This window comes from Micromys minutus, assembly GCF_963924665.1.
Source record: "Micromys minutus genome assembly, chromosome: 14".
Classification (NCBI taxonomy): Eukaryota; Metazoa; Chordata; class Mammalia; order Rodentia; family Muridae; genus Micromys; species Micromys minutus.
This window is the reverse complement of record NC_137983.1, coordinates 46,025,399-46,096,957: the sequence shown is the minus strand read 5'-3', so window position 1 is coordinate 46,096,957 and position 71,559 is coordinate 46,025,399. Positions and strand designations below refer to the sequence as shown.

At 43.1% G+C, this 71,559-nt stretch overlaps 3 protein-coding genes across 5 annotated transcripts; 1 reads left to right on the top strand and 2 right to left on the bottom strand.

Annotated features, from left to right (window-relative positions):
* Positions 1–323: 323 nt before the first annotated feature.
* VDAC3 (voltage dependent anion channel 3) lies at positions 324–16,154 on the bottom strand. 3 transcript variants are annotated; one of them, XM_080928493.1, is made up of 9 exons: positions 16,065–16,154; positions 11,616–11,684; positions 10,278–10,327; positions 6,609–6,761; positions 5,050–5,102; positions 3,442–3,669; positions 2,138–2,288; positions 1,296–1,353; positions 324–933 (listed from the first exon to the last, which is right to left on the bottom strand). In XM_080928493.1, exons 2-9 carry the CDS (start codon positions 11,680–11,682, stop codon positions 842–844), a joined length of 852 nt encoding a protein of 283 aa, XP_080784619.1. In that variant the 5' UTR covers positions 11,683–11,684; positions 16,065–16,154; the 3' UTR covers positions 324–841. The 3 variants fall into 3 exon arrangements, with proteins under 3 accessions (XP_080784619.1, XP_080784620.1, XP_080784618.1); XM_080928494.1 differs by lacking the exon at positions 16,065–16,154 and adding an exon at positions 15,743–15,988; XM_080928492.1 differs by lacking the exons at positions 10,278–10,327; positions 11,616–11,684; positions 16,065–16,154 and adding an exon at positions 8,658–8,693.
* A 27,592-nt stretch (positions 16,155–43,746) lies between these two features.
* DKK4 (dickkopf WNT signaling pathway inhibitor 4) lies at positions 43,747–46,494 on the top strand (the record flags this gene model as incomplete). The annotated part of the gene is made up of 4 exons (XM_080928814.1): positions 43,747–43,878; positions 44,720–44,870; positions 45,279–45,431; positions 46,244–46,494. The coding sequence occupies exons 1-4, from the start codon at positions 43,768–43,770 to the stop codon at positions 46,492–46,494; spliced, it is 666 nt and encodes a 221-aa protein (XP_080784940.1). The 5' UTR covers positions 43,747–43,767.
* A 1,084-nt stretch (positions 46,495–47,578) lies between these two features.
* Positions 47,579–71,344, bottom strand: POLB (DNA polymerase beta). Its single transcript, XM_080928391.1, has 14 exons — positions 71,237–71,344; positions 70,988–71,045; positions 66,344–66,410; positions 64,172–64,246; positions 63,401–63,459; positions 61,761–61,810; positions 59,287–59,338; positions 57,202–57,256; positions 57,053–57,125; positions 56,654–56,724; positions 53,790–53,876; positions 51,048–51,112; positions 49,956–50,095; positions 47,579–47,807 (listed from the first exon to the last, which is right to left on the bottom strand). Exons 1-14 carry the CDS (start codon positions 71,295–71,297, stop codon positions 47,713–47,715), a joined length of 1,008 nt encoding a protein of 335 aa, XP_080784517.1. The 5' UTR covers positions 71,298–71,344; the 3' UTR covers positions 47,579–47,712.
* Positions 71,345–71,559: the final 215 nt, after the last annotated feature.

Here is a 71,559-nt window from a genome sequence, read left to right as displayed (position 1 = left end):
GGTTCTTTTTATAGATGATGTCTATAAGCCCTGGGAATATTAAGTCTACCCATATCTTTTCTGACTATAACTCCATCTTCAGCTGTATTATCACACCCAGTACTCAAACAAACAAGCATTGTTGACGCCCTGGAGACATCCTCTTCCCACCACAGCCTCCCTTCCATTTCTCCTCTGACCATCTCCTCCCCCACAATACCCTCAGCAGCTCCAGGACACTGCAACATGATACAAGAAGCTGGTTCCTCAAGAGCTGGGCTTCTGCACAGCAGAAACCACCACTTCATCCTTCGAGGAGTAGAGTGAGAATCAGAAGTCAAAGGGAGGGTTAAAGCACATTTATTTTAGACACACTGCTTTAGAAATAACTCCACTTTTGAAAACAAACCAATCACTACTAATAAATCAGATAAACAATCATGTTCCAAATGTGATGGGTTTATTTTACTCTGATGCAAAACCAAAGATCTCACTAGAGCAGAGATGATATAACAAAAGGTGACGTTAAGTGGAGTGGGACATGCAGGCTGCGATGTACAAACTGGGGAGGCAGGTCACTTCCTTTAACACGACACTACGTCGTTGCTGAGGAACATATTAAATTAACTCTGCAGAACTCAACTGAAATACGGCACAAACATGACAATGTCCAGGCATGCCTTCAAGGACCTCCCACCGGATGGATCTGTAATCTCTAGACTTCAGCGTGGGAAGAATTACAATTCTTTGGAAGAATAAAAAGTTCACACTTTTGAAATTTCACAGAATTTTAAGGCCAAAACATAGTGGGTTCATTTCTCTTCATTTCCAGGGATAATTGATAACTTTACTCAAAACTACATTAAGCTTCCAGTTCAAATCCCAATCCGACCTTATGGCCTCCTGCATTGAAGTTCTTCCCATCTATTAAAGCTGACAGGGTCAGTTTGACTCCTAAGGAGAAGAAGACACCATCATTACTTGTAGCCAGTATTACACTCAGACCTAAATTGTGGAGAAACAACTGATCCAAGTGAACAGCATGGAGCACAGTAGGCACAAGCTGTACTGCATTAGCACAGCTGTCTGGCGGACTGATGCATGAGGAGGTAAAGCTACTTGGAGTTGAATATTAAGAATAATGAGGGATGAGCCAAATTCAAGAGCTAGTGATTAATCATAGTGCTAAACTACTTAGAACTTTCCATTAGTTAGAGATCATAGTTAGAAACTTACAACAAAGCTCCTACAGGGAGCCTGAGTCAGCACATACTATTTTAGTCCTGACTCTCCACTAACGAATTCCTTTTACTCACCTGGTCGGAGGGTCTGTGTATAACCCAGTCCAATTAGACTGGCATTGTTTACTTTGGCCTAAGATTAAGAGAAGAAGCAGTTAGAAAATACCTTCATAACATGCCAGCTCAATGTAAAAACTACTTCATGCACAATGTACACTGGGCAAGTTTAGAACTATTAACACTGAAAAAACAAAAAGATCAAGAGGACTGATGGGAATTGTGGGTAATAAAAATGTATGCTTTAAAGTTCGTGGACAGATTTTAAGCACACTGTGTTACCAAACATCCCTATGTACTGGATTTCTTGTTTCAAGACAAAGACTATATCACAATCCTGACTATCCTGGAACCCACTATGTACCAGTCTCTGCCTCCTAAGCGCCAAGATTAAAGGCACGCAGCACCCTGCCTGCCCTACAACACTTTCCTTAAGATGCCAGTTTACAACATCTGACGATGATGAAGCAATTAGTTTATGACAACATGAACTCAGAGGTCATAAGCCAGATCTAGATTCCTATTTTGACACTGCTGCTTACTATGACCCTGTCGCCTTTCATCACACTGAACAGTTATGAGACTTACATGGGATAATACATGTAAAGCCTTACAGCTAAGAGCTAAATTTCTGCTAGTGTTAATTTAAGTAACTACTAGTAGTAAAAATAGTAATCTACTCCCATGAATTTACACATAAGAATATACTGAGGTCAAGGCCACACAAGAGCTGAGATCAGGACTGAATCTCCTGCCTCAGACATAATGAGTGAAGTCATGAAGTTAATAAAGAGCATGCAGACTGTCAGGGAACTACAGCATCCATTTCCAACCAGGCCCCAGTCCAGGCGCATCCTTACAGATAGAGAAGTCCTACAGTCCAGCTTGTATTTAGCAGCAATGCCAAAACGAGTGTTGTTGCTGCCAGCTGTCCACGCCAAGTTTATTGACGTCTCGATCTTCTCGTTAACTTTCTGGTAGATAGAGCCTCCAAATTCAGTGCCATCATTCCTGTTTCCACAGAATAAACATAAAGACTGAATCACTTACTGCTAAGACATGGAAACATCAATTTTGCAACTATGGAGTCTGGCAAACTTCTAGTACAAATGACTATTACACAAGACAAAACCAACCTACAAAATATTTAAGAGCCTAGCTAAGGCACAGCCGCTCCTGATTGATTTCCTTGGCTCTTTGACATAATATAAAAATTTTAAGACAGAATTCAACTCTGATCAAAGGCAAACACCTTAGGTAAATATGTAATCTATGGGTATCTGTCATATAATTTAGGAACTATAAGTCTCTCTTTCATAGGATCTAGGTCCATAAACACTTTGGAAAGAGAGATAAAATAGAGGAATAAAGACAATACTAACTAGTTTTACTTACTATACTCCCAGAGTGAGAAAACACTTTACAATACACTGCTCCAGGAATAAACCCATGGCTCTTTGAAGCATGCCACGGCTTTCTAACAAAAGTGTTTGAAGACCACTTTCTATATTAAAAGTATTGAGGTATTAGAATACCTCAGAAACACACAGCTCACTCCTGCCTATAATCTCAGCACTGGAAGGTATGGGCCAAAGAATCAGGAGTTCAAGGTCAGTCACGGCTAACATGAGTTTGAGGCCACCCTGATCTACCTGAGATCCTGTCTTAAAACACCAAAAGCTAATTATACTGTAAATACAAGTTGAGGCTGACTCAGCCAACACGGAATGAAATCCAGGATTACTTTGAGATCCCTATTATTTATGGATGCAGCAGAGGTAGTAACTATAAAAATCTCCACACACAATTTCCAGAGTAGTTGTGTTTGCTCAAATTATGGTGATTGTTCTTACTGTTCCAAACATCTGCTTCTAGATACAGTCACAAGTAAGTGAAGTGCATACATGCTCTGTGCCATCTCCACTCAGGGATTTTACAGATGTTAAAACATCCTAGAGTTTTGGGTGAGGGCTGACAGCAGAAACTAACAGCAGCGCAGCACAATGCACTCGGGGTAACCTTCTGACAAGGCAGCGCTGAGGAGACCGTGCAGCAGGACTGGCACCTATCGAGCAGTGCCACCATGGCTTTCAGCCTCTCAGCATCAACAACCCCCACCTTCCAGGGGAATCACACCGGCACTAAGGACAGAATGGACACTCACACATGAGTATGCAGTTGGAAGTCTGCAGCCTTGTAACCAAGAGCAAAATTATTCTGAGACAGTTTGGATTTGGCTGTGTCAAAACTCATCTGATAACCAGCAAGCCAACCTTCAAAGGCCAACACAGCCCAGCCATAGACGGTCGGTCCAGAAAAATCTATATCCACATTACTGCCGAGACTAAAACAATCCCGTTTATACGAGGCCTTTAATTTCCCACTCTTCTTTCTGTAAAAACAAACAAGATGATGAGAACCATGAGTTCACATTTCCAGTGAGGTGTAAAGTAAACCCTTCCCAATGTAGATGACATGATATATGGTTAAAATGCTACAGTGACTTAGCTGTACACATACAATGCTAGGATTCATCTATGTCAGTGGGGCCTGAGGTACACTTTAATCCCAGCACCTTAACCACAAGAGGTAGAGTCAGGTGGATCTCTGTGAGTTCCAGGAGAGCCCAGGGCTACACAAAAAAACTCTGCTAAACAAACAAACAACACCTCACACACACACTAAAAGAAATGCATATGTCACTATATAAAATAATAAAGCATTTTATGATTAATTTTAAAGGCATGAATACATCATAGATACTGTTAAAGTCAGATAGAAAAGTAGTTTAATGTTCTGTTGCACAGCAGAGTCACTACACATAAAGTACTATATATTTCCAAAACAATGCAAGGATTTTAAATTTGCTTTTAATTGAAAGATATGATAAATATTTGAGGAGATAGATTTGCTTAGCTTACTTGATTACACAATATAACATATTTCAAATACTATATATTATACCACAGATATAAACATTTTTGTCAAAAAATACAAAGTCCATAAGTAGTAAGATATTTAAGTGCCAAATTAATAATCTGAAAATGTATACATAGACACATGAGAAATAAATTATCTTCAAGTATTTTCAAGTACTAAAATATAACATCAAAACACATACTAACCTATTAGTAGAAATACACAATTTTGTTGTTTGTTTTAGACAAGTTCTCACTGTGTAGCCCTGGCTAGCCTGGAGCTAGAGAGATCTGCCTGCCTGTCTTCATAATGCTGGTGTTAAAGGCATGCACCAACACACTGGCCAAAATATATTTCTGATAGCAATGCTGAATATTCAGAATTAGTTTGCCTTACAAATTTATTCTAAAAATAATTAAGGCATGTGACAGGAAGAACAGACCCATTGTTACATCTAAAAACAAATTTCTCTCGGCATTTATCTAGTGCCTCCACCTTCAGACAACAGAGAACCAAGTTAAATGGACAGAAATTAAACAATGGCAGACACACTAAGCCTGGGGTACTCCCAAGGCTCAGAAACTAAGATGGAAACAGAACACATCCTGGTCCCTTACAATCTTAGATTGCACTCTTGCCAGACTCGTCCATCTACACAATACAGATGACTAGGGTCTCAGACCCTTCTGATTCCTAACCTACATGGATGTGCCTGTTTTAATTTTCTGTTTACTGTGAATGTCATGCTGCCTTAAGGAAATCTTCCTTTAAAGACACACAAGTATTCTAGTATTGCTGAACAACCTCCCCATCTCTCCCTGCCCCCACAGAAAAGAATGGGTTTGATAATTACCCTGTGTTTGGTACAAATATGGTATCAATAGTCAGTTTCAACCCTTCAGCCAACTGTAAAACAAAAAAAAAAAAATTGTCAATTAACAATTAATTTTCAACTCTTTAACTCAAAAAAACCAATGCTAAGGCTTCTTCCCACTTCCTCTTTAATAATAAAATCATTAAAGCAATCCAGATAATAAATTATATAATGAATTTCCTCCCCCATCTTTCCTTTTTTCCAAGATTGTATTTTTCTGTGTAGCCCTGGCTGTCTTAGAACTCCTTCTGTAAGTCAGGTTAGCCTTAAACTCACATCTACCTGCCCCTAACACTGCAGATCCCACCCCAGTGCTAGAATTAGAGGCCCACACCACCAGTACCAGCTTCTACCTCCCACTTTTTTTCATCCCCTTAGCTCCCCTCCCCTCAAACCCAGCCCTCCTCATAGTTCTCTCATCAAAATATAAATCAAGCTGCCTATGGTGGCATGTCCCTATAGTCCAAGCTACTCAGGAAGCTGAGGCAGAAAACCTGAAGCCCAGAAGTTTGCAGCCAGCCTGGGTGACATAATGAGAACTTACCTCAACACTTTTAAAATGTTACAATGTAACAAGTCAGATCCTAATACATTAAATAACCAAAATTACTGATGAAAATTAGCTGTTCCAATGTAACAAAATAATCCTGTTTTCTTTGAAATGATTGTAAGATACACTGACATTAACAAAGCCACTCCTTTAGCTGTACCACTCCATATGTGCTAATTCAGATGCACCTTCAAGACTCAGATGGCCACAGTGGCACACTCTTGTAATTCCTGCACTTGGAAGGTACAGGCAGGAAAATCAGGAGTTCGAGGTCAAATTCAAAGAAAGTTTGAGGCTCACCTGGACTACAAGATATCCATTCCCCAAAAGAAAAATACAGTACTCTGAACACAGTATTTGACAAAAATCAGCTGATCAACTTTCTCCTTGAAAACATTAAAAAATGTAGAAACATTTCTGTACAGCTAATTTTGCAAAGATTACAAAAGTAATCTAAATTAAGATTCTGTTCTACTCAGAAGAGCAACTGTGTAATACAATTAACTAATCAGAACAAAGATACAGTGTGGTTTCCTAGAAAAATTAAGACAGACCAAGAAAGTAAATAAAAAGGCTACACACAAAAAAAAAAAAAAAAAAAAAATATATATATATATATATATATATATATATGGTAGAAGACAGTTTAAAATCCCACTCAGATTATATTTGGTATTTGTTCAATTTTTTAACAATTATTTTTATTATTTTTACTGTGTATTCATGCATACTTGCGCAGAAGGACATACGTGTGGGTGCAGGCACTGGTGAGGGAAGGAGGTATTAGACTCCCCTGGAGCTGGAGTTATGGGCAGCTGTGAGCACCTGACAAACAAGGCACTGAGAGTTGAACTCAGGTCCTCTGTAAGAGCAGAGTTTGCTCTTAACAACTCAGCCATCTCTCCAGTGCTAGTTACTATTTCTTTAATGACATTATGTGACATCAAAGTTATTAAACCTACAAATAACTTCTAGTGCTTTTTCTTACCTTATTCTCCCAAGAGATTTCTGTCCCAAGAGTGTTGTCTGTGTTCCACTTTTGGGTGAAGGTGAGCCCATAGTTACAGATCTTATACTTGGTCTCTAGGTTGCCTGACGCTTTCCCTGTATCAGTATAAGCATGACCTGAAGTAGAAAATTCCTGGTAAACAAGGAAAATAATTATTTTCAAACAATTTCACCAAACGTAAACCATTCATTTCAGACAAGTTTTAATGCATCAGAAACAATACAATTTACTTTTTACAACAACCCTATCCTTCAACAGCATACCTCTGCTTTCTGTCTCTACCCAGGTTTAGAACTTTCCATTACTCCTCCCTCCTTATTGACATATCCTTTTCAATTAGCATACTAAATTATTAACTTTAAAAGAAAAATATCTCTCATGGAAATAAGTTTCACGTTCATGGCCTAAGATGACTATCAACTCTAATACTTGTCACACAGTAAATTTAGAGGTGATTAAAACCTAAATACTGGCTTCCACTTCCTTTATAGTCAACAGTTCAGTACTTTGTCACCAAGGGTAGAAGTGTGTGTGCGGGAGGAGGGTGAGGGTGAAGGTGGGAGGAAGGGTACCGGTGAGGTGCTGAGGATGGAACCCAAGGCCATGCCCACATCTCAATCACTGAGCTATAGCATCAGCCTACTGCTTTAGTTATGATTTACTTAGTTTTATGTGTCTATATGAATGTCTGTATATATGTATGCACACTGTGGGTTTACCTGGTGCCCATAAAGACCAGAACGGGAATTGGACCCAGTAGAGTAGACTTACCAGCAGTTGTGAACTGTATGTGGGTGCTACGAACCAAATATGTATGGGTCCTCTGCAAGTATAGCAAATACTTTCGATTGCTGAGCCATCTCTCAGCCCCAACTACTGTTTTTAAAAATGTATTTTTACAGGCGTGTGAAGTAAGTTAATGGTAAATGCTTGCCTAGCATGCTCAAGGACCTGGGTTCCATCCTAGCACTAGAAAAGACATTGTGAAAAAAGAACACTTAACATAGACAAGATCCTTTTCAATTATATACTGACATAGCATTAAAGTAAATTTATGGTGTTGTCAAACAGGAATGTTTCAACCACAAAACTATCTGTAAAACTTTCACATTTTCAAACATCAAAATTATCTACCAGTTTTCACAATAAAACAAAATTTTAAATTCTCCATTTTCCCCATCTGACCTACCCTCTAAAGTATCAAATAATCATTATGAAAGCTGTAAATGTATCTTCCCCCAACTTCAATGTCCTTCCCATCCTATGACAATATGCAATTAGAAAAAGATCTTCTAGGGGAAGCAAACAGTCGATACTTGACACTGACAATCTGTGACTGCCCTGTTCTAAAGGAACACTGTGAAATCTGGCCAGCAACAATGAAAACTACCCTTCCTAAGCAGTTCCATCTGACTGCAACATGAACCCTCCCTTCAGCCCTAACTGAAGTTCGACACAGATGAAACTGGAAAGCTATGATCTGTTTATTAACACCACACAAAAAGCTTCCAAAATGAAAATCGTGCTTAGGGCAAGGCATTAGAAAAATGATATAGCATAAGCCCTGTTTAACAGCTCAGGTCAATCCTTAATGTGAAAACAGTTTGCTTTTAATGATGAGTCTAACTATCTAACACTGTAGGTTTTATATTTGCTTTCCAAAAATGACAAATGCAGCAAATGTAACTATTTTGGTGTTATTCCATGTCTTCCTTCTGTCTCTTAAGTCTGATGCTTTTATCAAGAATCTAAAGCACCACACAAATTCAAAGAGAAGCTGCCACTGTTCTAAGCTGAAGTGCAGACATCACCTCAATTGGGTCCAATCTGACAAGTAAGTAAAGTAAGTATAATATCCATTTACAACATGAAAGTGCATCTTCAGCTATGCGTTTAATGTTTGTAAGCAACATAGACAAAATCACTGCAAAACATAAAAAATGTACATCAAAAGACAAAATTAATCCTGAGTTAATGCAGAGACAAAAGCAGCCACAGAACAAGCACACAGGAAGGCTTTTTCCTCACCATCTGAATCCACACCAGCATCACAGCAGCATGGAAGGGAGAGAGAAAGGTACAGTTGACTTTTCCAACACAGCTACTGTAGTTGTGAAAACTGTAAAGTGTGTACAGTTTTCCTGTTTCAACAGAACCATATATAAAAAGACGGCAGGCCATACATATACTCATTTACGATGGAGAAACCCAGGGAAAGAGTGCCCAAGACAAACCAAAGCTGTGCAGAGTACAGTGCAAAGTGTCATACAAAATGCACACACCTTTCACTCTTTAATTAAACAACTATATTCATGAATAAAACGTATATGGGCCTGAATAAAGATGTAGCCTGTAAAAATAAATCAGAGAATACAGTAAATTAAAAGTTCTCCTGGGTGAGAGTCAATGTTATAGGGCTTATCTAGCATGCACAAGGCCCTGGGTATCCAGACCACAAAAATGGGGGAAAAAAAAAAAAAAAAAAGGAAAAAGAAAAAAAAGGAGAAAGAAAAAAGAAAGAAAAGAGAAGGAAAAAAGTTATCCCACCAGGCCTAGTGATACAGGCCTACCATCCCAGTTACTTGGAAGGTTGAGGCAGGAGCACAGACGGATCAAGCCTATCTGGGATACAGGGTAGGTTCAAGGAAAACACTGACAACTTAGGAAGACCTTGTCTCAAATGTAAGAAACAGGGCTGGGGGCTAGGGATGTAATTCATTGGTAGAGTACCTCCTTGCATGCATGAGGTCCTAGGTTCAATATGCAGTATCAGAAGAAAAAGTTAATCTATTTGCTGAGATTTACTGAATGTCTACCTAATGTTTTGAAAAATGTCAACATCTTAACTTCTAGTAAAAACAACTGGAAGAGAATCAGTTAAAAAACATAAAGCCGAGTCTGGAGGTAGTGCAAACATTTAATCCCAGCACTCAGGAGGCAAAGGTAGGAAATCTCTGTGAGTTAAAGGCCAGACTGGTCTATAGAGCAAATTCCAGGACAACCAGGGAAAACACAGAAAAACCTCAAAAGCCTCAAAAAAAAAATAAAAATAAAAAAATTAGCCACATAAAAATGAGGTCTTCCAAAGGAATAGGGTTTGATTCCCAGCAATCACAAGATGACTCACAACTATAAGTGGTCTGAAATCCTTTTTTGGCTTTCTTGGACACCAAATACACACAAGATACGCAGACATATATCTAGGCAAAATTCCCATACACATAAATTAATTCACTTTTAAAAATATAATCTTGTATATATAAAAATAAATTATATGTCTATATTTTGTATAAGACAGATTAAAATTAATTTTTAAAAACAGCAATAAAACTTGTATAAACCATTATACTGGAAGTGAAGGTTTCAGTATTCATATACATTTGTTTCTATTCATACGACAGGAGTCAGACATACATTCAGTACCATCTCAGAGGCAGATGCCTCACACTCTTAGGAAGACAAAGAATCCAACTACCAGACCCAACCTAGCTGTCTCCTGGCTTGACAGCCCTATGAGTCAGAGAAGGGCACTGCTATAGGGCTGGCAGTGGTCTCAAGAACTGTTTTATACAACAGGAGACAATTATTTTAAAACCAGTTCCCTTAACTTAACATGCTTTACCTATTAAAAATATGTTAGATACTCACCACTCCACTACAAGACTTGGTTTTCAGATCTATTTTGACCATGCCAAACCCTAGAAACATTCAAAAACAAAGTAATATGCAAAATTTAACTTTTGTTCCAGGTTTTTTCAACTTAAAAAAATAATAAAAGTAATACATTACACATCCCATATTAAAAACACATGGTTTTCTCATCAGACAAAAATTGGAAAAAAAAAAAAAACTGAATTATGTGGGGCTGGAGAGATAGCTCAGTGGTTAAGAGCACTGATTGCTTTTCCAGAGGTCCTGAGTTCAGTTCCCAGCAACCACATGGTGGCTCACAACCATCTGTAATGGGATCTGATGCCCTCTTCTGGTGTGTCTGAAGACTGCAACAGTATACTCATATATGTAAAGTAAATAACTAAATAAATAAATATAAAAAGACCGTGTCTTTAAAAAAAAAAAAAAGAAATTGGATTATGACAAAAGAACTATAATTCTAAATGCCCTAAAAATGAATAAACTCATACTTCTAAAGTGTAAAAAAGAAAGAAAAAAAATGCACTATCCTAAAATCTAAAATTACTCAAATATCTCTATGTTGTGTGTATATATGTATGTGTATATGTACATTTGTGTATGTGTACATGTATATAAGGTAAAAATATAATGAACATTAGTAGTAAGGAAAAAAGTATACAGCACAGAAAAATTAAAAACTTAAAATTTTAAAACCCAGACCATGTTCTAATTCTAATAAAGATAATATATTGTTACCAGAAAAATAAAAATATGACATCTCTACTTCCATTAAAAATTAGTATATTAAAAAGCACTATATGGGCTGGAAATGGTAGCACACACCTTTAATCCCAGCACTCAAAAGGCAGAAGCAAATGGATCTCTGTGTATTTTAGGCCAGCCTAGTCTACATAGCAAGTTCAGGTCAGCCAAGGCTACATAGTAAGACCCTGTTTCAAGAAAGGGGGGGAAAAACTTTATACAGAGAGGAGATATGCACTTTAATCATAACCAGAACTAGTGAAACGAGGCATTAATATTGTATGTGGATGCTACTTCATATTACAGATAATATTAGACATGTCTATGTATGTGTAATGTATAACTGCTCTCAATGTATGTGAAGGAGCCTAAGGAATGAAATAGGGAGGCTATTAACAACCCTTACACTTGTGATGTAAACTAATGCTCACTTTCCCTTACTTACTAACAGAATGTATCTTATACATTTCACCATCTGAGCTATTCCCCAGCCTACAAAGCAAATCTTTTAAGGATCTGTAAAACCATGCAGCTAAACCTCAGAATTTATCACAAACCCTGGCTTGCATAAAACTTGCATTGCATACTTACCATACCCTTTGTTAAAGACATCCTTGGCAGCCTTTCCTAGGTCGCAGTAAGTTGGTGTGTTACACATGTCTTGAAATGAAAACAAAGATCAACCATTTAGTATGTTCACTCCTAACTCTTCCAGTCTTTCATCCTGAGGAAATGCTTCCCTTGGCAGTACTAACACTAATACCCTAATGCAGTCAACATTCAAAGACGGAATTCTTTTCCTAAAACTAGAAAATAAGAGTTTACTCTTGAGATCCAGACTTTATCATTTTAATTGCATTTCAAAGACAAGAATCTCACAGGCTTTGTTATGCTGCTTTGTTTTTTAATGTGTACGTGTGATAGGTGCACTTGTGTGCAGGCACATGTGCAACAGTCTTATTCCTCAGGTGCCATTGACATTTTTTGAGACAGGATCTTTCACTGAGCCAGCCACACAGATTCCCAAGGTCCCTCTCCCTGTCCACCCCTCTTCAAAGCTGGGGTCACATGACACACTGTTATGCTTGGCCTTTCCAAATGGGTTTTGAAGGTCAAACTCAGATCCTCGTGATTGTGTACTTTACCAACTGAGCTATTCCCTTGCCCACAAAGAGAAAATGTTATGGAACTGTAAAAACATGCAATTAAGTCCTCGGGGTTGAGCTGTGAGGATCTGGGTTCAATCCTAACACCACACCCACAGAATAAAAGTATACTGGTGCATGCCTATAATCTCCTTGCAGCTACTGAAGCAGAGTGGTAACAAGTTCAAGGCCAGGCTAGGCAATGTAGGGAAACTGTCTCCAGAAAGGGAGTAGAGGGGTTAAAGGCCTTCAGGGTTTCAATATTTTGCTACTCTGAAATTTAATTCCTAAAATAAGACCTGATGGTTCAATCCTCCAATCCTAGCTAAAGAGGCTGAAGCCAGAGAGAGGATCACAGGTGTAGGCCCATCCCAAACCACAGAATGAGCCTAGACCTGTGTAACTTAGTGTGAGACTAATTCAAAGACAAGAATAACAAATTAAAGAGAACTGGGAACATTGGTAATAGTAGAACATTTGCCTAGCACACAGAGGTCCCAGGTTCAATCCCTACAACGTAGCCATGCCAGAAAAGCTTCACTGGAACTAGAGAGAGTTCAACAGTTAAGAGCACTGGCTGTTCTTCCAAAGGGTGTTAACATGGCCTCTCAAATCTTTGACTCCAGTTCCAAGGGCCATAGTGACCTTTTCTGGCCTCTACAGGCACTACACACATGGCACATAAACATGCATTCGGGCAAAAAGCCCATATGCACAAAATTAGAAAAAATGTAAAAGTATAAATAAGATTTGAAAGCTTTGAAGCTGGGTGTGGTGGTACAGGCCTTAACTCTCAGCACTCAGGAGGCAGAGGAAGGGCAGCGTGAGGCCAGCCTGGTCTACATAGAGAGTTCCAGACCAATCAGAACAACTTAGTCAGACCCTGCCTCAAAACAAAATAAAAACAAAATAAAAGGCTTCACGAGACGAAATCAGGTGTCTCAACAGACTAGAGTCGGAGGACTTCAAATCCAAGATCAGTCTGGGTTCCAAGATCCTATCTCAAAATACAGACAAACAAACAAACAAACCCACCTATGAAAGCTGAAGTGGTGGCTGAGCAATTAAGAGCACGTATCAGGAAGCCCATAACCACCCTCTGCAAGGATCTGCACATAGTTTACACACATACAAATACAATATAATAAAGATATTTTTGAAACCCACTATTCAAGAATATAATCTTTCCTAAAGCCTTTCTTAAAATGCTATACTTTTACTATTAATAAGAATTAGAATAGAATCTATCTGCAATAACCTGCTTACCAAAAATAGGTGTGAACTTTGAAATTAAAACCTTTGAAAACCCAAGGTGCTTTGTATCTTGCCTACTCAATATTCACCCAACTTGTGTAGAAAGCCAGTAAGACCCTCCTCATACTGAATTCTCAGTGAATACAGCCTCCCTCATCCCTCTGTACAGCAGATCCCTGCAGTAATTTGTTGTCTTCCTTTTAAAGACTAAAAAGCGAAGTCTAACCAATCACTCAACTACCTCAAATAATTCCATTAGCAGGATTTTGTGACACCAGGAAATTCCAAAGTACCAGGCAGTTTCCAGGCATTCCCACCTGGGAGCCACATGCAGCCTAGGATACCTATGAGTGTGACTCACTACCTACTAAAAAGTAAACTTATTAAAACAGGAGATTTGAGGCTAGTGAGGTGGAGTTAAGGCACTAACTGCCAAGACTCATGACCCCGAGTTCTATCCCTTCGACACACACACAGAAAAGGAGAAAACCAACTCCCACGAGAGTTGTCCCCCGACACGAACGGCCAGAGGCATGCAGGCATCTAAACACATCAAACAAGCTAATTCTCTAATTTAGGGCTGATAAGATAGTGCTTATCACCAAACCTAACAGCCTGATTCTGATACCAGAACACACATAGTAGATAGAAGCAACTCTCCCAGGGCATGCTTTGACCATAACACACGGGCAGAAGCAAAAGCATGCACAAGTGCAAGTGTGCATGCACACCTACACACTAAATATATAAATGGATAACAATAATTAAAACATAGGGTGAACATGGTGAAATGTGACTTCAGCCCCAGTACTCAGCACAATTGGTAAGTCTGAAACAAGCCAGGGGTGCGACACAATGAGACCCTGCATCAAAAAAAAAAAAAAAAAAAAAAAAAAGGCTTGACTGCATAGTTCCTGCGCATGAGTAAGTAGAAGACAAAGTTGTTGAGCATAAATTATTTTTATTCAGTCCAACTCTTAATCTAATTCCTGTGAGGCTGGCTTCAAGGCCTAGCCCAGGCTAGTCTCAAACTTACTGTGGAGGCAAGTTTAACCCCTCAACATATGACAGTCCAGCCTCAGCTTCCAGGGAGCTGGGCTTATAGCCGTATACCACCATATTCAGCATGACTCATTTCCTAACTAGGAAGTCATTTAAAGTTTGTACCTGTCACACACACACACACACACACACACACACACACACACACACACATACACACACTATGATATAAAGTTAAGAGGAAGGAGCATACAAAAAAAAAATCACATATAAAGTCAGGGCAAAAGAGCTGGCTCAACTGGCAAAGTGTCTGTCATACAAGCATGAGGAACTGAGTATGAATCTCCAGGACCCACACAGCATTGGAGTAGGGACACAGCAGAGACAGGTGGATTCCTAGAGCTCTCAGTTCAGTGAGAAGACCTTTTCCCAAAAAATAAAAGAGAGGGCAATTATGGAAGATACCCAACAACCACTGGAGTCATACAGCATACATACACAACACACGTGCACACAAACATACATACACCACAAAACAAGTCCACACACACCCCAAAAAATGACGAAGAGAAAGGGGGATGGTGTATGGGTAAAGCACTTATTTTACATAGATAAGGCCGTGGGTTTTATCCGAGGCACCAAGCAAAAGGAAAAGTTAAAGAGTCAAGGCAAATGAGTGGTATTGATGTTCTACATCAGTCTACAATAAAATTCTGCTCTTACGTTACAGGGCTTGGAGTCCACTAACAGGGCAATTTTACAATCTCAACAGTAATGTAAATCTTTCGCCATCACTCTGGGAGGGAGGTATAGAAATGAAGGTCTTATGTATTCAGACAGAAACGTTTATACAGTTTATATTTAAACGTTTATACAGTTTTCATTCTGATCGGGGAGAAAACACTCCAAAGTGATCGAAATGTACAAGTACTAATTACAAGCTTTTAGCGTTTTGATTTACTGTTTCTCAAAATGATCACTTTGCAAAAGTCAAGTGGCTAACTGAAGTCGTTTACGCCCAAACTGTCCTTTATTCGGGCCCATGATTCTGATGGGAAATGCACTGCTGGTATGATCAAGCAAAAAAAAAAATCGAGAAAACACAGGCCCCATGTTACTCCAGAGTAAAGCTACAACCTCACAATTCTATTAGCACTACAAAACAGATATGCACCATGCCCCAAGGCTGCATTAGATCCAGAGAGGAAAACAAAAGGCACTGACTAGGTAATGCAGCTTCTCTTTTGTTCCTTGTTTCTGCTTTTTAGGATGCATGAAGAGCATCCTCCCTTCAGCTGACGGGAGTGCAAGACACACCTGACAGGTGCTGGACGCGTCAGAGAGGGAGGTGAGGGCAGGGTCGGGTGTAGGATTGGGGTTCCAGGACTCGTCCTCTCTAGAAACCGCCCTCCTTCCAGCCTGGCCCCAGGCAGACCGCCAGTGCGCACGCCGGGCGCGGCGGAAGGTCGCGGCCCAGGGCGGCGACTCCCGCCCTCAGGCGACCAGCAGGGTTCGGGCAGCGAAGTCTCCCCGCCTCGCCTCGCCCTGGGCCGGCGCCCCTCAGCTCCTCCTCCGCGGCCAAGGCTCGTCAAGCCCGCCGGCCCTCCGCCCACCCGGCCCGTGGCAGCGGCCGCCTCACCTACAACCCGAGGGTGGGCCCGTCCCGCTCCACCAAGGCAACGCTGAAGGTCTTCTCGAACCAACGCCGTCTGCGCCTGCGCGACCTCGCTCCCCGCCGCGCCTGCGCGCCCGTCGCCCCAGAGCGCGCGTGCGCGCGGCGCCGCGCCTCAGACTAGGCGCACAAGGGGCCGCGGCGGGCGCCTCCGCCAACTGTCCGGCTCCGCGTGCGCGTGCGCAGGAGGCGCCGCAGGCGGGTGGCCGGCGCGGGGTGTGGAAATGGCCGAAATGCCCCGAGGGCCTTCGCTGTGCGGGGAGGCGCCGTTCTCGCGAGAACGTGCCGAAGCCATGGCTACTGTTCTCTGAAGGGGCGCGGGCAAGGCGCCAGCAGAGAACCAGGGCGGGTTCTGAGGACGCGAGCTGCAAGCTAGAGTGTCGCTCCCAGGCCTTGCCACGCTCTGGTGGATGACTTGCAGATATTTATGGGAACCTCGTTCCAGGTCAAATATACTTTTAAAATAAAGGCGAGAGAACATAGGCCCTAGGGGTTAGGCGACTGCGGGATTCTAGAGCATGCAGGGAAATTCACAGAGAGGAAGGCGATAGAAAGAGCTCTTCTTAGAATCACTCCGCGGATTATTCACTCAAGTGGAAAGGACCTTCACAGCAAGAAAATCGCCTTAACTAAGCGACTAAAGCGAACGTCTGTCATGCACAGAAAGGGACGCAAGACAATATTCTTAAGAAACCATGTAATTTGTTGATGAGAAAGCAAACCCAAATTAAGGGACCTTCTGCAAGTCAAGCGCTCAATCTCTTCAATGTCATGAAAGATGAAGAAAAGGGTACCGGACAGCTCTAGGTTTAAGAAAAGCTTTAATGGTGAATTGTTTTTGTGACTCTTAAGTTGGACTGTGGATTAAATGAACCGGTTATTGAGGAACACAACCAAACAACTGAGGAGATTTGAGTAAACTACATTACTACACTAGTAGACTGCTACACTAGAACTACAGCAACGTAGAATCCGAGGGTAATGTGCCTTGGTTACGTACAAATGGCCTTTTTGGAAATATTTGTTGACATGTCTGCCACTATTTTTTATTGAAAATAAGTTTTTCATACAGCATATCCTGGTCATGATTTCCCCACCCCTAGCTCCTCCCAACCACCGGACTCCATGCCTTCTTTATCTCTCTCTTTTGAAAACAAATAATCAAACAAACCAGAATTTTTAAGAAGAAAAACAATAAAGAGGAAGTACGAGGAGAGAAGACACAAACACAGAATCTATAATATACACACCAAAACACAAGTTAAAAAAAAAACCAAAAAGCCCAAACTCGGAACCATTGAGTTCATTTTGTGTTGTCTATCCACTACTGTTGGGCATGGAGACTCCATTGAAGAAAACCTTTTTTTTTTTCTTTGCAAGTAGATGTCAATTAGAGATTGTTTCCTGTTAGGGATGGAAGCTGTGTCCACTTCCCTTCTCTGACTTGAAACTACAGGCCCTGTAGTTCAGTAGTTTCTGTACCGTCACCTATACAAGTCAGTCCTGTTGTGTCCAAAAACACTGTTTGCTTGGTATCATCCAATCCCTCTGGCTCATACAACACTTCCCTTCTAGTTGTCTGAGTCCTAAGGTAAGAGATTTGATGGAGACATCCCATTTAGGACTGAGTGTTCCGAGGTCTCTTACTCTCTGAATGTCCAGTCGTCAGTCTCTGTATTAGTTCTTATCTTCTATAGGACGAAGTGCCTCTGATGATGGCTGAGGGACGCACTGATCCGTGGGTTGTTGGAGGATATTTGCTCATTTAGAACCCTAGGACTGTGTACTGGAAAAACCTTGTTCTGGTGTGACTCAACCCTACTAAATAAAAGTCACCCACAGGTCAAGAGGCAGAGCAAGCAACCAACCGAGAGGAAGTGAGCAAAAGGAATTAGGACAGTCTTTGAGTCGAAGAGTATTTAAGACAGCATACAGAAGGAGAAAGTCCCTTTTCCTTATGGGATGGCAGAAGAGTAGGAAGAAGCACCCAGAAAATGCCTGCACAACCTCTCACTGTAAGAGACCAGGGTCCACAAATTAGGCCAGGGACAACTTGAAGCGTCAACAGAACAGAAAATACCAAGCTGCAAAGGAAAACTAATATTCTATTGCATAAATGTTCCATGTTTTCATTATCTTTTGATGGAAATCCAGGCCATTTCCAATTTCTGTATTTTATGAGTAGAACAGCAATGAATGTGGATGAGTAAACGTCTCTCTAATCGCATGGAGAGTCCTTTGGGTATATGTCTAAGCATGGTATACAGTTGGATCTTGAGGTAGATCTATTCCCAACTTCCTGAGGAACTCCCACATTGATTCCCATAGTGGCTGCAAGTTTGCACTCTGAACAGCAATGGATGGATGTTACCCTTCCCTTGGATCCTCACCAGCGTGAGCTGTCATGTGTCTCATTGATCTTCATGATTCTGACTGGCATACGATGAAATCTCAAGGTAGTTTTCATTTACATTTTCCTGATGACTAAGGATATTGGATATTTCCAAGTGTTTCTCATCTGTTTGTGTTTTGTCTTTTAAGAACTCCCTATTTAGTCTTATAGCCATTTTTAAAAAATTAGGCTATTTTTTATTTTGTATATTAGCCCTTCATAGGATGTTTAGTTGCTAAAAATCTTTTCTTATTCTGTAGTTTGCTTCTTTATCTGAATGAGACCCTAGTGATTTGAATGAAAATGGCCTCCAAAGTCTCATAGGTAGTGGCACTATTTGAAAGGATTAGGGCATGTGTGTGGCCTTGCTGGAGGAAGTATGCCACTTAGGGTGGACTTTGAGGTTTCAGAATGCTCAATCCAGGCCAAGCATATCTCTTGCTGCTGATCCAGATGTAGAATTCTCAGCTTCTTTTCCAGCACCATGTCTGCCCATGCCCTGCCATGCTTCCCACCCTGACAGTAATGGACTAAACCTCTGAACCTATAGGCCAGCCCCAATCAAATGTTTTCCTTTATAAGAGTTGATGTGGTCACGATCTTCCCAGTAATAGGACACTGACTAACACAGTCTGGTGTCCTTTGCCATAGAGAAGTTTTTCAGTTATATTAGGTCCCATTTATTAATAATTGTTCTCGGTTCCTGTGCTATTTGGTCTGCTCAGAAAGTCATCTTCTGTACCAGTGAATTCAAGACTAGTCACCGCTTTCTCTTCTATGAGATTCAGTGTATTCAGCCTAATGTTGAAGTCCATGATGCATTTGGTGTGCAGTTCTGTGCAGGGTGATAAATATGGGCATATTTGCATTTTTCTATATGCAGTCACCCAGTTTGACCAGCACCAACCGTTAAAAACACTGCTTTTTTGCCACTGTGTATTTTTAGCTTCTTTGACAAAATCAGGTGAGCATGGGTATGTGGACTTATGCCTGGATCTTTTATTGATCAGTATGTCTATGCTGAAGTTATGCTGCTTTCACTACTATAGCTGCTTGGTAGTAAAACTTTAGACTTCAGAACAGTGTTTCTTTAGTCCTTTATTCAGAACTTTTGCTTCTAGATTAATTGAGGGATATTGGCTGTGGGGGTGGCTTTTAATTTTTTTCTTTCTTTAAGTGTTAAGACGATGTGGCCTGATTTTAAAAATTAAGTCGTGTTTCTTCGTTTTTGTTTGGTAGAATTTTTGTTTAGAATTACTGGTATTGATTTTTCTTTGAAGAAGGTCTTTTGAATTCTTCACTGACTCTGGCCCTGGGCTTTTCTTGGTCAAGAGACTTAATCACAGCTCTATTTCACTAGGTGCTAAGGGTCTGTTTAAGTTGTGTATCTCATTTTACCTTAGTACATCCTATATGCCAAGAAATATATCCATTTCTTTGATGTTTTCCACTTTGGTGGAGTATGGATTTTTTAAAATATGTGTGTCCTTATGACTCTCCAAATTTCCTCAGTGTCTATTGTGATATCCTCACTTTTGCCTCCAATTTTATCGATCTGGATCTTCCCTATCCATCTTTCAGCTAATTTTTCTAAGGGTTTATCAATCTTATTTATTTTCTTTAAAAAAAAAAAAAAAAACTCTTTGCCCCATTGATTCTTTGAGAAAATCACCTACCTGAGTCCCAGCCAAGTGTGGACACTCTGGGTCTCAGTGTTTCTAGGTATCAGGGTCTCACTCAGAGGAATGGGAATGGGCCAGAAGTGAGGACTGAGAGGGTCAGCTCCTAGGTTCAGCTGCATCCCCAGGGAATGGAGGTAAGGTAGAAGACATCTGCAATTAGGCTGCCACAGTGTTGAGGGGAAGGTGAGAGACCCTACCACTAATTCTTAAATGATTAAAAAAGAAAAAGGAGAAAAAGTTACAACAAATAAATATGAAAAATATTAACAATTGGTGAATCTAGGTGGAAGACAGTTTATGTGTTAATTACTTTTAAAATATTCCAATAAATTCTTGACATTTCAATAAAATGTTAGGGACATGTCTTAGTCACTGTTTTATTTCTGTGAAGAGACACCATGGCCAAGCAATTCATATAATAGGAAGTGTTCAACTGGGGGCATGCTTACAGTTTTAAATTTAGTGGCAGTAAGCATGGCAGCCACAGTGCTGATAGCTACATCCTGGTTCCCAGGCAGAGACAGTAAGCACTGGCCTGACTTGGGGCTTTTGAATCCTCAAAGCCCATTTCCAGTGGCATACCTCCTTCAACAAGGCCACACCTACCCCAATAAACCACACCTCCTAATCCTTCTGATCCTTTCAAACAGTGCTACTCCCCGACCAAGCATTCAAATGTATGAGTCTGTAGGCTCCATTCTTATTCAAACCACTTTAGGGGGGAAAATACACAAAGTTGTAATGATGAGCACTCAATAGGATACGTAATACTGTCCTGCTGTTTGTGAGGCATTTCAAGGAAAATACACAAAGTTGTAATGATGAGCACTCAATAGGATACGTAATACTTTCCTGCTGTTTGTGAGGCATTTCAAGGAAAATACACAAAGTTGTAATGATGAGCACACAATAGGACACATAATACTGTCCTGCTGTTTGTGAGGCATTTCAAGTAAGAAGGATAAATGTCCCTGAGGGACTTATACTTTCTGCTGAATGAAGCTGCTTATGATAAATGCCATAAGCAAAGCAGAATAATCAATAACCTAAATAAATTGAGCTTTGTAGCCAAAGGAGACTGGCTCTGTTTCTCTCAATTCTGGAGTCTGGGACAGCCTCTCAGAGTTTGGGTTCCATAACTGTGAAACAGAACTCAATAATACCTACCTCAAAGGACTGCCATGGGTATTTAATAATGTATTCAAAGTGCTTGGCGGTTGGAGTATTCATTTATAACAAATAAAAGTCAGTACGGAAGGTTGGAGAGTGGTTAGCATTGGCTGCTTTTCCAGAAGACTTGGGTTCAATCCCCGGCATCTACATTGCTGCTCACAATTAAGTGTAACTGTAACTCTAGTCTCAGAGGGTCTGACACCCTCTTTAGCCTCTGCAGGCACCAGGCACACATGTATTGCACAGTAGTAATACAAGTAAAACACCCATATATAATGCATAGATATATAAACATATATATATAATAAATAGATTTCTTGAAAAAGCTCCTGTACAGTAAAAGTTTAGGAGACAGGACAAGAGGCCACATTTGTTTATGTGTATTTGTTTCAGCTTATGCTTTGGCTCATTCCTGATCTTTGTTAAGTGTGGCAGGCATTAAAAGGGCACTTCGAATGGAATGTGACAACATTCCTTCTCTGTCCTCTTTCCAACAGTCTTTCTTCTGAAAGGACCTAATAACAGACCACTCCCATAGCCAGAGAGCTGCTCTCCCCCAACACCAGAAAGCAGAAGGACTGTTCAGCAGAGACACTGTAGAAGTCTTTGTGGTTCCATCATGTTCTCTGTACCAAGATTAACGCTTCTTGTGTATATCAAAGCTCTGCCCCTCAGCATCCCTGCAGCTCGTCCTCCCTCCCCACCACACCAAGGTCTAAACTCTTGGAAAATGTGTAAAGGACAGATCCTGGAAACATAGTGTGCTGGTCTGATAAAACTAATAAAATTGTACTGGTTTTGAACAGGAAAGGGACTGTGGTGCTTTGAATAAATGCTCAGATAATCTTAGTCCCCAGTTGGTGGCACTGTTTGGGAGGTTTAGACAGAACAGCTCCCTGGAGGATGTACACCACAGGGGGGGGGGGGGCTTTAGCATTAAAAATCCTGACCTACTTACACCGTTTGTTCTCTCTGCTTCATACTAAGGCTGAGGGTGTGAACTCTCAGCTTCACACTCTGATCACCACCGCTGTGGCTTGCTGCCACACCTCCACTGTTACCGTGAACTCCTATGTCTCTGCAACCCCGAGCCAAAATAAACTTCTCTCTTAAGTGATCGTTAGTCATAGTGGGAATTTTGGTTTAGGTATTTCGTTTTTTTTTTTCTTTTTTTTTAAATTTTTTTTTCTTTTTTAAGGAATTTTTTTGTTGTTGTTGTTTTAACTATGAAGCCCTGCTTAGCCTGGAACTTGCTCTGTAGACCAAGGAGCTTTGAACTTACAGACATCCACCTGCCTGTGCTGGGATTAAAGGCATGCAGTGCGGTATCTTGCTTAGTATTGGGGTTTTATCGCCGCAGCAGATAATAAGTAAAAGGGATTTCAGGCTCTTCCCTTTGAGACTTTCTAGTGTGTACTGTCTCTAGGTACTCAGGGGTGACAGGTGAAGAAGCCACCTCACAACAGTGGTGTGGATCAGGAGGCACATGAAAACGGTATAGGGGCACATATTTTGTTTCTCTTTTATTTTTTTTTCAAAAAAAAAAAATCTCAGAAACTTAGTATAGTTTCATCTAGATTCTAGAACTTAAAATGTAGCAGAGAATAGCGGCTCTGCGGTGAATCTGTGGTGGCTCACCGGCCCAAAGCTAACGGTAGTACTTAGTGCTTCTTCTGTCTTCTGTCTGTCTTTCTGTCTAGGGTCCTTTTATTTCTTCTTGAGACAGAATACTCTGTGCAAACCCAGGCCAGCCTGACACTATCAACCAATGGCCATCACATACCTTAAACTCTGCCTTAGCTTCCCAGGTGCAGGTCTGTGTGTGACACCAGCTCGGGCTTCACGCTTCTTTTAATAGCAGGATCCACCGTTTCTGGTGAGAACTAAGAATCTTTGAGGAGAAGGAGGCCCCGGCATGGGCCTGTTGCCTTCTGTAAGGCAGCAATAGAATACAGGGTTACATTGGTAACAGGGTCTAACCAAGCCTATCTGGGGTGGAAAGATTTCCCAGGTAGTTTGTGGGTAGACACAAAGGTTATGGTTTCCAGAGAACAGGCTCAGTGTAGCCGCCAGTTTCTAACCCAACCCAGCACATCACAGGACTCATCTCAAGAAATGGTCACTGGGGATTGGAGAGATATTTCTCTTTGAGATGATTCCCAACACCCACATGGTGGCTCAGTTCCAGGAAACCTACCACACTCCTCTGTTGCCACAGGCACAACATAGGTGAGGCACACAGACATAAAGTACAATTACATTTTAAGAAAGAAAAATAGATGTTCAAATATTTCAACCAAGACTTACTTGAATGACTTAAGGTAGAAAAAAAGACTTTAGACAGGGCTGAAGATGTAATCCAATTGGTAGAGAGAGCGCTCACCTACCTTTAAAAAGAAAAAGAAAAAGACCTGTGTTTGAACCTCTGGACCCCATAAAACCAAGCACAGTGGCACAATGCCTTTAATCCCAGCACTTGGGAGGCAGAGACAAGCAGACCTCTGTGAATTTGAGGTCGGCCTGGTCTACAAAAAAGTTCCAGGACAGCCAGGGCTGTTACACAGAGAAACCCTGTCTGGAAAAACAAAGCAAACAAATGGATCAGAAGTTCAAGATCATCCTTGACAACATAATAAGTTCAAAGCCAGCTTAGGTCACATGAAACTCTGCCTCAAACTAAATGGCCAACATGACAGTCACTAAGTAAAGTATATCCTGGGATCATGGCTTAACCATGTGTTCTGGTTTTTTTTTTGTTTTAGATTTATTTATTTATTTATTATCTATAAGTACATTGTAGCTGTCTTCACGCACACCAGAAGAGGGCATCAAATCTCTTTACAGATGGTTGTGAGCCACCATGTGGTTGCTGGGATTTGAACTCAGGACCTCTGGAAGAGCAGTCAGTGCTCTTAACCACTGAGCCATCTCTCCAGCCCTACACATGTGTTCTGATATTTCCTGATGCTCCAGGAGAGAAGCTTGATGGAGAAAATTAAACAGAAGTATTCATGCAGTGTAATCCTTATTGTGTGTGAGAGAGAATATATTTTTATAATTTTACTGTAAGAAGAAGCAGGAATATCTGGGTGGTGGTGACACGTACCTTTGATCCCCACACTACAGAAGAGGCAGTGAATCTCTTGAGTTTGAGGCCTTGGTCTACAGAGGTCTACCAGAGGTCTACCAGAGGCCTGAGGTCTGCAGAACAAGTTCCAGGACAGGCAGGCATACCTGTCTTTAGCTGCTTTGTGGTTTCTTCTTCCACCCTTGTCCACCCCTTTTCTTCCTGTCTTTTCAACTCCTTACACTATATAATAAAGAAGAAAGAATAGAGAGGAAAGGAAAGAGCTTCCTGAATAAAGTCAGGGGTAGGAAAGGGAGACATTATCATTTGACTACTTCTTGTTGATTAGGGGCATCAAGTTCTTTCAGGCAAGTTTGCTCTTCATCATCAGGATATCTAATTTCTTCTTGTTTTTTTTTTTCTTTGTGCACAACTACTTAACAAATCATGACTAACAACAAACAACAACCAAGCCACAACCCATCAACCTCTCAGGGGCCCTAGCATTTATATTCTCCCTAAAACGTCCCCAAAATGCCAAACTAGCTGCAGCTGGCAAAATCACGTCCCCACTAGAGCATGAGGTAAATCATAGTCAGCTTCTGTGGACAGTCTGAGCAGCCCCATATCCCACACCTGGGGTTAAAACAAAAACATATTCTTATAATAGTTCTTTTTTTTTAAAGAAACCAAAATTTTAAAATTGTCACTACAGCCAGTGCTACACAGAAAACCTGTCTCAAAAAAAAAAAAAAACAAAAAAAAAAAAACAAAAAAAAAAACAAAACAAAACAAACAAAAAAAAAAAAACCAAATAAACCAAAACCCTAAACCAAACAAAAAAGAAGCAGGAAATGTAAAGATTGGTGTATACCTCTGACCATAAAGAAAACATACACAGAGTGTATATAAGCTTAAAGACAAAGATAATAGCGACCTGTGGACTGGGATGTGTATGTGTAAGTAGGTGTGCAAAGTAAGTCACTGAGTAGCTTGTTTATGTATCTGCATAGGGAAAATGGAAAATTTTATCCAAGTTTTGACAGGAACATGATTATAATTTTCTTCTTCACACCCTATTTTTCAAAATTTCCAAAACTTGGAAAAACATGTTTTTGATAATTAGGAACATCAGCTTTGCTTTCATAAAATTGGGAAGTACCTGGATTCATGAAGAAGGGAGAGTTGTTCTATGAGCAATTAGGAAGTATTTCTGGGTCACGTGGGCTCTGGGCCTTCACTGCTGACCAAACACACAGGCAGGGTAAAGGCTGAACTAAGGCTGCAGGTTGTCTCCTAGCCCATCGTTTTGATACAGGACAAGCACCCTGCCCTCTATTCCTCAAAGTCTCATTCAGGACCCTAGACGGCCCAATACATCATGAGTCAGGTTGGATACTGCATCTAGGGAATTCCTACCAAAGTCAGAGTGCATTCTGAAAGTCCAGAGGGGCATCAAATGCTTGTGAGGTATTTGTTAAAATTTATTTTTATTTTTACAATAAGAGAGAGTGTGTATGTGTGTGTATGTATGTATGTATCTGTGCATATGTCTGTGTGTGCATGTGTATGTATATGTATGTGCATGTGTATGTATGAGTGTGTATGTATGTATGTATCTGTGTGTATATATGTTTGTATATATATATGTGTATGTATGTGTGTGCATGTGTATATGTCTGTGTGTGTGTGTATTATGTATGTATCTGTGTATATATATATGTTTGTATATATGTGTGTATGTATGTGTGTGCATGTGTATGTGTCTGTGTGTGTATGAGTGTGTGTGTGTGGAGGTATGTACACATGAGCCCAGATGCCCACAGAAGCCAGAATTGGATCCCACTGCAGCCTTAGTTGCAGAGAGTCGTGAGCCACCTGTCCTGCTGTGGATCAAACTTTAGTGCTCCGGAAGAATAGTTCACTGGTCCAAACTACTGAACCTTTATACAGCCCTGCAGGGTGTTTTTATGGCAAAACCATTTTTAATGTACGGCATGTAGGTTAGAGTACACCCTGTTTGACACAACCTATAAGCAATTTCATCTTAACCACTCTGTAATGAAGCACTGTAATTCTGTTTACATAGAGGACACTTCAGGGGACAAAGTGGCATATTACTCCAGTTGGAATAAGCAGACAGTCCCTGTGGCTTTCAGGCAACTCAGAAAGACGAGGGATGTACTTATTAATTAGCTGCACAGTACAATGTATCGGACTGAATAAACTTTGAAAACAGAAAGAATGTTGGAGTCTTACCTAGCTCACTAGCTGTTTGACCTTGGGTGGATTCCTGACCTCCCTGAACCTGACTGTTTTCAGTCCTTGAAATGAAGATCCTCAGAAGTAAACTCCTGGTTAAATGAGACCCCTCCCAAAGGATACCAGCCACAGACGGCTTTCTTTGGCTGAAGTCTTGGGAAGGCTCAGACTAGCACGTCCTAGGGAGAAGCCTGCCCACTGCCTTTTCCTAACTGCAACCCAAAGCAGTCACATTCCAAGGAAACGATTGGTCATCAGCTTCCTCCTGGTTAAGGATATAAAAATATCTTGTGGCGTATGCTGACCCTGCTTAGGCTGGATACAGGTCTGCCCCACCCAGACTGGAACTCAAGAAGCTGGTTATGAAAATAAAGTCTGTCCACTTTGAGTTTTAACAGTCCCGAAAAAATGTCCCGAAGATAAAATTGTTCCAATCAGTGACTGGGGTGTTTGTTTGTTTGTTTTAAATCTAAGAAGGCAGGGGATCAAGAAAGGGGGCAACTTCTGGAATGTAAATAAATAAAATTGTTTAATAAAAAAGAAGAAGAAAAAGAAATGAAAAAACATAGAAGCTCTCCTCAAATAAATAAAAGTTATATGATGTCCTCTTACGGTTGTAAACTTTTGTTTTGATGTGTGCGTTTCCTTGCTTCTTTGAGGCAGGCATTGTGGGTGTGATGTAGCCTTACACCGTTCCCCTTTGATTTACTCCGGCCATTCACTGTGTTTTGCCATAATAGCAGATTGACTATCAGCGGGCTCTTTTTCTACATCACGGGCTCTCATTCCTAAACCCAGCACTGAGACTGTGAGAACAGTTATCTCACAAGCCCCCTGGCCCCGTGCTGTTTTTAAAGCAGATTGCCATGCAACAGACCAAGTATAAAGGTTTATTAGCAAGAAGGGAAGGAGACCTGGTGAAAGGTGCAGAGGCAGAGAAAGGGGTACAGAGACGGACAGAAAGAGGAGAGAGGAAGAGGGGAAGAAGCTGGCCTGGAACCCACGGAAAGAGAGAGAGACAGAGAATGTTGAAAGAAGAGAGAGGAGAAACAGGGAGGAAGACAGAAAGGGGAGGAGGAGAGGTAGAGAGCTTTCTTAGAGATGACCCAACTCATACCTGGCTGTTCCTAGATAACTGTTGGGAGGAGCCTAGCAAAGGTGCCCCTCATCCACGTGAAGCCTCGCTCCAGCTGACTTCCACCACAGCTGCCAACAACAAAGAGACAATATTCCTTTTACATAGAAATCTGTGTTAATCAGCGATGACCAGGCTCAATGTCTGTCTGCATATGACCGTGTTGGGTAGGGCCTCACTCCTCTCAGATATGTTTCTGCTAACCTCACAAACAAGGTTATTAATCATTGTTTTTACAGTAGAGATCTGTCTTTTGTGTTGGTGATCCAGCATTTTCTGTACCACGGCAATTCTGTCAAGCATGGGACCTTTGCAGACCTTCAGTGATGATAGCATCACAAGCCACCAAAATGGAATGTGTGCCTTCTGTCAAGTCAGCAACATGCAACTCTTCCTGAGTAGGCCACGCTCCTGCCCTGGACTGCATCTTCCTTTCTTCTCAAGCACCTTTTCCTCTGAATGCCTGTGCTTAGAAAGCTCACGACCATCTGTAATCCCATTTCCAGAGGATCTGGGGCCCCTTTCTGGCCTCTGCAGGCACTAAAATGTACACAGTCCACACCTACTTACAGGCAAACACCCATACATATGAAAGAAAAATAAAAATTTTTAAGAGAGAGGGAGAGAGACTGTTTCTTTGTCTATCAAACTATTGAGGTAAGTGAGGGGTTCCAAGATTTGGAATTTCCCCAGGAATATCATGCTAGAGGAAGGGAAGAGTTGAAGCCTGTGAAGCGATATCAAAGGTCTTCTACTTCCATTAAAAAACTTGTCTTTAAAATACAGATTTGTGGATTAAGTATTTCTAAAGCAACTAAAATGTGATCTAACCAACAGTACCCAATCTTTTTATTTTTTTTTAAATCTACCTTTGTATATATCGTATGTCTATACATTATTTACATGGGGTTGCTATTATATTGCTTACAAAGGGGAAATTATCTTATAAGTAAATGATCTTGTTGATTATCCAAACTTAACCAGGTGCTGTTTAATTCAGTGTATGTATAGCTTAGGAAAAAAGTGAGAAGTCCTCCTCTGCCTCCTACTTGCTGGTCCACATGTGAGCTCTAGGCTATCCCTATGACCATGCCTTTGTTCATTATCATGAACTCTAACTGTATGAAACCCAAAGTCCAAATAAATGCTGCTTTCTTTTATAAGTATCCTCGGTCATGATGTTTATGATGCTTTGTCACAGTAATAGAAAAGTGACCAATAAGTACACTATAGGATCTCTCTCTCTCTCCCTCTCTCTCCCTCTCTCCCTCTCTCTCTCTCTCTCTCTCCCTCCCTCTCTCCCTCTCTCCCTCCCTCTCTCTCTCTCTCTCTCTCTCTCTCTCTCTCCCTCTCTCCCTCTCTCTCTCCCTCCCTCTCTCTCTCTCTCTCTCTCTATATATATATATATATATATATATTTGTATATATACATACATACATATATAGTCATATAGCCTCTTGGTTAGGGGGTCATGGAGACCCACCAGGGAACTGTCCCCAGTGTCTACCACAGAGAGAAAAATGCTCTCACTGCTTCCCAGGGAAGCCAGGATCAACGAGGTCTTGACTAATGTCACATAGATGGAAAGGGGCTAAGGGAGCCTTCTGTTCCCAGGTGACATCTACTCGCCTTTAATCAAATGAAAGAAAAAAAAATCACTTTGGTCCCCTACTTTAAACACTAATTTATTCTACAATCAGGTTCCTTTAAAATGTTTTCGTACCTTACTACATTCTTAATATAGTCACCGGTATCCTTCTGTAAAACAGTCTAAGACACCACACCCCAGACAAGCTGTGAATAACTGTCCTCAAATCTACAGGGTGTAGCTCTTCTGGCTCTGGCTCTGTCTGAGGTCATCAACTGGCATAATCCTGTCACTCTGACCTGTGCCTTACACAATAATCGTATACAATCTGTGTCTGGTAAAATCGCTAACAATTTCAAAGTAAACTCCCTCAGACACAGGTTTCTAGCCAGCCCCCGTGCCCGCAAATCCAACGCCTCCAATAGATAAGATAGAGAGAGCTGGGTGTGGCGGCTCTCACCCTAAATTCCAGCACTCGGAGACGGAAGCAGGAGGATCTCGGCGAGCTTCAGGCCAGCCTGGTCTACAAAATGACTCCCAGGACAGCCAGGCTTGGGTCATCGTGGGTTAGGATGAGGTTAGGTATGGCTACCCACCACACCTGGCCGTCCAACCTCTGACAATTTATGTTGACGTCTGCTTCACATATCCCACAGTAAACATGTCCTTCTATCTAGGTACATGCATGTGGTTTTCAGAATGAATACAGGTGAAAAGGGCTGCAGCAGAGTTCAGGTTTCAGAAGCAGGTGATGAGAAGGAACCTCAATGATAAGATAATGAACCAGTCCAGAGGGAGCTGCTGGGTCAGGCTTTGAGAGCCAAGCTGTACAGTCTGATGGAAGCAGCAGAATCGGGTCTGTGGGTGAACAGGGTGAGCAGACAGTCCAGTCAGGTCTGTGGGTGAACAGGGTGAGCAGACAGTCCAGTCAGGTCTGTGGGTGAACAGGGTGTAAGCAGACAGTCCAGTCAGGTCTGTGGGTGAACAGGGTGAGCAGACAGTCCAGTCAGGTCTGTGGGTGAACGGGGTGAGCAGACAGTCCAGTCAGGTCTGTGGGTGAACGGGGTGAGCAGACAGTCCAGTCAGGTCTGTGGGTGAACAGGGGATAAGCAGACAGTCCAGTCAGGTCTGTGGGTGAACAGGGTGAGCAGACAGTCCAGTCAGGTCTGTGGGTGAACAGGGTGAGCAGACAGTCCAGTCAGGTCTGTGGGTGAACAGGATGAGCAGACAGTCCAGTCAGGTCTGTGGGTGAACAGGGTGTAAGCAGACCGTCCAGTCAGGTCTGTGGGTGAACGGGGTGAGCAGACAGTCCAGTCAGGTCTGTGGGTGAACGGGGTGAGCAGACAGTCCAGTCAGGTCTGTGGGTGAACAGGGTGAGCAGACAGTCCAGTCAGGTCTGTGGGTGAACAGGGTGTAAGCAGACAGTCCAGTCAGGTCTGTGGGTGAACAGGGTGAGCAGACAGTCCAGTCAGGTCTGTGGGTGAACGGGGTGAGCAGACAGTCCAGTCAGGTCTGTGGGTGAACGGGGTGAGCAGACAGTCCAGTCAGGTCTGTGGGTGAACAGGGGATAAGCAGACAGTCCAGTCAGGTCTGTGGGTGAACAGGGTGAGCAGACAGTCCAGTCAGGTCTGTGGGTGAACAGGGTGAGCAGACAGTCCAGTCAGGTCTGTGGGTGAACAGGATGAGCAGACAGTCCAGTCAGGTCTGTGGGTGAACAGGGTGTAAGCAGACAGTCCAGTCAGGTCTGTGGGTGAACGGGGTGAGCAGACAGTCCAGTCAGGTCTGTGGGTGAACGGGGTGAGCAGACAGTCCAGTCAGGTCTGTGGGTGAACAGGGGATAAGCAGACAGTCCAGTCAGGTCTGTGGGTGAACAGGGGATAAGCAGACAGTCCAGTCAGGTCTGTGGGTGAACAGGGGATAAGCAGACAGCCCAGTCAGGTCTGTGGGTGAATGGGGTGAGCAGACAGTTCAGTCAGCTGTGTCAACAGCAGGGAGCCAAGTTAAGCTGAGGTTCCAGGGACAGTGGGGTGGCCATTGCTTGCCATACATACCGGGTATCAGATGGTAGATTTGTGTGAAGCTAGGCCATATCAATATTGAATGTCCGTCATGTTATGGGGTCCAGGCAAGGGGCTTTAAAGGCTTTCCTTCATCCAGTTTGTCTGGTGTGCATGCATAAAAGAGCTCCCTACTCAAAGGGAACAAGAAATACTTAATTCTGGAGCCAAAACAAACAAACAACAGAACAAAACACAGACCAGGAGTAACTGTGACCTACAAACATAGATTTCATTCTCACCCCAATACAGTGTTCCAATGGGAGAGCAGCTTAAGGTTTTATGGTAACCGAACAAAGGAAGCAATCAAGGCATCCTTGTTTTTGTCTTAATTAATAAATTTATTTACTTTACAACCCAACATCAGCCCTTTCTCTCCTCCCAGTACCCCTTATGCAAGTTCTCCCCCCCACCCCCGTGTCATCACCCCACCCCCACCCCCAGGGCATTCAGAAAACACTTTGGCTGGGAAAGTTAGAGAGGTGGGCACTGCAGGTGGGGGGAACCGCAACTCTGGGGCTGTGATGCTGCCTCAGTATTTTTAGCCCTTCCAACTGTCCAACTGATAGAAAACAAGGTTTTTGCTAAGTTCGTACATTAGAGAGGTTTTTAATCCGTGTATCAAGATGTTAAGTCTGGCACATGGCTCCTTATGGAGCCAAAGATAGCCCAAGAGAAACTGTAATCAGGCTTCCAGACCCGGAACGTTCCAAATACTCCACAGTCGTTAGTTATAAACACAGTTTCTTTTCAGGAATTCCCATTCATACTGCTAAGTTCTTAGGCCTGACTTCCCTGACGTGATCTCAACACACCCATGTGTTCCTACTGTCTCAGTAAACCCCCGTGGGCCAGGGAGCTCTGGGACCAGGGAACTGTGGGAACAGGAGGAGCAGGCCTGGAGCAAGAGTAGGTTCGAGGTGTGTCCAAGCCCCAGAAATCTCGTCCTGAGATTGGCAGATGTGAGAGCACTCCCCACCTGCGTGGTACCTGCATGTCCGAAGCCCTTTACCCCAACTCTTGTCTCACCAGAGGGGCCCCATAGTCCCTCTGGTTAAACTTCCTTTCCCCTTATAAGGTCATGTACAGCAGCACCTGGAATTCCTCCTCATGCACAGGAGGCAAACCCAGCACCTGGCCTTAGCCAATGACGTACACGTACCTCCCCCCAAACTGCTACTCACCCCCAAAGGCTTAAATAGCTTCTGTTACCCCCCAATAAAGGAACCAATTCTCTGAAGCCAATTCGGGGTGTGTGCATTGTAGATTGTCCTGAAGCTGTTTGTATTTTAATGTTAATTCCACTTCCCCAAGAAGGGCTGCTTAGTCATGTGACTCCAACTGAACCTTCCCATTTTAATTAGTAAAATAAAGGAAAGCCAGTGATTGGACAGGGTGGTGAGGGAGGTGGAGAGAGGAGAGGACAAGGAGATGTGGTGGCAACGTGGGTCTTCCCAAGGACTAGCTGGACCCAGGTGATATTATTTGGTGTTTAATAGCTATGAACATTAAGGATTTATAGGTCTAGTATCTCCTATAGAAGGACAGTTTGTATCGTTGTCTGTTTGATGTAATGTTGTTGTGTAGAGGGTTTGTGGGTTGAGAGTTGATTATATAAACCTGTATGAAAAGCTACCAGGCTGTAGAGTTGTATTTATGTGGGATTTTGGGGTAGAGAAACACCCAGGATGGAGGCAGAGAACAGGCAGTAGAAAACTGCCAGGGAAGGGAGTTGTGCGGACAAGTTGGGCCGTGGTGGTGGCTCAGACTGGGCACCAGAGGTGCGCGTAGCTCCATATAGGGTTGGGCCTGGGGAGTGAGACCTCAGGGCCTGTAAAGAGTTAAACTATTTATATTTTTTAATATTTACTGCAACAATGTATTATTTGCCCATGAACTCAGCACTGACTCATACCCAGCTAAGCTTCTCTCCCTCCAGTCCAGCGTGGTGTGCCACCCATACCCAGCTATCTCTCCCTCCAGTCCAGCGTGGTGTGCCACGGGCCTGTCTTCCCCTGGGCGGTGTGTGTGTGTTGGACATATGGCAGCATACGGAATAGATATTTGCATGGTGGCTTCCTCACTACTCCCAGGAATAAGTCTTTTACCAATCTATGCTGAACAGACTTTACTGGTGTTTGATAGGTAGCGCAGTTTATGAGTCTACTCGAGAGCTGTGGTCAGCCTGCTTCCTCAAAACAGGGTCAAGAGCTGCTCATAAAACAAAGTCTCCTAGGGTCAGGCACTGTTTGAAAAACTATCATTTGATACAATCTGAGTAACAGGCTGATGGTTGTACCAATCACAGCTCTCAAACATGGGAAACCCTCTTGTGGCAAAGCTTGTGTTATAATAGGTAACTTCTTGTTAACTCCCGAAACTACTGTCTCCTCTTTAACAGGAACACCATCAAATTCTAGGGAGCAAGCTAGATGTGGTGGAGCACACCTTAAATCCCAGGAGGCAGAGGCAAGTATATCTGTTGTTAAGGGTCCAAGGTTTGCAGAAGAACAATCCCCTGGAATCAAATAGTATGTAAACACAAGGAGTGTTTCTTCTGCAGAAGTCCAGCACGCTGGGCTCTTCCATTACCAGCCCAGAGAGACAACCAAGTGGCCTTGCAGGCCTGACTTAAAACATTAGGGGATTCCAGGTAGCTGACCTCCATGTTAATCTGTTGGGTCCATCTCTACAGATATTCCATTACTGGGTGTGGGGGCTGGAAACGTGCTGAAGAGGTCTAGAAACTGTTACTGAGGAAGTAGCTGAGGTAGTCTAGAAACTGCTGCTGACCCATTGTCCTTGCCTCAGGCCAGATGGAGGGGCAGCTTCTGAGGGCTGGACTTGCCTGGGAAACAGATTCAGGTCTAGTCTCCTGAACTGCCAATTTGAAGCTTGTCATGGAATCAGCCTAGCCTTCTCACTGTGAGTCTGTGGCCAGCCTGTTCTACATAACGAATTAAAGGCTAGCCAGGACTACATAGTAACTAAGTGTCTTAATTGGGGTTTCTATTGGGGAGACACCGCGACCAAGGCAACTCTTATAAATGAAGACATTCAACTGGGGCTGGCTTACGGTGTCAGAGGTTCAGCCCAGTATCGTTGTTGCAGGAAGCATGGCATCGGTGCAGGCAGACATGGTGCTGAAGGAGCTGATTTTCTACTTCTTGATCCAAAGGCAGGCAGGAGACTATCTCCCACTGGATGGAACTTGAGCACCAGGAACTCTCAAAGCCCACCCCCACTGTGACCCACTTCCTCCAACAAGGCCACACCTATTTCAACGAGTCCACACTTCCTAATAGTGACACTTTCCACGGGCCAAGCACCAACACACTGAGTAAATATTTCCAAGAAGATATCAGAAAAAAAAGAGAGAATAAAGAGAAGTAAGAGAGAAAGATGGAAAAGAATATGGGAGATAAAATTATGAACACGGGGCAAAGAATTAAGAGTGGACAGGAATTCTTAGTCATGTATGCTTCTGTTCTTCCCGACCCCTCTTCTTCCTTCAGGCAGTTTACTCTTAACACATATAGGTTGTAAGGGGTCTAAGGTCTCTTATTCTATAGAAGTCACTGGGGCACACTGAGACCACAACTTTACTTAACACAAGAAAGGGTGTCGGGACTGAAAACATTTCAGATCATCGAAAATGAGCAAAGATGTCACTGTAAGGCTTTTGTGGGAGGGAAGGAGGCATCTCACAGGGTGAGGAAGAGAAAGAGGGATCTCATTCATGTGTGACCTAGAGGAGGGGAGGGGAGCTGTGGAGGAAGGGTGCAATCAGTTAAAGCAAATCCATTATGTGGGTGGGAGGTGTATGTTAGCCCAGTGTCTACGGGCTTGGTAATCTGAGGTCTGCAGACTTCCTTTACAGAGGAATTACCTCATTCTCCTGGGATCCAGGGACCTGTGGAGTGTGTCAGAGCTACAGACAGGCTCTTGGTAGTATGTCTGTCTCTCTTCATAGTCACCAGGAGCCTCAGGATCGGCTGTGAGGATGGAGACGGGGACAGGGAGGGATACAGATGGGTGTGATCAGAGCAGCAGGCTGCTCTGGCATTTGGCATCGCTCTTCTGAAATCCCAGTGCTTGGGAAGGTTTTCGAGGGTTCAGGTCACAGCCAGGGTCTCGGTGTCTTGTCTTGCCAGTGAGGTAGGAGGTGTAGGGGGCACTTCAGGCAAGTGTGTCCTGATTAGCCCCTAACCTAAACCTAGCAAATCAAAGGGAACGCCATGAAAATGTCTCATATACAGGATTTCCAAAGTCTGAGAGGTTCTCAAGAAATCAGGCATGAGACAGGGAATGGGGGCATAGGGACACAGGTCTATAATCCCAGTACTTGGAGCACAGAGAAGGAAGAAACGCAAGCTCAGATACAGGCTGGCCTTCAAGGCCAGACAGTGAGGGCCTGCCTCAGAATTAAAATGATGGTGGTGACGATGATGGCACAGAGACTTTTACTATAGTTTAAACTTAGGCCTTTTGCCTGGGCATTCTCCCAGCTACCTAACCTATTCTAGCTTGTGGCTAGTTCTATTCTTACCGGCTTTGTTCCAGTTACTGTCTGCTCCTCTTCTTGTCCAACCTTGAACTCTCTGAGTCGGCTTCTTTTCCCTGCATCCCTCTCTCAGCCCCAGCTATTGGCCGTCGGCTCTTTACTACAACCAATCAGCAGCGAGGCAGCCCCTGATCCATCTCTCAGGTGAGGAAGGACAGAGACAGAATGGAAAACCAGGCGATGGCCCATAGAAATGTCAATACCAGAATCTCGCCAGCACTTAGCTCTCTACCAGTTCAGAATTAACTACTGAAAATAGAGACACACTCTAACACAAGGAAGCTCACCCCAGCAGAAGATGCCCAGAATGATGGTGGCGAGGAAGAAGGGGAGAAAAAGAAAAAGAAGCCATCCACGGATTACTCTTGAAACATAACTATAACCTTTTTGTTCCCTGGGGTACACAGAGGCATTGATAACAGGACACGAAAGTCAGAGTCGGGGAACAATCCATTCAAATGATAGCATCGGTTTCTTATTCTTTCTTCTCTTGCCTTTTCATAGGAACCGTGGTCCTTCTTGTAGGTATTGCGTGTCCGCTGTGGCATAGCATGGCCCAAAAGAACAAAAAGGAGCCCATGAGGACGAGGGCAGGTAAGATGTGGGGACATCTAGAGATGGCAGGAAATCGCGTCAGACTTTTTATTTCAGAACACAAGAGAGTAGGAAGGAAGGTCCAGGAAACCTGGTGCTACTGGGAGCCTTTATGTGGAGTGCTGAGAAGCTGGTACTGTTCTTCTGGAGGACCGGGGGGGGGGGGGGGGGGGGGGGGGCTGGAGGACGGGGGGGGGGCTGGAGGACGGGGGGGCTGGAGGACGGGGGGGGGCTGGGGGACGGGGGGGGCTGGAGGACGGGGGGGTCTGGAGGACGGGGGGTTCTGGAGGACGGGGGGGGGCTGGAGGACGGGGGGGTCTGGAGGACGGGGGGTTCTGGAGGACGGGGGGGGGCTGGAGGACGGAGGGGGTCTGGAGGACGGGGTGTTCTGGAGGACGGGGGGGGGGTGGAGGACGGGGGGCCCTACCGGCAGCCCTTCGTGAGGCCAGAACCAGTGTTTACCAAGAACATGACTGTACAGTAACTGCTGGAGCTGACCATGTAGAGCCTGGGCAACCATAGCAAGACCCGGAAGACTGACGGGCATGAGTATCCGTGAGCTCAGGGAGAGTGGGGTCGGGGTGGGGGATAGCATGGCTTCCCTGTGATCGCCTAACCGGAGTTAGCCTTGGATTCCACGCTTCCTGGTCCAGACTATCTCGGCTGCTGCTCGCCAGTCAGCAAGCTCTCCATCCGGGTTTCCCTTCTCGTCAGCCAGTGAGAGTGGGAACGCTGGGCCTGCCCATGTTTTGGCTGTACAATCAATCTTGCCGGTTCCCCCACAACGTGCCTTTTCTCATCTCCGATTTTACTGAGCATTTCCTGTGAGAGTCTGCCAGGGACTTGGCCCACTTCAGGGTCTTTGATTTTTCTTTTTAAGAAAAGCAAAATTTATGGAAGGAAAACTGGCTTTGACACAGGAACTGTAACAAAAAAAAAAAAAAATCCATTCCTAACCGAACATAAATCACCCGTCTACACGCTGCCTCGGGTTTGAACTTCCGCTGCTCTAATTTGGGAGAATACAGGTGTCAGCTCTCAGCTAAAATCTGCCACTCTCACCTGGGTCAGGAGACACCCGGGGTGTAATCAGACCCGGAGAGCTGAAATAGGAGTCGGTGGAAATTTTTTTGGGGAATTTTCATTTCACCCCGGCTTATTGAACAGCATCTAACAGGGGAGTTCTTTTGGCCCAGGTGTTTACTACAAAATAAGAGAAGTGGCTTGATCTTTTCAATTAAACCATAATCCTTGCCCTGGGGCATCCCAATGACAGCATCTCGGGCCAGCTGCACAAGAGGCTTGCTTTGTTCTGCAGCTACTGGGTACCAGGTAATGACTCTTCAAAAGACACCCAAGTAAAGGAGCTTCTTGTTGTTAAAGGGGTCCCAGCTGGGTTCTGTGAGGATCTGGCTGCTGTAGGCCTTGTGTGGGCTTCTGTGGACTGACCAAGGACAGGAAGGCTCCTTTGAACATGTATTAGCTACTTTTTCTTGTCCCTTTGACAAAATACCAGAGCAATACACAAACATACACACCACACACTCATAGGTACTCGCACACACACAAAACAACAACAAAACACAAAGAGAAACAAATAAAAAACGAAATGCTCTTGAGATGTCTTTCACTTCTTTCACTCACAGCTTCAGGAGACACAGTGCATCGTGACGGGGTGGTATAACCATATGCCACGGTTCACGGCATTGAGAATTCACATTGCCTGCTCAATTCTATCTCAATGTGTGTGTGCATATGTATGTATGTAAAAAAAAAAATATATATATATATATATATATACCTAATGGCCACAAAGTCTGATTTCCCAAAGACATCTTGTCAAAGAATAAATTGTGCTCACTTAGGGTCAGATGATTCATTCCCAAAGACACCTCAGCCTAGACTGTGGAGGACAATAATTAGATTGTACTTACTTATGGCTAAATTGAAGTAGAGTCGGATTCAAGTCTTCCCCCCTCCCACATGCCCCAAATCGACCTTACAATTTTGCTTTGATTTTTTTTTTAACATTGCTATAAGTTCTCCTCTATGGAGATGTAGCCCGAGAACCCAACACATTGTAAAGGACTCAACTTCTGGGCTGCTGAGATGGCTTGGGGGTAAAGGGGTTTGCTGCTCTAAGCCTGACGATCTGATGTCAACCCCTGAGAGCTACATCTTAGAAGAAGAACAGCCATCCACTGAAAGTTGTGCTCTGACCTCTGTACACAAGTATTGATGTACAGTGCCATACACCACACATGCACACACACACACACACACACACACACACACACACACACACACGTAAATAAATAAATAAATAAATAAATAAATAAATAAATAAAATGTAACTTAATTTTTTTTGAAAAGTCCAGATGTGCTGGCATACACCTTTAATTCTAGCACTCAGTAGGCAGAGGCAGGAGGATCGCTGTGAGTTAGAGGCTAGCCTGATCTACATAGAAAGTTCCAGGACAGTCAGGACTACATAAAGAGACCCTGTCTCAGATAACAACACATTAAAAAATACAGTCAACTTGCTTCTTGTTTGGTTCTCCCTGAGATCCATTTCTTGGTTGTAGCCACGAATCTCAGTTTGGCCTGGGCAGAGGGCTCTAGAAAAATGCCTTATGCAGCTGCTGTTATGGTGACAACGTCCCCCTCCAAAAGTCCAACAGTCATCTCCATCTGTGGATGTAGTGTCCAACCACGTGAGTCTGCGGAGGACATTTCAGATCTAAACTATAAGGAGCAGACACCATAAAAAACTTTACTGCTGTCTAATCCCTAAGTAATTAGGTAGGCCATCGGCACGATGGTTTCTCATGGGCAAGTGGCCTCAGCAGTACCTGGAGTGTTTGAAGATGCACCAAAGTCTTTTCCTCCTACCCTGCCGTCATCTTTCCCCCTTCTTAAAATTACTCTGCCTATTCAGAGCCAGAAATGGTAGCCTTGGGCTGGAGAGATGGCTCAGGGGTTAAGAGCACTGACTGCTCTTCCAGAGGTCCTGAGTTCAGTTCCCAGCAACCACATGGTGGCTCACAACCATCTGTAATAGGATCTGATGCCCTCTTCTGGTGTGTCTGAAGACAGCTACAGTGTACTTATTATGTATATAAAATAAATCTTAAAGAAAGAAAGAATGAGAGAAAGAAGGAAGAAAGAAGAAAAGGAAGGAAGGAAGGAAGGAAGAACTGGTAGCCTTGTGAAATGCGGCCTGAGGTGAGGCCTGAGGTAGGTAGAGATCCTCTGCTGACCGCACTAGCACAGGGAAGGCAATGTCATGGCAGCTGTAGGGGTTTCCACGTGGCAGACAGCACTGGTCTGGGAGTAGATAGCAGTGACTTCTCTTAGAACCATGACCAATTTTTCCTTGACAAGAAGCAGCTTAAAAGAGGGAGGAGGGTTTGTCTGGCTCACGCTTTAAGGATTGATACATGCCATCATGAGGCAGGCACAGTGACAAAGCATGAGGTGGCTAGTCACATCCTGTCCACATCCAGGAAGCTGAGACTGGGCAGGAAGTAGGGCCAAGCTACCAAACCCACAGGTGAGTTTCCAGTGGTTCACTTCCTCCAGCAAGGCTCCGCCTCTTAATGTTCCACAACCTTCCAGAACAGTGTAACCAGCGAGGGGCAAGGATTCAAACACAGGAACCTGCGGGAGACATTTAACATTCAAAGGACAGCAGTAAGAAACACTTTAGAGTTAGAATGGGGAATGTCCCCCACAGTCTCAGGCATTTGGATACTTGGTGTTACCTTGTAGGAGGTTTAGGTCCTGCGGCCTTTCTGGAGGAAGACTCCCCCTGGGGGCGAGCCGTGAGCGTGACAGACCTTAAGTGCTTGTAGTTTGCTCTCTGTATATCATGCCTGGACCTGCAGATGTGAGGTCTCAGTTTCCGGTTCCTGTCACCTCGCCTGCTGCCCTCAGACTTGCTGTCCCCGCCATTATGGACTCTAAGTTTTTTGAGCCAGAAACCGAAACACACTCATTTTCTATAAGTTGCCCCTTCCATCAGTACTGTGTGTGCACGAGTGTGTGTGTGTGTGTGTGTGTGTGTGTGTGCACGAGTGGGTGTGGGTGTGTGGGTGTGCACGAGTGTGTGTGTGTGTGTGTGTGTGTGTGTGTGTGTGTGTGTGTGGCACTGCATTCACTGAGTGGAGAGTGCTGTTCACGGAAAGCAGTGGTTAATTAATTTCACATGATGATTGATATTAGACATCTAGCCGAGGTGACTGTTTAGAGCTTTCCTCAAAGCAAATTGCTACCCTGACTCTTCCATCCCGCTTCCAAACGCCAATATTCACCCGGACCCAGAACCGCTCATCTATCACGGCCACCTGCCTATGTTTGTTTGCTTGGGTTTTTGTTTGTTTGTTTTGAGACAGGGTTTCTCTGTGTAGCCCTGGAACTCACTCTATAGACCAGGCTGGCCTTGAACTCACAGAAACCCACCTGCTTCTGCCTCCCCATGCTGGAATTAAAGGTGTACTCACTCCCGCTCCCACCATGTGCCTCTTAACCTACATCTCACACACAAAAAAAATCATCTCAAATATTAGTTGTCCAGGGAACACACACTTCCTTCTCTGGGCCTTAACATGTCCCCTCTAAATTTATGCTGCTATTTAGACTTTTCAGTGCTTGCCATAGTAAGAGGACCCTAGGCCCTTCCCTGCAACCCAGATCCTTAATTTTACAGTTTATTTCTAAAGGCCAGTCACAAGAACTCGTTGATTCATGTCACGGGGACTCCTTTCTAGCCATCCTACCAGCCTTTGGTTCCTGACATTGTGCGCAGTTTAGGTGGGAACAGGAAGCAGAAACACCACACAGAAGGCAGCTGGGTTCTTTCTCATGATTTCCTACCTTTAAAATGGTTTCTATTACTCCTCTATGCCCCATGCTTGTTGAATCCCTTGGGGCTGTGATATCAACAGTGCACAAATGCTAGTATAAAATAGGAAGGAGGAAGACCTGGTGCCCGGAACATCACTGCCAACCAGGGGCTCTACAGAGAGGCCCCTGCCCTAGTGCAGTTTAGAGCAGAGCCCGGCCTGGGAACTCCCTCGGCATCACAGCGTGTCACATGGGTCCCTGGCTGCGTTGGGCTCCTGCAGGAACACTCAGCAAAGCCATTTAACAAAAAAGTGTTCTTGTTAGATTTATTTAATTTCTAAAAATTTTGTTATTTTATGCGCATGAGTGTTTTGCCTGCCTCTGCATCTGAGCCCCACACGTGTGCACGGGGCCCTACGAGGTCAGAAAAGAGCATCCGATTCCCTGGTAGTGGCGTTACAGACTGGTGTGAGTGATGGGAATTGAACCCAACAAGAGCTGCAAGTGCCCTTAAGGGCAACTCCCCAGCCTCCTGCCTTGTTAGATTTTTAACAGGCCTAGGCTGGGGCCAGACTGAAGAGAATGAACACAGTAAGTACTAAGGCCTTTTCCTTCCATACCTGATTTGGTTAAAGTATTGGTGGTGGGTGATACTCAAAGGCAGAGGCAGGAAGATACATGAGCTGCAAGGCAGGAGTTTGAGGGCAGCCTGGGTGACACAGTAAAAGGCCATTTAAAACATATATATATATAAACTTAGGTAGGCAGATTTCTGTGAGTTTGAGGCCAGTCTGGTCTGCAAAGTGTGTCTAGGATAGTCAGGGCTATTCCACAGAGAAACCCTGTCTTGAAAAACAAAGTGAAACAAAAGAACCTATGTAGAAAGCTGGGCAGTGGTGGCACAGGCTTTTAATCCCAGTACTTGGGAGGCAGGAGGTAGGAGGATCTCTGAGTTCTACAGAGTAGGTTCCATGACTACACAGAGAATCCCTGCCTCTGAAACACCAAACCAAACCAAACCAAACCAAACCAAACCAAACCAAACCAAACCAAACCAAACCAAACCAAACCAAACCAAACCAAACCAAACCAAACCAAACCAAAAGTACACCCAAAATTCAGTTTAGAGCCTGTGGAGACAGCTGTAGTAATGAAGAAAACCCATGACAGGCAGCTCACCACCTGTAACTTCACTTCCAGGGACTCTGACGCCACCTTCTGGTCTCCTTGGGCACTGCAGTCACATGAGCAAAACCACACACACACACACACACACACACACACACACACACACACACACACACACACACACACACACCATGTGCATAGTAAAAATCTTAAAATATTTTTTGTGACCAGGTCCAACTCACGAAGCCCAGACTGACCTGGAACTCTGGATGTCCCTGCTTCCACGTGCCAAACGCTGGAACTGCAGGTTGTCAATTTACACTTTTCTTTATCAGTTTAAAAATTATCAAGACACTTGAAAATACAATCAGATGTTTATATGCCCCACCAGTTTTCTAATAAAATAGCTGACTTCAAAGAGTTTGATTTTCATTGCAAGAAGAGTGATTTCCCAAGTGACATTGATCTGAACAGAGCAGGAGATGGCATTTCACAATTTGGAAGCTATCGGGACCCTAACCCTAACTTCAGAGTCAGATGTCAGGGCTAAACCGGAGTAACCCTTCTCCACTTTAAACTTCAGGGTAGATTCCGTGACTCATTAGGTTCTGTCTATTTTTTTTTCCTCCAAACATCCACAGCATACTGGCTAGTGTAAGTTCTTCTTTGAGTACAATTAGTTGTGAAGACACATCTTCATTTGCCCCTCCTCCAAAGGACTGAGGGTCGGAAATGCAGGTGATTATCAGAGCCGCCTTTGATACCAACATCCTTCTTTGCCGGGAGCCCTTTGAACTGACTTTGATATGTGATAATTAAGAGGGATTCCCGCCTGGAGGAACAGCCGCTGTGGCCCTGCCTCTGGTCTCCTTCCACCGAGTCCTTGTTTTGAACTATTGATCAAAGATTTGAAGGGATCTGTTGTAGCCTGTGTGGGGTAAAGAGGAAGAAAACAGTGGGTTGGAAGGGAAAAGAGGGGCCACATCTGGTTATAAATAGTTTCGGAAAAGCATGCTGGTCAGACCTGGCCTGTCTTATTTAACACACCTTCCTTGGGCAGATTCTCTCTTTCAGAAAAGGCCTCTGTGGGCAACTTGCAGATTGTACCTAGGACCAGTCAGCAGCCCAGCCTTAGAAGACTCCAGGGCCACTGGAACTCCGAGAGACCAGAGGGACTGAAAGATGGTACTGGTGGCCTTGCTTGGACTCAGCTGGTTCTGTTCACCCCTGGGAGCTCTGGTTCTGGATTTTAACAACATCAAGAGCTCCACAGATGTGCAAGGCACTGGGAAGGTAAGTGTGGCTAGAATATTGAGACCAACCACAAAGATAGCATTGTGCCAGGCCGGACACGCTCACCTCTAAGTGAATATATGACTGCACTTGTTCATAAAATCCAGTTCTCGATTATCATTTACTATTAGAAGAGCACAATCCCATCCCTCAGGAGGCAGGGGGTCATATGGCCTTCTTGTCGGGGCTGTAAATTTATCTACAAACTAGTCCATAATGGAAGTGGTTGCATGTGCTAGGCCTTTATGCTTAGTGTGTCTTCCTTATAAGCTGAGGTAGACACTGATTTCTGTCTAGCAATGATGCAGACAGGAATCGGGACCACGACTACACAGCAGGTGTGTAGGAGTTAGGACGTGACCCATCAGTTTAACCTCTACGTCACAGAGGTCATTACATCTGTGCATACTATACATTACACTAATCTCTGTAGTGTGTCCACTGTCTATATAATAAAGGACAATTGGGGAGCCGTGGATGGGGTGACAGTGGGACTTATAATTGTCATCTGCAAGGCATGCATGAAAAACTGATTTTTCATCAAGAGTGTAGGAATATCATTAGATTTTGAGTTTTAAAGTAAAATTGGGGCTGGGGCATGGTTCATAATTAACTAAAGACAAATTTTCAAATACAAGTTCCAGAATAGCCAAGGTCTTCTCACGGCTATTCTGATGTATTCTTTTTTGGGAGAAAACCAATTATGCTGAACAATTAAGATGGTGCCCACGTTGGCCACAGCACCCCACTGCCATTAGTTTGGCCCCTCAAGCCATGCCTGGATAAAGGCCTCTTAGGTCTCACTGAACTTCCCAGCCCCGTGACAAGTTTCCCTTCACAGGGCTCACAGTGCGCATCAGACAAGGACTGCAACGTAGGGAAATTCTGCTTCGCACTCCACGATGAAAGGTCATTCTGTGCCACATGCCGCAGAGTTCGCAAGAGGTGCCAGAGAAGTGCCATGTGCTGCCCAGGGACAGTCTGTGTGAATGGTGAGTGATCCCGGGCTCTAAGCCACAGGGGCTGCAATCTGAGGACATCGTTGGAGTCCTGTAGTCTAGGACCGACCATGGGAGGCAGGCTAGAATGTTCTTGGATCTGGATGAAGTAAATGTGTATAGCTGTCTTTTTTTGGTGAAGCAAAATCATTTACTACCTGGCAATACCTTTGACCAGTGTGACATGGACAGAATGATTTTAAAGGACTGGTTTGGATCTTTCCACGTTGACTGACACTTTATTAACCAATTATTTTGTCATATGTGAGTGTATAAATACTCAGTGTATGTGTCTAAAATATATTATAAAATGGAACAAAGTGTTGCCAGATCTTTGGGCACCACGGTAACGGCACATTTGTACTTGTCCCTGAGTCACTAACACTACTGGTTGTCCCTCAGATGTTTGCACTGCAGTGGAAGACACAAAGCCAGTGGTGGACAGAAACACTGATGGCCAAGATGGCACCCATGCAGAAGGAACCACCAACTGGCCAGCAGAGGAAAACAGACCTCAGGGGAAGCCTAGTACGAAGACGCCACAAAGCAATAAGGGTAAGAACATCATTCTGAGAGCATATTTTATTTGAAAAACAATTTTCTCCCTCCCAGCCTCTCAGGCTGAAACTAGCCCCATGTCTGTGAGCTCTTGGGATTCAAGGGACTCCACTGGCCAGGCCAGGGCAAGACCCTTGTGATGACAGCTTGGGAAGCAAACCTTCCAACCCAGGGCTTCCCTACGCTGGGGTGTAACAAGTGCCACTCTCTTTCCCTATAGCCTCAGCAAACAAAGCAGACTACAGTAGATGCATTCACTCAAAACTTGTCCAAAATACAAAACGGGTCTTTAGCTCTGGCTGTCCTGGAAATCACTATGTAGACCAGGCTGTTTTGGAACTCAGAGATCTGACAGCCTTTGCTGGGATTAAAGGTGTTTGCCACCGCACTTGGAGATTCACAAATATTTTTAAAACAAAATAGGAGTCTGAAATTAAAGTCTTCGAATAACAGAACATTTGAAAGTGAAGAAGTACAACAGTTGTTCTTGCTCACGTCACGGCTAGCTGGCCCTTTATAAGCAAAGGATTTAATACTCACTAAATAGTATTAGCATACTCAGTGGAGTGCTTCTTACTTCTCAGAACAGGAAATCATTTCTTGTTGTCTTTGTTAGGTAGGGCTATAATTTCCTTATTGTGTGAGACCTATGTGTCCTGTTGGCTTTGCTATTTTATACATAGGCTATATAGGTAGCAGTCTTTATTCCTAGATCCCTAATCTCAACCCATTAGTGTAAGACACATACACGCACACACACACCCTTAACCCATCTGCCACCTCTAAAGCCTGTGTCTAACTTGTTACAGGACAGGAGGGAGAAAGCTGTCTTAGAACCTCCGACTGTGGCCCTGGACTTTGCTGTGCTCGCCATTTTTGGACAAAAATTTGCAAGCCAGTTCTACTAGAGGGACAAGTATGCTCCAGGAGGGGACACAAAGACACTGCCCAAGCCCCAGAAATCTTCCAGCGCTGCGACTGTGGTCCTGGACTATTGTGTCGAAGTCAGGTGACTGGTACCAGACAACATACAAGGCTAAGAGTATGCCAAAGAATATAAGTTGTAAAAACATGGGACTCGCCGAGTTCACACTGGATCCCTGGCACTAATTTTATTGAATTTTTATTTTGTTTTCTGAGACAGGGGTCTCACTGTGTAGTGCTGGCTGGCCTTGTACTCATAGAGATCCTCCTGCCTCTACCTCCTGGATGCTTTTTGGCGAGGAGTAATGGTTCTGAGACAGGAGCTCAAAGTAAGCTATACAGCCCGGGCTGGCCTCGAACTCATGGTCCTCTTACCTTAAGTGAGTCTTGGGATTACAAGTGAGCATGTTATACCCAGCACATAAATAAAGCCGAATCTTCTAACAACTGGAACGGACAGCGACCAGATACTCTGATGACTTACTTTTGGCTTTGTGTCTACTGTCTACAATACTAACATGACTCTACAATGAAACAAATACAGACACAGGGACTCAATCTGTTCAAATAAATCATTCTTAAAAACTGAAATTGTATGTTTGTGTACAACATGATCTTTGACATACAGTGACTGCCTGGCAGACAAACTGATGAATGTTAGTTGGGGGCCACTGCCACTGAGCTGTGAGCCATGTCAGGTGAAGGGCTGCCCTGAGACAAGGCACACACCCGGTCTAGTTATCAGCATATACTGCAAATGGGAAATGGTCAAAGAAAGTCGTAACACTTAGGAAGGCCCTTGTTTCTTTCTCATCTCTGAGCCTTTCTCTTTGGACAGGGTCTCATTGTGTAGCTCTGGCATTCTGGCGTTCAGAACACAGTCCAGGCTGTGAGTCCTGGCAGAACTCAGAGACCTGCCTGTCTCTGCCTCCCAGGTCCTGGGATCAAGGTGAGCACCACCAGGCCTGGCAGCCCCTGGTTTCTAAAGACACTGAACCAACTTCCACAGGGAGTTCTGGGAGAGCCCCTGACCTGTAAAGGGTGAAAAGGGGACAAGTGGGGGAGACTGTGGTTGCAATGTGAGGTGGAAGTGAAAATTCATTAAGCACTGTCTATCACATCAGCTCTTACTTTTCTTTAGTAAACTTATGGTACTGTGATCATAAACATAACTAAATTTAAACACATTTGGTAAGAAAATATTCAATAATAGCTCAAGAGGTTTATTGACTATAGCACATGGTAATAACCATGGAGAAGAAGCAATCACTTAAAAACACCAAAACCCTTACATAGCAAAGGTTAAGAAATAAATTAGGACTCCTAGTGGGAAGTGCCTGGGGTGGGAGGGGCATCATTCACTTCTATCCTTGGGTTCCCGGTAGCGCCACTGGATGTAATCAAAAATGTCCTGCTCACTGTCCACGGGAAGGGGCTCCCCAGCAACTCCTGCAAATAGAAAACGAAAGTGTTTTAAGAACTAGTTTGGGAAGTTTTTAATATCGCTGACTGAGAGCTAACCTGGCCCGAGGGACTCCAGAAGTGCAGGCTGACTCAGAGCACAAGGCCCAGGTTCTATTTCCAGCTGGGGGTGGGGGCGTGAGTAAGCCACCTGGAAGAGGTTCTTTCCCGCTCACCTCCACGTGCTCATACAAGTCTGCAGGAATCCTAGGTCTTAGTACCAGGGTTACAGACAGAGGCTGGATGTCCCAGCCGTGGCCAGGAGTCACCCTAGTTCACGGTCCTTACAACTCAGACTGTGGCTATCCTTCAGCTAGCAGTGGTGCATTCCTTGGATGTTCACTGCAGTGGTGGACGGGGGGTCAGGTGTACACACGGCTAAACCAGCCGGGGCTACAGAGCGATGCCGGCTCCAAAATTAAATTGATGAAGTGAATGCTTGAACCTATGGAATCAGACCCCACCATGCTTAACAAGGACCCAGCAAACTGTCTGAATGCTGAAATCTAAAAAGCAGTGCTCCAATCTGCATGAGATGTAAGTCCTGCTTGTATAACTTTTAGGATAAAATGGTAAAACTTTGTCCTTCCAGTAGATACTATGAGTAAACTACATAGTAGATTGTGAAATGTTAAACAAGATTTTTAAATTCTGATTTTTAAAAACATTTATTATATTCATTTATTAGTTTTGCATGTGGGGTGTGAACACATGCATGTATACATGTGGACATGTGAATGTCACAGAGGGCACAAGTGGAAGACAGGACAGCAGGAAGCTGTTCTCCTTCCACTATGAGTCCCAGGGTCAGATCCAGGTTTTAGGTAAGTCCTTACCTGCTGAGCTGTCTTATCTATTCCTTAAATCTTAAGGCATGACATGAAAATAATTACCCAGGAACTATTCTGCAATTTTAAAAATTTTGTTTGATTTTCTCCTATGAGGGTAGGGGTGGTGGCAATGGCACCTAGGGCCTTATTACATTGTAAGAACATGCTTTATTACTTATTACATCATTAGAACATGCTTTATTACTGATCTATAGTCTCAGTCACCAGTTTTGAATGATACTGAAAGAAATGATACCCAAGTTCTTCATTAGTCTGAGAAACATCAAAAAAACAAAAACAAAAACAAAAAAACCCTTTAGATCATAAGATTTTTAAAAAGAATTGTTTATTTATTTTATGTATGTTAGTACACTGTTGCTCTCTTCAGACACACCAGGAGATCTGATCCCATTACAGATGGTTGTGAACTACCATGTGGTTGCTGGGAATTGAACTCAGGACCTCCAGAAGAGCAGTGTTCTTAACCACTGAGCCATCTCTCCAGCCCCAGCAATAGGATATTTTTAATGAATATCATAAGCAGGTTGGAAGGATTTACTACCCATTCCACCTCGACATACACACTTTGCTGGGGATCAAAGCCAGCGCCTCATGTATGCAAGATAAACACTGTGGCAACTAAGCTATATCTCCAGCAATTTAGCCTCTTTTAACAGAGCTGGAAATAACTTTTGCCTTACTGGCCATCAATTGAGGCCTTAAAAGGATCTTTTGTTTCCTGTGTTTAAAAACATAAAGAAGCTACAATTAAATGACAGGTGTCCTAGTTAGTTTTCCATTGATGTGAAGAGATACCATGACCAAGGCAACTCTTACAAAGGACAACATTTAATTGGGGCTGGCTTACAGGTTCAGAGGTTCAGTCCATTATCATCAGGCATGGCCCTGACCTGGAAGGCATGGTACTAGAGGAGCTTAGAATTTTACATCTTGTTCTAGAGGCAAATTGGAGAAGACTGGCAAAGCCCACCTCCACAGTGACACAATTCCTCTAACAAGGCCACATCTAATAGCAACACTCCCTGGGCCAAGCGTGCTCAAACCATAACAGCAGGATTACTAAAAAGTCTTCTTAGAATTTGTTATCTTAAAATACCTTGTTTTTGAGAGGAAACTAATATAGCCTAAGCTACCCTCCTGCTGAGTAGCCAAGGCTAATCCTACTTCCAGACCTCCTAAGTGCTGGGATTACAGACACTATAGCACATGCTGACAACCCCAGCTAAAACATCTGGAAACAACCCTCTCTGCAGACGAAAGGATGGCTGCTCACAGTCACACTTACCAGTGACCCCCAGGGGGCGGATGGTGTACTCATTGATTGTGAAACCCTTTTCCAGGGCATGGGCTCTCATATTCTTATTAAAGATGTCACTTCCAGTGAAGTAGAGGACACCACAGTAGTACTGGTCTCTGGGGATCAACCTTAGGGAAAAATGTTTTCTCATCACACATTTCACCTTTGACAAATAAAGGTTTTCTAAAATCAGTAAAGACAAAACACCTGGGGTAAGTCTGCGTACTCTAGTCACCCACAAAAAGCAGATGTTAGGCTGATGTTCAATGGCCACCATGTCACCTTGGCTTATAACTGGGGACTACAGCTACTAGAAGCTGCTTTTCTAAACACATTGCCTACTAATTTGGACCCACAGGTAAGTAAAAGAAGATTGCGTCTGTCTTGAGCTTTCGGCCTTACTTTCACATTGTCCCAAATCTCTTCTTCATCTCTTGAGTTCTGGGGTTTCAGAATGGGGGAACCTCAAACAGTAGGGGTCATCCCTTTGACAAATTACTAGTGAGGTTGAGGCTGCACACTGGAGCGGGAATAACCATCTCCAGGAGCCCATTTGCAGGACAAGGGCCAAGACGGTAATGGATCTAGGGCTACGGCCTTCTGAGAACTGCGTAACTGTGCAAACCTCACCTCTCGGAGTCCTTGCTCTAAATGGGCCCAAGACGTCAGAAGCTTTGTCTGTTCTTCCCAGTGTGGACACATGGGAACCCATGTCTGAGCTTCTTGCCACTGTCTTTGATAGATCAGGACAGGAAGCGAGTCTAGGCTGATGGGGCTGCCAGAACCTGGGTGTTTAACTCCAAGTTCCAACTACACCCCGGAAACTTTGCTTTGCCAGAGGTGTGCATAAACAAAAGGTAGCATCTACTTATTACTACAACACAGGAAACCATGCCAGCTATAGCTGTATTCTGATGAGGGGCAAATCTTGAGAAACTGTAGACATTAGCCATTTTGTGTACACAGTTCAGCCTGACACTGTATTTCATACGAACTTATCATCCCTTAAAATCAAAGGTGGCTCTGCGTATCTATGTAACCTTAAGTAGAGGAGCAAACAGGACTCAACGATCTCAATACCTGATGTCGATTCTCCTGTGTGGATATTCCTTTTCATCGTTCTCACCGGGAAGCTGGCAGACACCCTACATGGGTATTTTAAAGAATGTTTAGATAGCTGCAACTTAAGGCTTACTTTCCACCAAATGTTCAAGGTGAAGATACTTTAAGCTGATGCCAGCAGTCCTAGCATTTTGGCTACTTTCAGCAAAGAACCATCTCTAAGCTCAGTATGAAGATGAGGCTGCGTCCTGAGCAGTCACTGAGCTGCTCGAAGCTGTGTGAAGCTGCGGCTTTCAGATTGCTTGCCTGGCATGACTCCATTCTGAGTACAAATGCAGAGGCAGTTCCACTGCAAACTCCTCTGTGCTCTGAGACTACCCACCGCCAACTAATAACTCATTCTTATGTGAAAAGGTGTCAAAGGGAACACAGGGGTACATGGATTATTAAAACTATGCCAGGAAAACTAGGCCCAAGACAAGTCAGTATTTTCAACCTGAACCCTCCACTTATAAAAGGTCACCCAACATTGTCATCCAGACCCACGGATGCTTGGCATTTCCACTGGGCATGTGTCAAAGGACAAACAGGCAGGACTACTGATGTTTTCAACTGTGGCCACACTTGGACTGCCTTCACGTTCACCTGCCGCCCCTCCAGACCTGGTCCTGACCTTGCCCTGAGGTCCTGGTGCTTCTGAAGCTCAGCCCCACAAGTGCTCCGTGCTGAATGCCTCCAGCACCGCTCCAACTGGCTTGTTAGCATCTTACCTAACTAGCAGGAAACAAAGTGTGCAGTTTGCAAACTTATTATTTAGTGAATTCTGACACTGGGGAGTCATGCTTCAGACACTGTGTGTCCATGTCAGGATGTACAGCCTCCACCTTCTCCTGTACCCCTCATAACTAAAGAGCCGCATGGAGGGCAAGCAAGGATCATGCTTCCAGGATGTGGCCTTTGCAGGTTCTAAAGTAGAGATCAGTCAAGGAAGGCACTGAGCATGAGAGACCAAAACAAACAGGAAGAAGCAACCGGAATAAAATGGTTATGCACAGAGCAAACAAATTGAGAGAGCTGCTAGTAATAGTTCGGATAACATGATTATTTGATTCATGAAGCAGGCAAAATATTACAGAAAAGAAATATTTTCGCAAGGTTTAAGTATGATATAAAAGTAGAAGAGTTTGAAGAAAGTTTAGAAATATAGAAAACAAGGCAAACAAGAAAATTAAAAGAGGAGATTACTGGGCTGTCATCTGTGTGTCTGAGTCTTCACCACAGTTCGAGCTTTATTGAGATTGACTTTATTTTAATTGTGTGCATGTGGAAAAGGCCTCAGGCTAGGGATTATTCACAAGTGGTGATTTAGGGCCAGTGACCTAATGCAGAGACAGTGGGACAGAACAGAACCCAGTAAAATGGGATTTATTTGATTATTAAAAACCCTATTATATCAAGTAAAATGTGAAGTAGTTCTGCTTTCTTACCGTCTCTGTAAACGTGTGTAAGGGTGTACACATTGAGCTTAGGTGTCCACAGAGACTAGAGGCCTCAGACAACCCATCCCTTAGTGTTACCAGCAGCTGTGAGCCACCTTCTACACTCTTAACTACTGACCTATCTCTCTAGCCATTGCTTCTGCAATTTCGTGAGGTAAGTTTTATCAGCTTTTCCTTTTCCAAAAACAGGCAACATTTCTGAACTCACCTTACACATGTAAAATGCTACAAAATTTATCATATTATTTAAAAATTTTAAAAATCTTTTGTGTGTGTGCACATGTGCACAGGAGGAGATGCCCACAGAGGGTGGGACTGGACCCTGAACCTGGAGGTATAGGTGGGCTGTGAGCCATTTGATGTGGGTGGTAGAGAGTGAACTCAGGTCTGCATGAGCCATCTCTTTAGCTTCAGATCTCACGGTGTTTCCGATTGTAAGCACCTACGGTCATGTTCTAGGCGAATGCATCTCTAAAGCCATGCAGTCTCACTCGGCAACAGGAAAGTCTGACGTAACCTAGGCATCTTCTTTACCTGTTCCTCTACCTTGATCAAACAGACTTGTTTTCATGTATGAAACACACCATCCCAGCAGCAACACGTTCTGCCTCCAGCTCACCTTCCGGTGGTCCAGTCATGGCGGTGCCCAGCAGGGATTATCAGGAGGTGCTCAGCTGCGGTCCTGGGTGCCTGGATTCACAGGCCTCTATTTGTCATCAGAGCCTGGGTTTCAAATACTCTGTTCTCTTACTCAAGGCTAACGTTACTTTCTGATGTGCTAATGTTAAAGAATCCTCTGTGTTCCTATGTTCTTAGAGGACATGGATTTTTGTTTCATGTTGAGTTTCTAAAGAAAACCCTTTCATTTCCTCAGAGTAGTCAAGACATGGCCGCTTGAATGGAACCAGTGATGGAGAGCTGACAGACATGGAAGAGATGCAGAGGAAAAGGCTGGTTTTTACATTTATATAAAGAACAACCAAACAACCTAAAGACCACGGGACAGCGCGGAGTGGACAGCACCCAGCTCCTGTCATCAGCACCACATGCTGTCTACAGCCATCTGTAGCTCCAAAAGCACCAGGTGTGCACATGGTACACATGCATATATGCAGGCAAACACACATAAAATAATAAAAGACATAACCTAGACTCTGCTAGCCTGCATTGAATTTGATTACTACTATTTTAAGACAACCTTGGTTTTGTTTTTGGTTGCAAGGCGACAAGTCATGGAGGAGTAACACAAGTGAACACTTACCATGAACTTTGTTTCACCCTTTGACAGAGTATCTGTAATGAAATGGACTTTTTGTAACTGTTCCACAACACGATGTAACAACTTTGGCTGCATAATCACGGTTAGGAAATAGAAAAAGAACACTGTTACAACAAGAAACTGGGTGTGGGTGTTGGGAAGAGAACCCAGGGCCTCAGTCTTGCCACTGAGCTAACGCCCCCAGACCTGTTTCTTTCTTCCCTTCCTTTCTTTGAGGTCTGTCCAGGCTGTGTTAGGAATATGTAGGCCAGGATACCCTGCTGCCGCACCATCATGCCCTGTTCTGTGCAGTGCTAGCGACCCAGCCCAGGGCCCTGTGACTGCTTCAAACATTCTACCTGAGTCATGTCCTCAGTCCTATGCTGTCTCCTTAGAAAACAGAAGTAATTTGGGGTTGGAAAGATGACTCGGTGGTTAAGAACACTTACTGTTCCTCCAGACGGCCCCAGTTTAACTTCTAGCATCCACATTAAGTGGCTCACAACTGCCTATAACTGCATTTCTAGGGGATCCAAAAGCTCTGGTCTCTGAGGGCACCTGTGCTCACATATACACTCCTACACAGACACACGTGCATCATTAAAGACATACATCTCCAAAATTACTTATTCATTTATGTGTGTGCGTACCAACGTGTGTATACTGTGGCTTGTAGTCAGGGAACAGAGCTTCAGAGCTGGCTGTCTCTCACGTTGGGGTCTCTCAGCTCTATCTGGCATTCCAGGAAAACTGGCCTACAGTCTTCCACTGACTGTCCTGCCTCTACTTCTCATCTTGCCACTGGAATGCTGGGATTACAGATGCGCACCAGCCCACATCTGGCTTTTAGAGTGGGTTTCAGGCTTCACTCAGCCTGTCAGGCTTAAGCCATCTTCCTGTGCCTTCTCCTCTTTCAGATGTTGAGTGTATTTCCCTTCTAGGAAAAAATGCATCAAGTTGAACTGGTTTTCTTTCTTGTTCTCCTTTTCTTCTGTCTGTATGTCTGCCTGTCTCTCTGTGTCTCTGTCTCTCTCTGTCTGTCTTTCTCTCTCTCTGTTTCTGTCTCTCTCTTGCTTGCTTCATAGCTCTGTCAGGCCTGGGACTCACTGTGAACTCATGCTCAACTTCCAAGTGATACAATCACAAGCCGCCATGTCTGACCATCAAATTAAATGAATTTTTTTTAGAAACTACTAATGTGGGGCTGGATCTTCCAGAGGTCCTGAGTTCAATTCCCAGCAACCACAAGGTGGCTCATAAGTATCTATAATGAGATCTTGTGCCCTCTTCTGGCCTTCAAGCATATATGCAGGCAGAATGTTGTATACACAATAAGTACATAAGCCTTAAAAAAAGCAACAACCTGCTTATGCTTTCAATGATAATAAGCTTCATTTGGCTTCACCGAATCAAACAATTAGCTCTTTTCAAAAACCAAAGTATTTTAAAATTTAAAATATCTGCGTTTATATGTTTTTAACAAGTTTTACAGCAGTTATCTGCATGTATTTATTTAGTGTAAGTGCACACACACATGTACATATGCAGAGGCAGAGAAACATCTCGAGAGAATTGCTCTCTCCCTCCACCATGTGGGTCCAGGGACTGACCCGAGTCAGGGTTGGTGACAAATCAGCTTTACTCAATGAGCCCTATCTCGGGCCCTAAAAATTCTCTGAATGAAAATTTGATTTTTATGCCAAGTATTTCTAAAGTTGATAGTAAATATTTCTGGAAATATCTTCAATTTCATTTCTTTAGATGATAGGATATGCCCAAAAATCTGAATCCTTCTCTGAAACCTACTTTGCCTTGCACAGGACACAATCAGTCTAGGGGACCAGCAGGTCTACCATTCAGTAGACACCAGTGTATACACTGCTGTGGGAAGAAGTCTGCCAGGTGTCTGTGTCCTGGCTTATGTGACACCAGAGACAGATGTAAATGCTGTGCTACAAGACAGGCAGTCATAGTAAGGAATCAAATATGGTAAACATCCCGGGGACCCTGGGACAGAAGAGATGTATGAAAACACTATGGGACAAGATCTCTTATTCTAATGGGACAAGACCATGGAGTGAAGGCACAGGGATGCCCCTCTCTACATTTTCCCAACATCTTCTCTAACCACAGTCTTTGGCTATGTTAAACACCAAATTAGTACAGATTCCCTATTTAAAAACAAAACAAAACTAAAGCTGTTGGGAACCAGTTACTGTGAAATATTTGCACATATGAAAACTGTAACAAAACCTAACCCTGATGTGAGGCATGAAGTACTACATACACACACTCTGACAATCAGTGTGCATCTTCTCAGAGCCCGCAGCATTCTTCTTTCCTGTGGGCTCTCAGGCTACAGATTGTGAGTTTTTATTTGTAAGACAAATGTGGTCTTATCATATACAGATATCTGTAGAGAAAATGTGGTATTGTTGTGACATATTTGTATCTATAGATGCGGGTTTATCATGGCAAACAATAGGAGACTAAACAGATGTCCACATCAAGACTGGGCTCTTGCCCCCCTGTCCACCTGTCCCCGAGGATCCCTTTCATGTTAGCTCTTCATCCTTTCTCACTTGACGTGGTGTGAGGAGCATCAGCAAATTCCCAGAGATTCATTCACTCATTCATTCCCTTACTTATGTTTAATTTGGAACAATACTGTATGTGGCTATATATAAAGATTAAAATAAACTTCAGGGTTAGGGTTATAGCTAGTGGTAGAGTCCCTGCATGAGGCCCCAAGTTCAATCCCCAGCACCATAAACAAACAAAATCCACACAATTGACCAACCATCAATTAGAAAATGATACTCCTCCTGAGTAAGATGGATCACGTTTGGTTATACATTCTGAGGTACCTGCTTGCTTGATTCTGATGTGAAGTTTGGGTGGGTCAGCAGAACATCCATGTCTCCACTAGACTCTGCGCCTATGATAAATAAGAATGTATAGTGAATTCTGTATGTAAACCTACTAATTAGGTCAACCTAGAATGAAATCGAAGACACATATACAAGGGCCCGACTTCCAACAGGGTAACTTTCTACTACACTGTAACTCGTCCCCAAAATGAGTTAAAGACTTCCGTTTTCTGTCCAATGACTCGGGTCCAATGAGGGAGAACACAGAATGAGATAAATAGTGGTGGGAACATGAACAGTAACTGAACTAACCCTACGTGTCTTAGGAAGTCTGTGAAGTGACACAATGCAAGTCTGTCACACAGCCATGAATAATCAGAGGATGAAGTACGTTACCTCTTCTGAAACTGCCACACACTGTAGCAATGTACTCAGAATCCAGTTTTCTAACTTCACCAAGTACAATATCCTAACAGGAGAAAGATGAAGTCAGTACTCTAGCCAGAGCTGGCTTTCCCGTATAGAGCACATGCGTACACTCTTACCTGCATCTGCAGCATCTCCTCACGAGGAATTCTCTTTTCAAAGTCCTCAAAATATCTAGAAAGACATAACCAGTGGAAAGAGATTTCTGTACAATTTTAATGTTTATAAACTGCCTACCACATCAAGCACAGAAACAGATCACTTGTTAAAAATTAAGACTAGAATTCAGTTATAAGACAAGAAAACCAGGACAGGTGGTAGAGAAGGCACCTGTTGCTTAATGGACCCACGTCCTGAAGTGCATCCTGTGTAAAACTTCAGACTTTAAACTCACTTCCATATAAACTTTATATTCACATGACAAGAATAAAGACATGGGGATCAGAATGGAACTTAGTTGGAAAACCTTTTGCCTAGCATGCACACAGCCCTGGGGGCACACCTGTAATTACAGCACTTAGGAGATGGTCGCCCTTCTCTGACTACACAGCAAGTTCAAGGTCAGTCCTGGATACATGAGACACTGTCCAAACAAACAACCTAAGCTACAGTAAGTAAATAGACATTATTGCTGTATGTTTTCAAAGAAGACTGCCCTCTGCTGGTAGATAGTTAAAGGTTTATAGGTCAAAGCACCTAAAGCCTGCAGAGAGGAAGGCGGCTCCGATGGGCTACTGTCTTGAGGGGAGCTGGATGTCAATCAATCAATATATGGTTTCATTTTATTTCCTGCCTAAATAACACACAGCATCAAAAAGATAGAAGAATTCTGAATGTTTACAACATGGCGATGGTAAATGTTGAGGATAGGGGTATGTTTACCCTGATTTAAAACATTATACAATGCATACACATAACAAAATGTTATACAATGTATACCAAAAGTTTTCAGACTTTTTGTGTTTAAAATATCCTACAGTATGGATGGACCCAAGAATAACAAGTACATAAGCCAGGAAAGATGTGTGAAACACCCAGAACGGGAAAAGTGGTAGCGGCAGAAAGATTATCGGTTCCTAGGCTTGGGAAGAAGTGTGTGAAGGTGAAATGAGAGAACACCAGGCTCCTTAGAGTAGGAAAAACGTCCTAAACTGACTGTAATCGTGTCTGCACAACCCTGTAAATAGACTACTAGTTGTTTAATTGTACATTTTATACAGGCTAACTGCATAATATATAATTGCAGCATGAAATAATGTCTACACACATGCCTAAGAATGATAGTGCATGTATTCAGAACAGTTCTGAGTGCAAAGGCTCTTCAGAAGACCTTGTGAATTCTCCTAACACTCAGGTTCGCCAAGGACTACAGGAATAAAGGAAATCAAAAGGCACCAATAGAAAAAAAAAAAAAAAAAAAAAGTAATTTGGACCAAATCACATTGGTGAAGATAATCTAACACCCGAGACACAAAATACACAACACTGTGACACCTGCTACACAAAATCATTGTTGATGCTAGTATACTAGACTTCATTTACATATTTGAGATCTTTCCTATATTCATGTAAACTTTCCATGCCTCGTGTTCACAGACCATGGGTAAGTTCTTTAAGAGCTGCTTGAGCGGGGCATAGACCTCATGCCTGTAATCTGAGATCCTGGAGGGTCAGGCAAGAGAATCACAGGTCTGAGACCAGCCTGGGCTACATCTCAAATGACAACCACTCCCCAGAAGAACCACACCTAAACTCTATCTGATATACTCAGTTCTGACTCCTCCATGTTTGACAAGGAAGCTCTCCTATAAATCTTAGGAGAATGAAAGGAATTCTCAAGGAAAATGAAAACAACATAAGAAAGCCGCTAGAATGCAATAAATAATAAAACATAAGCAGAGGCATAAGTTTACAAAAACCCTACTCAAAGTTCAGTATTTCTGAATAAAAAACTAGTTGTATTTAACTAAGTCTTAAGGTTATCAAAGAATGTCTATACATGCATATGTAGAAACTAAGGAAAAAAGAGGCCATGTATTTGAAAGAGAGCAAGGAGGGATGTATGTGATTTCGAGGAAGGAAAGGGTAGGGAGTAATATTATTATATTGTAATCTCAAAAGAAAAAAAAAGAAAAGAAAAAACTACAAAAACCAAATGTCTATGAAAACTTTAACATCTAAAGTATCAAAATTGGTGATCTTACTTCAGCCCAATTCGTTGATGATGGTTCAATTTATCTTCATTTTTCCTGAGATCTGAATAGGTGATAAAGTTGAGGTGTTTAAATTGAATATATTTTAGGAAAAGATATTAAACCCAATTATCTTTTCTACAAAGAATTACCCTGAAGAAAAAGGTCTTCTGTAGATTTTCAAACTACAATGGCCACAGAGACTAAGAACAAGTAACAACTTTTCAAACCAACATTACAAACACCAACTTTAAGATCATTTTTATGTAATGAGTCAAAATTTTAAATAGAGGGTCATGAAAAAGTATATAAACAAATCAGAACTACAGGAATTGTACTGGCGAGAGTTAAAAACACCCTTAATGTATCTACTGTAGCTTATACACTGTTTATAGCAGCAACAGAAACCACAGCTCCTTAAGGTTTTATGATTGACAACATGGTCTTGGCTGGTCTTGAACTCAGATCAGCCTGCCTCTGCCTGCATCATAACCACACCCAACTTGGACTCATTCTTCTTAATTTCCCTGTTCAGTTAGCACTGAGTATGAATTTGTGAAGGCACTCTGCTAATGGAGAGAAGGGTATTATCCTCATCTTTTAATCTGGAAAAAATTTAACGTGCCTTTCTAGGTATGAATGCAGTAGCAACTTTTGCTAAAGAAAAACAAAGACAATTAAGCTTCAAATGTAATTTGTTTAATAACTAGTATATTGAGAGACACATAAATTCCCTCTAAAGAAATGAAGAAAAATATGCATTTTTTGATAAATACACATATACTGCCTCCCAGAGAAAATACTACCAAATATATATGGAATGAAAAGGAAGCAATTATATACAGTCACCATTATATTACATATCTGAATTATGAAATATAAAAACCAGAGCAGGAGGTTCTAGCATCACCATATGAATGACTTAGTCAAACTCACAAGTTCTTGACCCTTTTGCCCAATCACTTCACTTGGAGAAACTGTATATGTTATTTATTTTCTGGCTTGACAAGTACTGCTACTGACAGGCACGCTCCACAGTGTCAGGTACCCTGCTGAAGTGCCCAGTCCTGCTCACTACTCTACAGACATTATTATGTCAAAGCCCGAGAGTCAGAAATACATACCATGTGGTCCTGTACACCTGGCCTATGTGGGTTGCTTAGAGGTAGTTGAACCCACAAATATGGGGCACAGTAGACATTTCATGGTATATGACAATGAATCTACATGTACTCTTGGAAAGTGAGGCGCTATATTACATTTAAAGGATGCTTATGTTAGGTTAAGGGAAATGTATTAAAATTATTTGGTTTAGGCTCTAATTTTCCCTCCATTTCTTTGAAAGCAAACATTCCTCTAAGGCTTGTTTACAGAAACATCATCAACATATACAATTTAGCTTTTAGTCTGAAATGTTACTAAAACATGAAGAAGCAAAAGCAATTTAGACCCAAATTTTTCAAATAATTACCATTTTATTGTCTTTAAGCTGAGAAGTCTGACATGTGCTGTTTGAATTTTTTGAGAAGCTAACTTTCAAAACAGGACTGTTTCCCTTCTCCTACTTCCCCATTTCAGATCCAAGTATATGCATTCAAAGTGTCCTTCAAGGTCCCCTTAACTCTGTGACAAGTGGCAAGCCCAAGTGCACCACCACTGCCCTGATAATCAACTACAGGGTAAGTGGGGGCTGAGACTACTGTTTACCCCAGGGTGTAAGGTGCCTGCCGTGGGGGAGGAGCTGGCAGTTCAGCCATGAGAAGCTCATCCATGTAGAAAAAGCTCACCCAGAAATTCCAGTCAGTTCTGCAGGATACTGTGAGCATCCAGTCTGATGATGGCGTCTTATTGCTGTGTTTGCTCCTTACCCAGCACTCACCAGAGGGGACACTGTTCTACTCAGGACTCTACTGGAAACTCCACCTGGCCATCTTAAGGGGGTTCCCCATTTGATTTGGGCAAGATGTTCTGAGTGCTGGAGGTGAGCCGTCTGTTATCTACCTGCTATTTATGCTGTCTCTGGCTTGCTGTATATACGCTGAGTCAAAATACAAACAAGGCTATTATAGCTCACTCTCTAGATCAGACAGCACTAAGTGACTTCCTGCTTGTCTAATATTTTTTTTGTCACAAGCCTAAAGATATCTAAGACAGGAAGGTTGGCCTTATTTTATATCTGCTCTCTATGAAGTAGTTGCGAAAACACCCTTATTTGCATTTACATTTATTTGAGAACAGGATTTCCAAGATGACCTTCCTGGAGGGTTTTTTTTTTTTTTTTTATTACATATGAGTACACTATAGCTGTCAAACACACCAGAAAAGGGCATCAGATCTCATTACAGATGGTTGTGAGCTACCATGTGGTTGCTGGGAATTGAACTCAGGACCTCTGGAAGAGTAGTCAGTACTCTTAACGACTGAGCCATCTCTCCAGCATTTCCTGGAAATTTTAACTTGGACTTAGTGACTTGTGTCATACTTACCTTCTAATGTTTTAATTCCTTCATCTACAAACTTTCTTGCAGCAGCTGGTCTACAACAACAACAATAAAAACCATCATCTCAATAGCAGAGAAACCGAAGTCTTTGTGATAATCAGTATGTCTTCTATTGTCAGGTACAGAGTTAATATTCAGCTAAGCAAGAACTGCTGAATGCTGCATGGTTACTTGGCTAATGTCCATCTTACCTAAAGAATTTCTAAATCTTCAGTCAACTGGTGGACAACCATGACCTTGAACACAAAAAGACACCTAAGCAGCTAGCTGTCATAATGCTCATCAGACACGTGGTAGATGAATACAGTGTGATATTACAGAATAGTTGTCTCACTTTAAACTGGACAGGACTAGAGGTCTGTGAGATGCTAAAACTTACACATGAAAAAAGCCAGCTATCTGAGAGACCAAAGAAAACCATTTCAGGAAGAGAAACAATTCATGATGCTTCCATGGATAAAGATGAGCTTGGCTTTGAAGGAGGAAATTAGTAATGCTGAATCACATAGGGGCATATGAAACACCACCGAGCAGTACACAGGAGTCACAAGCTATAGCATTCCCTAAGCCACAGAGGTAAGATTCATTCGTCAAGCACAATGAATAGCTATTAGAAATGAGTAAAGGCCAATCACAAAACCTGCTTTAGGTTTATAGATTATCACTGTGGTTACTGCTCAACAATAAAGTGGTGAGTTGTGGAAAGCAATTTAGGAACAGGAGCAACAGGAATAGCACCCACATTTCCTGAAGCACTTTAAACTGTGTCAACTTTCAGTATTATACTACAAGAACAGAGAACACAGGAATGTGTGTGCGTGCTCACACACACAGTAGAGTGGTTAGGGAGACTCTGCAAACATAGTATACGTGGTACAGAAACTGACACTGATGTTAGGAGCTAATGTGTCAAGGAAGAAACAACACTGAACAGGGAATAGAGTCCTGAAAAAGGATTTCACTTGGTAATATACCAACTAAAGGACTTCTATTCCAAAGCTCTCTAATTCCTTCAAATAGACATGTCAGAGTAGCCTTGAGTCTCTGCGGTCACACTGCTTTCCAATTTCCTATGTCTAAGACTTTATAAAGGTAGGTCACTCAATGGGACAGTTATTGCAGCTCTACAGGAATGTTTTGTCCCATAAAGATGGAAGGAGAACGAAGCACCACAGACCTAACACCTCCTCACTACCCTCTCATGTACCTAGTGCTCACAAAGCTCCCTTGGTTGTTAGCTCAAAATTAATATTAAGATAAAAGATTTATAAGCCCAAATCTTAAAAATGACTGAGTGAGTTTTTATTCAAGTTCACAAAGTGCTATAGAGAAAATACTTAAGCATGCTCAGAGCAGCACATATAGTGTGCAACAAAAAGACAGACATAACAGTAAGTGCTGGAGTGTGGAGGAGTCAAACTGTCTCGGGAAAGAGGTAACAGCATGCACCCTGGGAAGGGCCTCTCACAGAGCAGATCATAAGCTGTGAAGATGCACTGTATGGGCACAGCCATGAGGGAGGGAGAGAAAAGCAAGCTTGGAAAGCAAACAGCAGGTGATCTAGCTTGGCTGACATAAAAAGAAGACTTATCTAAAACCATGTCTGCTCAGGAAATAATTCTTACCCGATGCCAGTAACTCGAGTCAGAAAATTGATGGATGAACTTGTATCATCCTGACGAATCTTTATGAAAAAGAAAAGTCAAATAATGATTTAAGAATGCTTTGTGAACTGAAATTATCTTATTGAAATATATCAATACGATAAAAATAAAGCTAAAAAGTATTGCATCTGCAGAGATCACAAGGGCTGAGTAGTTAGTGGGTGGTAACACCGTAGCTCCAGACTTTTCATCCCTCATTTATTCATACATGGGGTTTTGGGGGTTGTTTTATTATACATATGTTGTAGAATGACAAGATCTGGCTAATTGTAAATGCATCACCTAATATAGCTACTTTTGTAGTGCCAATATCTAATACCCACTTCTCTTTTCAGTTTTCAATTTTCCAATACTTTTAAAAGTCTCTTCATAAAAGACCAGAAATGATATTAAAACAGACAAAAATCATAAAAAATGCTCAGGAGAGTTCACACACGGACATAGACTCAGGAGTGATAATGACTTTTTACATCAAATCTGCACTCACTGGGGATGGTACTGTGAGAGGCACCCTACTGCAGACCAGCTGTGTCCTAACTCCATACAGAGGTGGGTAAGAGGCTCTTTTCCCCGTGACACAGCCTCACTATGCTGCCCAGCAAACCTTCCTCACCTCAGTAACACTGCAAAGTCCAATCGTCACCTTCCCTGTGAGTCTCACTAACATGAGTTACATCAATCATTCTGCTCCAAGGCCATAAGAAAGAACAAGAAATCAAGTTAAAATGTTACCTTTTCTAGTTTACGCAATTTTCCAGTTGCTAAAAATTCATCGATCTTTTCAGCAATTTTTGTTCCTACTCCTGGCTATTGAGGAAATGAAAAACAAAGAAGACATGTAAATACAATGTTTATCAAATCCCAAGAGACATACACTGAGGAGTAAGAAACAAGTGAGTACTAGACAAATATTGAAGCAAAAGGTACAGAAAACTGAACCTACGGAAGAAACTCCCCAGAACACAGTGCTTACAGGACGGATGGAGAAAAACTAGTAACTTAAATCCCTCTTGTTTGCATAAAGTAACTGTTGAGGGCTGAATATGCAGATCAGTGGGAAAGTGCCTGGTTTACGAGAGGCCCTGGACATGCTCCCAATACCACACACACACTGGCACACACACACACTGGCGCTCGCACACACACACACACACACACACACACATACACACACACACACACACACACACACACACACACACACACACACACACACACACACACATTGCCAAGCCTCATGCCCTGGGTTCAGTCCCTGGAATCAGGGTGGAAGGAGAGACCTAGTTCCTGCAAGTTGTCCTTTGACCTCCACATGGGCACCACTGCACACATGTATTTATACACATCCCAAATAGATAAATGCAAACAACTTTTAACTAACAAAAGGAAAATGTGAAAACAGTGACATGCACAGAATCAAGACTGCTTTTTAGTCTCCTGGCCCTGACAATTAGACACGGATGCCACCCCCACTCACACCCTCTAACACTTCCTGTTACTTAACCAAGGCTGCCTTTTAGAACAGGAGCAGTTCACAGCAGCTTTATAATTATGTCAAATAGTTGAAAACTAATTTAAGGCTCTCCAGTAAGATGTGTTAAATTCCTACAATGAACTAATATGCAGCCATGAGAAACACCGCAGTATTTACTGGTAAAGGAAATTAAGTGTGTTAAGAAAAAGTACATAATGAGATGGCTCTACAGTTAAGATTATTCACTGCTCTGGCAGGAGACTGGGTTCAGTTCCTAGCACCCACAGAGCGCCTCACAACAGTGTGGAACTTTGGTTCCAGGAAATGCCCTGAGCTCTTTTTGCATGCACATGGTGCACATAAACCACACAGCCACACACATATACATGTAACAAAATATTCTTTTTAATTAAAAAAAAGGGCAGAGCAGTGGTGAGCCACACCTTTAATCCCAGCACTAGGTAATTGATCTGTGTGTTTCAGACCAGCCTGCTCTACAGAAAGAGTTCTAGGACAGCCACAGCTACATAGAGAAACCCTGTCTTGAAAACCAACAAATACATAAATATGAAAAAGTTAAAAGATTAAAAGTTAACTACGCCATTAAAACACAATCCTGGCTTCCACCCCGGAGTCCCGGTTTGCTGTCAGAGCTAAGTGGAGGGGGGCAGCATCCACACCTCTAAGTTCCACACAGGGCTGCTGTGACTACACACCTCACAGAGAGCTGTGGCCAGACTGCCACATCCAACCAGGTCTAAATGAAATTAACATTTTACCTCCTTCAGCTACAGCAAACACACTTCAAGAATTCAATGACTAGAAGAGACTCATGGCTGCAATACTAGATAATATTCTTCTCAAATGTAAAACACAAAAGTATAAAGACCTGGTCTTTTTACTGCGTTTCCCAGTGCTTAGGGATGTACACACATCCTAATCCACAGTTATAAACTAATGAGTTCCAGGCCACCTAGGGCTACATAATGAGATCTTCTCTCAAAGAGGTGGGAGACGGAATATACATATCCTGTGAGAAGACTGCCAATGAATACTCTTTCAGCTGCAAACACTTCTGTCCACGGGCTGTATTACTGATAATTTGACAGACACCCTCCGTTTAACATTACGGAGGAAGCTTCGTGCTTCTGGTCCTCCTTATTATTTATTTGTGAAGGCATGCAGACATGCCACAGCATGCATGTGGAAGTCAGAGGACAACTGCCAGAGTCACTTCTCTCCTTTTGCCATGGAGTTCCGAGGACTGAAGTCGGGTTCGGCAAGCAGGCGTGGCAGCAAGTCTATCTACTGAGCCACCTGACCAGTCCTGTTTGAACCTCAGGTACGCACACTAATATGACCTGACCCAGTTCCTTCCTTTCTCCCCACCCCTCCAAAAGACAGGCTCATTACACGGTCATTAAGCTTACCAGCTTCTTAGCTTCTGCTCCACTCTTGATTTTGTGTGGGTATTTTGCTATCACAGATGCTGCTTTTCTATAAAACAATAGATACATAAATAAAAGGATGAAAAAAAAAAAGAATTGAAAATCCAGCAAATGCTTATTTTCTCTTAAACCGAAATACACATACTACCAAATATCCACATTAAAGGATAGATGTCCTCCTGTGTAAAACATCAAACCTGATCGATGGATATTCAGGGACTTGGACAGAGCAAGACCGGAAAACTGGTGAGAAGGACATCTGCGTAAGACAGACTGCCACTCACCATGGCTGCCCTTGCTACAGCCTACATTGGGCTGTTTCCTCTGCGGAAAGGATATTTGTCCTTACTGGAGTGGATACTTACTCTGGTTATGAATCTGCCTTTCCAGCACGAAATGCTTCTGCCAAAGCTACCATCAGTGGCTTGTTTCTGACCAAGGAACTCACTTCATAGTGTGCCACACTCATGGACTCCACTGGCCTTACCATGTTCTCTACCATCCTGAACAACTGACCTGACCAGAGGACACAGTCACAGCACCAGTTAGGTGGCAGCAGCCTGGAGGGCTGAGGCATGGTCCTTCCAAAGGCAGTATATGCTTTGAATCATCATCAACACATGGTGCATTTTCAGAAAGGGAAACTGGATGTCCTCAAGCAGTAGAATAAAAACAGGACCTTATCTATCACCACGAACAAAAAGTAACTCAAAAGGATTAGAAATGGAACCTGCAACCTGCAATACTGAAACTGCTGGAAGAACACACAGGCCAGAGAAGTGCCCTCCATGACAGATGTGTAGGAAAGGACTTTCTGAATAGGACCCTATTTGACCAAGAATTAAGACCAACAATTGACAAATGGAACTTCATAAAACTAAAAGCTTCTGCACAGCCAACGGGACAACCAAGCACAGAAAGAGGAAGCTCTCGAAATGGGAGAGATTCTGCCAGCTACTCGTCTGACAGAGGATTAATATGCAGAACTAAAAAACTAGAGAATCAAAACACAAACAAACCAATGAGTTATTTAAAAAATGGGTCAGAGATCTGAACAGAGCTCAAAAGAAGATAAAAATGGCTGATAAATAAATCATCCCTAGCAAGTAGGGAAATGCAAATCAAAACAACTTGGAGATTTCACCTTACTCCTGTCAGAATGGCAAATGTTGTATAGGGTGTGGGGGACAGGAAACCTCACTGACTGTTGGTGAAATTGCAAACTGGTGCAACCACTCAAGGAATTAGTCTGGGAAACTCTCCAAAAGCTAAAAGGAAATCTGCCACAAGATCCAGCTATACTACTCTTTAGCACATGCCATCCTATTCCAAACACAAATGCTCAGCCATGTTCATTACTGCTCTATTCACTGACCTTCAGTCATCAAGTAGGTATCAAAAATGTGGAATGCCATTCAGCTGTAAGGAAAAATCAGCCCAATGTGATGACCCACACCCATAATCTCAGCACCTGAGAGGCAGACACAGGAGGATCTCTACGAGTTCAAGGCCACTGTGGTCTACATAGTGAGTTCCAGGACAGCCAGGGATACAAAGATAGATGCCCTGCTTCAAAAAACAAAAAACAAAAACAAACAAAAAGAAAAATGAATCCATAAACTTTGCAGGAACTAGAAAGGGTAATACTGAGAAATACAATCCCAGAAAGATAAATATTGCATCTCCTCTCTCACTGAAGGCTCCTAGCTCCAAATCTTCAGCTATGAGTACATATCTTAAAGTAACTGCAAAATCCAGGAAAATAAAATGGGACCTTAGAAAGGAAAGGAGCTTCAGGGAGCGAGTGAGAGAGAAGAGAAGCACAGTTAAAGTGATACCATGGGGCGAGGAATGAAAAAAAAGGTGGGCTGTAATTACAGAATGGGGAGAGAGAATACAGAACAATGAAGGTAATAACAGCATGGATTTCTTCCTTAAAAAACAAAACAACCACAATAAATGTAAGTCCGTGTATAATACATACAAAGTTTAAACTCTGAGCTAACAATGCTCCCTCCAAAAGCCGAAGAACACCCAAGCAAACATCCAAATCTAGGCACGAGAAGCCCTCTTTTGAGTTTTTGGCCAGGAATGTCCTAGTATGTCCCCAAATACACAAGCTACTGCTATTGCCTTTGGTGGCACCCTAGAAGCCACCAAAGAAGGTAAGTCCCTGTTGCTGAAGAAACCATGCATTTCAGACACAGGACCATGAGGCCTCTGAGCTGTCTCTTCACTGAGGACTACTTTTCATGGTATCAGAAGGCACCAGGCAACCTACCAAAGGAAAGAACTAACCAACCGTCCTTACAGTTATGACACCTGTGACCCACAATGACCTGCATGGCATGCTAACTCTAAGGATGCAGCAGGGACACACATTCTCAGTGGCAGCCAACAGCTCTCTAGTTGGACTTAAGACTCAATTATCAAGAGGGAAATCAATGATACCTGGTACCAGCATCCTAGACAACTACCCAGGGCTAGTTAAGTCATAGGTCTTGGAGAGGAACCTACAACCATCACTTTTCCAAAGCAGCACAATCCCTAACTACATTCTAAATGTTCATCCTTATACCCACAGACAAGTGTAGCCTTCACATATCCACAGACAAGAGTAGCCTTCACATGATGTAGAAAACAAAGTTTTTAGGGGCTCTGAGACTTTTCCAAAACACCCCATTCTTAGAACATGACACCGTAAAGACATAGAAATGGTTAAAGTCAGACTCAGAGATTTTCCCAGTCATCCCAAGGCTATGAGATCCTGCTTGTACCTGACAAATAAAAACAATGGCCCAGAGTAATTCTCAGAAAAACCATAGAATATACTGACTGACAGCCACCTGGCCCTCTAGAAAGCCCTAGATAGGGTCCTAACACATGTCATAGTTAACTCATGCTCTGATCACTCAATTTTGAGAAACAAAACAAGGACAGAACCCCTCAAAGTTTTGAAATATATAAACAAGCTTCTGAAAATGTAAAAACAAAGTTTTAGTGGACAAGCCAAGCTATACTGACCAAGCTGAGTTAAGACAAAACAAAAATGACTGCTTTAGGAACAGCTCCCCTACCCCTCCCTGTACTGAATTTCAAGGAGAATGAAAATTGTCAACAACCTTACTGCCAAAGTTTCTCCCCCCCTTCCCTTCTCCCTTCCTTTCCTCTTTCTGAAAATTATACTGCTGACCAATGGCAAAATAATAGTTTACCCCCCTCACAAAAAAAGTATAAAAGATGAGTTTGGGGTTTGGGGTTGACTCTCCCTGTGAGGATGAGCAACCCCATGTACACGGAATAAAAACCTCTTGTGATTACAGCGCTCCTGAGCTAAGACTCCTCAGGGTCTTACAACACACACACCCACAGATTGTGTAGCCTTCACCCCTCATCAAGAAAACTGCTCTTTGCAACAGAGACCATTATAGAAAACCATAGCCAATCAAAATGCAGAGTTATGGAGCCAAGTTCTAATGAATACAACATCTATAAAATAAACCTAAGGCCAAGGAAACATTGTGGAAGAGGGAATGGAAGCCTGTGAGGGTCAGAGGATCAGGAAATTGCTGTGAAACTGTGTTGCCCAGAAATGTCAGAAGCTACATTCATAAAGTCTCACATGACTGCTTACACATGGGCTGAATAAGGATGATATAAGACACACCAAAGTGGTCAAGACTTCAACCCTACACAAAGAACTACAGGAAACCAAGGAGTACTGAGAGCAGAGAAACAGTCTTTGCCAGGGAAGACACACTGTCAGTTATCTAGTACCAAAGGGTCAGTCCTGAACACATAAGTAACGTGATATAGTTGGAGCAGATTGTATTTATGTATCTAGAAAAATGTATGTATATACCTATAAGTATATATGTAACAACAATTAATGAAAAAAGGAGGTCATGAATTTGAGAGATCAAGGAGGGTTATATATGGAAATGTTTGGAGGGAGGAAAGGGGGGAAATGACGTAATTACAATCTCCCACATAAAAAAAAAAATAAAAGCATATAATAATAATAATAATAATAATAATAATAATAATAATAATAATAATTCAGGATGAGGAAATCCAGGCATGGAACAGACTATTCGAGAGCACCAACTGTAAAGACCCTTAAGCTTGGGGAAAGCAAGGATAGTTTGCTTTTACTTTCGAAGCTGAGGGGCTTTGGATATGTTTATAGGTTAAGTAGCTGACTGTGGAAATACTGACTAGGAGGGGGCCTGCTAAGGTTTGTAGTGCTGGGCAATTGGTTTTCATGAAGGTAACAGGATCTGTTACAGTCCAACAGAAGGAAATCACCTGAACTACACCTACACAGTTCAGATCTCATCTACTGTCGTTTATTATGTTTTAAAGTCACGCTGTATTTCCTGTCACTAAGAGGTTAATGGTGGGAATATATGCATAGACGCCTATTTTTAGTCAAAACTGTGAACTCTCCTGAATCAACCCTATAAAGCTCTGCCAAAACCCTGTAGAGGTTAAATAAAGTGCCAGTTGGCTTTCTTTTCTTTTCTACCTCTTTCGGATCCTCCGAAGACTCACTGGGCACCCGCCCCCCATCCCTGCTAAGTGACAGCGAACTAGGATGTCCTGGAACGCAAGCTAACAACGTACCTGTACGCATTGTACTTGTGGATCGCCTGGCTCACGTTCTTCTCAAAGTTGGCGAGTTCTGAAAAGACAACAAAGGGCTCGAGGACACAACTACGCGCCCGCGAACGGCTGTCCCGGGAAGGAGCTGTGGGTGGGTTCCTCCGCCGGCGTCCCGGACGGACGCTGCGGGACGCTGCGACCGGGTTGGGAGTGGGGGTGGGGGAGCGAGGCCGGCTGAGGAGAGGGACCGGAGGGCGGCCCGGGACTCACCCACGAGCATGTCCGTGATGCCGCCGTTGAGGGTCTCCTGCGGCGCCTTGCGTTTGCTCATGGCGCCGGGAACCCACACCTGGGTCTTACCGGTGGAACAATGGCCGCCCTTGACAGGGCGCAGCGCGGTGACGTCACGCGCCAGGCTATGGGGCGGGGCTAGCAGTGCCCAGGCAGCAGTAGGGAGTCCCTGGGCAGAGGTGGGAGAGGGGAGGCCAGGGTTACCGCCCAAGCGGTCTCATCAGCTCTCCTTGTCGGAGAAGAGTCTGATTTAGAGCCCGAGCTGCAGAAGGAGGTGGACGTTAGCTGCTGTGGGCAATAGC

Bases quoted from the DNA above. Each gene is read 5' to 3' on its own strand.
- VDAC3 (XM_080928493.1), bottom strand. From the start codon at position 11,682: ATGTGTAACACACCAACTTACTGCGACCTAGGAAAGGCTGCCAAGGAT. The intron at 3,670-5,049 runs GTAATTATCAAA...TTGTTTTTACAG, and splicing joins ATATTTGTACCAAACACAGG to AAAGAAGAGTGGGAAATTAA. The intron at 1,354-2,137 runs GTAAGGATGCGC...TCTTAATCTTAG, and splicing joins ACTGTAGGACTTCTCTATCT to GCCAAAGTAAACAATGCCAG.
- POLB (XM_080928391.1), bottom strand. From the start codon at position 71,297: ATGAGCAAACGCAAGGCGCCGCAGGAGACCCTCAACGGCGGCATCACG. The intron at 66,411-70,987 runs GTACGTTGTTAG...ATTGTTTTATAG, and splicing joins CACAAGTACAATGCGTACAG to AAAAGCAGCATCTGTGATAG. The intron at 57,257-59,286 runs GTAAGATCACCA...ATGTCTTTCTAG, and splicing joins CATCAACGAATTGGGCTGAA to ATATTTTGAGGACTTTGAAA.